The following is a 71,222-nucleotide window of genomic DNA, read 5'->3' as shown; positions in this document are numbered from 1 at the left end:
TGAAATGAATTCCATAAAGAGTAACGAAGTTTGGGATCTTGTTAAGTTACCTAATGGGGCTAAGGCTATTGCCTAAAAGAGATTCATTAGGTAAATTAAGAGATACAAGACCAGGCTTGTTGCTAAGGGATTCACTCATAAAGAAGGTATCGATTACAAGGAGACTTTTTCTCCTTTATCAAAGAAAGATTCTCTTCGAATTATTTTGGCTTTAGTTGCACATTTTAATCTTAAGTTGCAACAAATGGATGTGAAAATTATATCTAGAATAGGAAGTTTTATGTAACAACCTATAGGTTTATCTTCTAGAGGTGGTGAGAATTTTAGTATGTAAGCTTAATAAATCCATATATGGCTTAAAACAAGCCTCCCGCCAATGGTACATTAAGTTTGACAGGGTTCTTTCTTCATTTGGTTTTGTTAAAGATCCCTTTAATCATTATATATACCAAAAGGTCAGTGGGAGTTAAATTTGGTTCCTTGTTTTATACATGGATAATATCTTACCTGCTACTAGAGATAGGGGATACTTCATGACGTGAAACGATTCATTTCTAAGAACTTTGATATGAAGGATATGGGTAATGCATTTTATGTCATTTGCATGAAAATTCATAAGGATAGATCCCGGGACATACTGATCTATCGCAAGAAACCCATATAGACAAAGTTTGGGAAAGATTCAGATTTAAAATTGTTCACCAACTCTAGCTCCCATAACAAAAGGAGATAAAAATTGTTCACCAACTCTAGCTCCCATAACAAAAGGAGATAAATTAAGTTTGAATCAATGTTCTAAAATTGACCTGGAGAAGTCCATGAAGGACATTCAATGTTCTAAAATTGACCTGGAGAAGTCCATGAAGGACATTCCATATGCTGAAGCAGTTGGGGAGAAGTCCATGAAGGACATTCCATATGCTGAAGCAGTTGGGTGTCTTGGCATGAAGGACATTCCATATGCTGAAGCAGTTGGGTGTCTTGGATACATTCAAGTATGTACAAGACCGAACATTGCTTTTGGAATGTTATGACGATACTTGCATAATCCAGGCATAGACCACTAGAAAGCTGTAAAGGAATTTTAAGATATCTCAAAGATACTAATATATATATAAGCTTGGGTTTAGGAAGACGAATATCTTAAAGATGTCATTGGATATTCTGATGCGAACTTTGCTGGCTATGTTGATTCTCAAAGAATCAACTTTAGGGTACATATTTATTATGGTCGATAAGGCTATATCATGGGAAAGTGTTAAACAGTCTTTAATAATTACTTCTACCATGAAAGCCAAGTTCGTTTTTCATATTTTGAGGCCACTTCATAATGTGTATGGCTTAATAATTTCTTCTCTAGGCTTAGAATTTTTGGATTTTGTATCTAAGCCATTAAGAATCTACTGCGACAACTCAACTACAGTTTTCCTAACTAAGAACGACAAAAGTGGGAGTCGAATTAAGCACATCGACATAAAGTTCTTAGCTATAAGGAAGCGAGTTAAAAAGTAAATCATATTCCTTGACTAAAGGCATGCCTACAGTTAAATTCAAGGATATTGCTGAAAAGATGGGACTTTCACCCATTTTGTAATTTTGTATATACATACAGTTTTAATGAAATTCTTTCGCATTCAGAAATTTTCTCATAAAGTGTGTACACTCTAAATTCATTGAGAAAATATTTAGGTTGGATTTGAAATAAACATATGGTTTATTTTCATTAAGTTTTTCTTGTTTCCTAATTAAGTACTTGAAAGCAGTTTGCATTTGATCATAATGGATATTACTCGCACTAATGAAAACATATCATTATGGTTGGTGTTATTCTGTTCTTTAAGTTTAATGTTTGCACCAAGTGGGAGAATGAAAGGTTTTGTCTAATAAGGAGATGAAAGGTTTTGTCCAATAAAAGTCCAAACCTGTCATTTTCATTTGGGAGACAAACCATTTGTGGTACAAACAACTGTAAGAAGACATTTGGGATTTCTGCTGCATTGATGGTCTGCAGCTAGAAGACATTTGGGATTTCTGCTGCATTGATGGTCTGCAGCTATTTGACATTTGGGATTTCTGCTGCATTGATGGTCTGCAGCTATTTAAGGACCTCGATTTCTGCTGCATTGATGGTCTGCAGCTATTTAAGGACCTCAACCTCTCCTGCATTGATGGTCTGCAGCTATTTAAGGACCTCAACCTCTCACTCATTGATGGTCTGCAGCTATTTAAGGACCTCAACCTCTCACTGCTCAAACATTCAGTCTCATACACCATCCAGAGAGTATAGAGTAGAAGTGAGAGAGAAATCAGTTCATTCAAGCAAGCAGTCCAGATAGTTCAGAATGATTCAAACTACAACATCAAATGTAGCCATAGTATTAGCAGCAACCAAATGAAAAATATAAAGATAAAAATCACTTATAAATTCATGGATTGAGAACTGAGAAGATTCACAAAAAAATTCAAAGCGAAGCAATCCATAAATTAGGTTCACCGTTGCAAAAATCAGCCGCCTAGCGCCTAACTCGGCCGACTGGGCCAAGTTGCCGGCCGAGTTAACTCGGCAGAGTTAGCCGAGTTAACTCGGGCGAGTCGGCCTTATTAATTTTTTTACTATATTTATATATATTTAAATTTATTTATTTATATAAATAAGAGAAGTAAGAGATATATCTATAATATATATAATATAATATGTGATATACACGCACACACATGCACTATTTTTTTTGTTTTTATAGGTCGCCGCCTAGACCACCTAGGCGCTAGGCGCTAGTCTACCGCCCGACTAGCGCCTAGCGCCTACTGCAACCATGATTAGGTTATAACTCTGAATGTAGAGATTTCAAGTTAAAGCACAATAAATGTCAAGGAATTTAGCTATTGAAAAGTATGGATAACAATCTTTTAGTGAATCAAAATTTTTCTTTGTACAAGTTCATTAACTTAAAAGTTGAGTATATAGATCTCCAAGTAAAATCAATAATGAGAGAAATAAATATTTTGTTGTATGAGTAATCATCTAACTGCATTTCATCATTTCACAGATGATGAAACGTCCAGAATGTTCACCTTGAAAATCAACTGAAACCAATCGAGGGGTATAGGTAAGGAGTCCCTGCAACAGAATTTTCAAGAAAAATGACTCTGAAATNAAAAAAAAAAAAAAAAGAACCTGGAAATTCCAGAAGTGAGAACCAATGAAGTTTGCATAGCTTCCAAATTGGATTGTCACAATTTCTTTCATGTCCTTCAAAGGGTAAGAAAAGCAAAGATTCAAAGACAGCTCAAAAGCTAAAACCCGATAAGCAAGAGGTCTGAATTTAAGAAGAGAAGAAACTACAGGCGAGAAAAAGATTTTGCCTAGCCAGAAGTAACTTTGAGTCTCTTGTTAGAGAGATTAGTGGGGAGTTGAGAGATACTCTCCTAGTCTAGGGTTTTGAATAAGTGGTTGTCATTACTTCTTACCTTGTATAAATAGTTAGCCTCTGTACAGCTCCTAAACATGAATATACAAACATACGTACATCAACTGCTTTCTCTTAAACTAAACAAACATGGTATCAGAGCCTCGAAAGTGAGGCAGTGGGTGGTGGTCGTAACTGGGAGACGACGCCGGAGCTCGGAGTTCGCCGTCGCCGAGATCCTCACGCGCCTCCACGCGCCGCTGTCGCAACCTCCACGCGCCTCCACGCGCCGGCGCGTGCGGCGTTTTCCGGCGTCTTCTCCGGTCGCGATTGGTATGGCCGAGCTCGTCTTCCCGTGCTGAGTTTTCCCAGGTATGGTTTGGGTATAGGTTTGTGAAGGGGTCTGGGAGTAGTGCGTACGCGGTATGGTTATGTACGCTGTGTGGGTTTTTTTGCTTGTGATTTACTGAATTTAATTGGGATTTGCTGAGTTTAGTTGAGAGAATGGCTGAAGGAAAAACAATTACAGTAGTATCTACCCCTTCCAAATTGATTGATATACTGTAGGGATGTAAACAAATCAAATAGTTTTGATTCGATTCGTGATTCGAATTCGAATATGCCGATTCGAATTCGAATATTTCGAATTCGAATCCGAATTCGAATACTTTTTTCGATTCGAATTTATTCGAATTCGAATACGAGTAAGAGGGTATTTGATTCGAATAGTATTCGAATTATTCGAATATATATATATATATATATATATATATATATATATATATATATATATATAATATGTTATCAAACCCTAAATAGCAAATATTCATCTGTTGACTTCAGAGTTTAGACATCCCTGCCCTCCGCCTCCGCTTCCTTCCTTCCTCCAACGCCTCTGCACTCTGCCCTCTTCAGTCTTCATCGTCAGTTCGTACGTGCCTCAGATCGACGAAGGTTCCAGCCAGAGGCCAGATCTGTGACGGGAGGACAAGCTTCTTCCCCTCTTCTCGACTTCACGCAAAACCTCACGGGAGACGTCCAGGCAGGCCACCGGTGGATCCGTAGACGTCATAACAAAAGCAAGCTGGAGGTGGGGAAGCTCTTCCTCGGCGGCAGATCTGCAACGAAGTTGGTCTGCACTAGGTGTCTAGATCTCTTCCTTTTTTCATCTTTAATATCTGATTTTCTATTCCCTCATGTTGAGATTTGTAATTTTGTATTTTGTATAGTGGTCTGATAAGCTCTACGAGAATCGCAAGAATGCAGCTCTCGAGGTGAGTGTTGTGGTTTTGGTTTTAGCATTTCGTTTGATTTTTGTGTTTTTGAGCATTTGCGGTTTAGAGATTTTGAAATTTTTTGGTTTTTAATTTGTTGACCGAGGAGTATACGTACTCTCCCCAAGCCAATCACCGGAAAGTAATTGGTTTTTGGAGTTCCCATTATAGTGCAGTTGTTCCGGCTTCCCATAGGAGTTACTCTGTATTCTAATCACTGACGTTGTTTCGTGGTTTTAGGGAGGATTGATAGGGTTAGCTGCAGCAACTGTGGGTTTGACTTTTGAAGCAGCACAACATCTTGAGGTAATGGATTCATTAGATTGTTAAAAAGAAATAGTTTAGTTATACTTTAATTTAACAACTTAAAGGAAGGTTGATCTTGTCAACTTGATAGGTCAGAGAAGTTTTTTTTTTTGGAGAAAGGTCAGAGAAGTTGTTTGAACCTCAAGGTGGATTTATTATTATGAGTCAGGTTAGAAGTTAGATTATTGGAATAATTTTACATTAGCATACTTGTTTTGTTTTTGGCAGATATCCCAGATACAGTTTAATTTATGTGATTACAAAGTTTGGACTTTACTGCTTGGATATTTTTTACCTGTAAGATTAAACTGGAGTTTGCTGTATTTCTAGGATATCTGCCAAAAACAAAATATATGTAGAGTTTGCTGCTTGGATATTTTTTACCTGTAAGATTAATTTTCCAGATTCATAACTTTCAATATATTTTTCAATGAAGTTAAGATGTTTGTGTTCATCACAACAACAAAATGATTTAGTTTCTTTCAAAATTTTATGTTGCTTCTACCATCCTTCCTCCTTATGCTGATAATTCTTGTTAAATACTCTGCAGGAGCGGTACAAATTTCAACATCCACCGCCAAAGAGACGAAAGTCACTGAGGAAGAACTAGTTGAAGCTTAATGCAAACTTGAAATTTGTATTCTAGCATTTAATATATGAATTTGATGATAGACCTTTTGATGTTATTATAATGTAATTCTTGATTCTTGATTAGTATATTCATGTAAAAATTTATGATATTTAAATTTAAAATTTTATTATATTTTATCTTTATTTATTGGAGAATTTATTAAAAAATTGAGTTAGGATTTTCGAATTCGAATATTCGAGTCGAATCGAATATATTCGAATAAATTGGTCGAATCGAATTCGAATCGAATTTAAGATTCGAATATTAAATGAATCCGAATTCGAATATGCATCAAATTAATCGAATTCGAATCGAATAGTCAGGTATTTGACTCGATTCGATTCGTTTACACCCCTATGATATAGTACTTGCTTCAGATGGGTCTAATTTTGCTGAGTGGAAATTTTTGGTTAAAATAAACCTGGGTGGTATGGGTAAAGATGAGCATTTAACTAAGGAATGTCCAACAGAACCTAATGCTGCCAAAGATTGGAAAAATGATGATAAAGCCCTTTTGTCCCGTATAATTAACTGTATTGATAGGAAGATTATACTATCAATGCAACATTGTACCACTGTTAAAGAAGTTTGGGAGTTGGTAGATAAATGGTTTAGTGGGACACAAAACTTAAGAAGATTATATCAGTTGTCTCAAGAAGTTTATCGGCCTAGTCAAAAAGGACATGATATTAGGGATTATTACTATGCTTTTAAGAATGCGTGTGAAGCTTTATGTACTGCAATGCCCATAACTGATAATGTGCAGACAATGAAGAAACAACGTGATCAGTTGTTTGCTTTCAGTTGGGTTTCTGGGCTGGACAAGGAACATGAGGTTCTTAGATCTCAATTGCTAGGGAATAAGGAAATGGAAACAATAGATCAAGTGTTTTCTATGGTACAGAATGCTTCAGGTCATATTACTGATGAAAGTTCCGAAAGAACTGCCTTTATGTCACAGGGAAATAATGGTGAAGACAAAGCTCTTGTGTCCAGTGGCAACGAGAATTATGGGCGAGGTAGTGGTGGCCGTTTCCGAGGACGTGGTGGTTTTGGGCGAGGACGAGGAGGTGGCCGAGGGCCAAGGGTCTGTTTCAACTGTGGAGAACCTGGCCATTTACGCAACCAGTGTACAAAACCCTTTAGGCCGCAGATGTCTGCTAATGCAGTTACCAAACCCGAAGGGAATGTCGTGGCTTTGTCAAATGAAGAGTTGGCTATGCTGAATCAGATGAAGTTGTCTCCTTCCTCGCAACCTTTATCCAGTCCAGAACCTCCGTCTCCTGCTTCTGCCACTTTTGTCCGTTCAGGTAATCCTACTGCATGTGTTTCCTCTGCGTCTTCCTCCCGCCAGTGGGTTATTGACTCCAGAGCCAGTGATCACATGTCAGGTAATATGAGTTTGTTTTCTAAATACCTCCCGTTTAGTCGTGCTGCTAGAGTCACCCTTGCAAATGGTTCAACTACTCTAGTTATGGGTAAAGGTAATGCTGGTGCCACCCATGCTTTACCGTTGTCGTCTGTGTTATACATTCCCCAGTTCCCGTTTAATTTGCTCTCAATTAGTCAAATCACTCGTGCCCTAAATTGTTGCGTCACATTCTTCCCTGGTTATTGTTTGTTTCAGGATCTGTTGACGAAGAAGATTATTGGTAGGGGAAAGGAGGTGGACGGTCTGTATGTGCTGGAACAAGCTCAGTTCTCATCTTCTAAGGTCGAACGGGTCGGTCTCTTGGGGAGCACATCTCCGTTCCAGTTGCATTGTCGGTATGGCCACCCATCCTTGTCAACATTGAAGAGGTTATGTCCTAGTTTAGAGTCTTTGTCTACTTTACAATGTGAGTCATGTCAACTTGCTAAACACTGTCGTGTACCCTATCCTCCTAGAGTCAATAACAGGGTAGAATCTTTATTTCAGTTAGTTCATTCCGATGTGTGGGGCCCTTGTCGTGTGACATCCAAAAATGGTTTCAGATATTTTGTTACGTTCGTAGACGATTTTTCTAGATATACATGGCTCTATCTTATGAAGTCTAGAGATGAGGTGTTTAATATTTTTTGCAATTTTTGTGCCATGGTGAAAACCCAATTCAATAAGGTTGTCCGAATTATAAGAAGTGATAATGCAACAGAATATCTTCAAAATCAGTTTTCATCCTATATAACTCATAATGGGATGATACATCAGACTTCTTGTGTCCGTACTCCTCAACAGAATGGTGTGGCAGAACGGAAAAACCGCCATCTGTTGGAGGTGGCACGTGCCTTACTGTTTCAGATGAAGGTTCCTAAAATGTTTTGGTCTGATGTCGTACATACAGCGTGTTATTTAATCAATAGACTTCCTTCTACCGTTCTTCAGGGCCAAATACCGTGTAATATTGTGGAACCATCAAAACCATTGTTTCCCCTTCCCCCTAAAATATTTGGTTGTACATGTTTTGTACAAGATATGCGTCCACAACAGGGTAAACTTGATCCCAAGTCACTAAAATGCATCTTTTTGGGGTATTCTCCAACTCAAAAAGGGTATAGGTGTTATTCTCCTGAGTTGTGCCGCTATTTGGTTTCAGCGGATGTTACTTTCTTTGAAAATACTTTGTTCTATGGCTGTATCCCTGCTTCTTCTGAGTACAGTTCTATTTCTGCGGCGGAGGAAGATTTCCTTACCTATACAATAACCCTTCCGTCGTCTCCCGTTCAGTCTACTCAAAGGGCTCCGGTTACCCAAGTTTACTCTAGACGGTCGAAAGGTGTTGGTGTTCCTAAAGTTCCACCAGTGACTGCTCCCCTGCCACAATCTTCGTCAACAGGCCAAGATCTTCCTATTGCTCTCCGAAAAGGTATACACAGTTGCCGCCATCCTATTTCTTCTTTTGTGTCATATAATCGTTTGTCGGTGTCCTCTCGTGCTTTTGTGTCTCAGTTGGATTCAGTTTCTGTTCCGAGAACCTTGTGTCAAGCCTTGTCTCATGCTGGGTGGAAGACGGCTATGGAGGAAGAGATGGCAGCCTTGGAGGATAACCAGACGTGGGACCTTGTTCCTCTTCCGGATGGTAAGGTTCCCATTGGGTGTAAATGGGTTTATGTTGTCAAAACAAACCCTGATGGTTCTATATCTCGGCTGAAGGCACGCTTGGTAGCCAAGGGCTACGCACAGACGTATGGTGTTGACTATACAGAAACGTTTTCTCCAGTGGCTAAGTTAACGTCTGTTCGTGTTTTTATCTCATTAGCTGCTGCTAACCATTGGCCTCTCTATCAGTTAGATGTGAAGAATGCTTTCCTACACGGAGAGTTAACTGAAGAGGTTTACATGGAGCAACCACCTGGGTTTGTTGCTCAGGGGGAGTCGAGTAAGGTGTGTAAATTGAAGAAGTCGTTGTATGGCCTAAAGCAATCTCCGCGGGCATGGTTTGGAAGGTTTAGTAGTGCAGTTGTTAAGTTTGGCATGCGTAGGAGTAGCTGTGATCATACTGTGTTTTTTAAACATACCGAGAATAAATGTATTTTATTAATAGTGTATGTTGATGATATAGTGATCACAGGAGATGATGCTGAAGGGATTTGTGCCCTTAAGTCTTTCCTTAAAGACGAGTTTCACACTAAAGATCTGGGGTTGTTAAAGTATTTTCTGGGCATTGAGGTGAATCGGTCCAGGAGAGGCATATTCCTTTCACAGAGAAAGTACGTGCTGGATTTACTTGAAGATACTGGGTTACTAGGCTCGAAGCCATGTGAGACACCTATGGATCAAGGCGTCAAGCTTGTAGCTGGGGAGGGGGAGACCTTGGATAACCCAGAGCAGTACAGAAGGCTGGTAGGAAAATTGAATTATCTTACAATTACTCGCCTAGATATCTCATTTCCAGTGAGTGTGGTAAGTCGGTTTATGGAGTCGCCTACGCAGACCCATTGGGAAGCGGCAGTTAGGATTGTGAAGTATCTGAAGAGTGCTCCCGGAAAAGGGATTTTGTATGCAGACCATGGACACGTGGGCATTGAGGCGTTCTCGGATGCAGACTGGGCTGGGTCACCAAGTGACAGGAAGTCTACTACAGGGTACTGTGTGTTTGTGGGAGGTAATTTGGTTGCATGGAAAAGTAAGAAACAAAATGTTGTGGCACGGTCTAGTGCAGAGTCAAAGTATAGGGCTATGGCTCACGCAACGTGTGAGATAACGTGGGTACGTAATATTCTTGAGGAGGTTGGTGTACAAGTAAGGTTACCAATAAAGTTGTGGTGTGATAATAGTGCCGCAATGCATATCACAAATAACCCTGTGTTTCACGAGCGGACCAAACATATTGAGGTGGATTGCCACTTCATTCGTGAGAAAGTGCAACAGGGGATGATCTCAACTGTGCATGTTCGAAGTGTTGAACAATTGGCTGATCTGTTTACAAAAGGGCTGGGTAAGAGTAGAGTTGAGTATATTTGTAACAAGCTGGGCATGATCAATATCTATGCTCCAGCCTGAGGGGGAGTGTTAGAGAGATTAGTGGGGAGTTGAGAGATACTCTCCTAGTCTAGGGTTTTGAATAAGTGGTTGTCATTACTTCTTACCTTGTATAAATAGTTAGCCTCTGTACAGCTCCTAAACATGAATATACAAACATACGTACATCAACTGCTTTCTCTTAAACTAAATAAACATCTCTCATGCAATAAAACTGCATGAGTGAGAAAACAATTTTTGAAAGATCTGCTACATTACAGATAATAACATAATTTGAACAAGTGACAGTCATTAGAACATTTAATAAACTCACTGCCACAAGCCCCCTCCCAACAAGAATTTTCTTATACACAGTGCAGCTGAAATACTTATTTCTAGGCTGCAGTGATTATTACATCAATAAACATTAGTTATTTTCCTTATCAAAAAAAAAACATTAGTTACGGAGTATTTTCCAACTCTCTAAACACTACCACTTCAACATACATACAGAGATACATTGCCTGCCAACACTCTTTGAATATAACACAAGGAAAAATCAAATTAAAGCACAAGCTTCAGTAGTATTGTTATCCAAAATCAGTAAACATATCAATGAGCATTGGCTAAGCGATGGCCGCGACTGAGAGGAGAGTAAGGGGCTGGCACTGGATTGTTGGGTGCTGAGAGGTGTAGGCCAACAGTCACAACTGCTGCAGCACTGGCTGCCTGATGGCATTGAGTGGATTGGCTGTGGTAGTGCGGCAGTGTGAGGATAGAAACTGAGGAGCAGCACTTGGGTTCCACTTACACAATGCAAACTTACAAAAATTATATATATAATTTCAAGTACAAACTGCAGACTTGTCTCAGTTACCCCATCATGAATGATGCAATGAATGTAGTTTAGATGGAGTAATTTGCTGCAAAATGTAAATGTTCATATAATTTAGACTGTTTAGTGTTCTAAATTCTCTTGTTCAATTTATGATTTTATCACTAAAAGTCTTTCGATTTCGAGTTTCAACTGTCATCAGGCACATATCAGTCTAACAATAAATAACTTCATTCAATCATTCAACAAAAATGAAATACACAAAACTAACTTCATTCAATCATTCAACAAAAATGAAATACACAAAACTCACAAGTACTGGAGTACACAGCACACTGTCACGGAACATCACAATCAGAATTCAGAATGCTTTGTTTAATGTAGGCTTCCTCACAATCAGAATTCAGAATGCTTTGTTTAATGTAGGCTTCCAAAATGTCAAACTAAACTATTCATTAATCAACTCCAAATTAGGAAAAGAATATATGCAAAGCAAGTTAAGCAACGTCGGATTACCGTATTGGAGAGTGTTGCCTTGAAGGATTACCGTATGTGGAGCACCGGAGCTATGTCGCCTTGTCGGATTACCGTATATGGAGCACCGGGGCTACGTCGCCTGGTCGCCGACTCACCGTCGTGGAGCACTATAGGTCTTTTGCTCAGGACAGGCCTTTCTACTACCGGGGCTACGTCGCCTGTTTTTTTTTTTCCTGATTTTTTGTCAGATCAATTTTTTTTTCATTTTTTTCTTTTTCGTCCTTTTTTTGTTCTCCTTTCTCTCCCACTTCTAATCACACATACAGAAACTTTTCAAAAATCACAAAAGAAAAATTTCTACTATTACGGATACTCTTAAAGATAATATAGAAGGAAAATATTCAATGGACTCCCAAAAACTTACTCCAACTTTAACTCCCACTTCAGTTTTGATTGGAAGAAGAAGAAAAAAAAAGAATGGATAAGCATGTAAAAGTCGAAAATGTGAGTAAGAATTGGGAGTACTAGAATTCTTTTTTTTTTTTTGGTAATTTCTCTTCGTCCGTCTAACGGTCCCCACGTTCGATTGAACCCGGGTTCTCCCGAAATTCCTCCCCACAAAGAGAGCTCACTTGCCACTTGAGCTACCCAACTAGGTTGGAGTACTAGAATTACTACTATATAAGATCTATAAAAAGGGTCAAATAGGCCTATAAACTTTACTCAAAAAGTCAATTAGACCCTTAAGCATTTAAAAGTCGAAATTAAATCGATTAACATGTTATTTTAGTGCATTAAAGCCCAAAAGCTTATTCGTGACTTGCAATAGCATGTCACTAGAGTTCCAGCGACCCTTTAGCGCTATCCCAACCACATTCTAACAACAAACATTGGCGACCCAAATGGGTCACCTTCTCACTTGTGAAAAGGCGACCACATCCTTCTTCAATGGCGACTAACAATAGTAGAGTGGCCAGAATGTGATCGTAATAGCGTCGGAGGGTCACTGGGACCCTAGTGACCTACAATAACAAGTCACTAATCGGTTTTTAGGTTTTAATTCACCAAAATAACATGTTGATGGACTTAATTACAACTTTTAAGGGCTCGTTTGGTTCGCGGAAAATATTTGAAGGGAAGCGGAAGTGAAATTCCGTGGAAAAGTAGTTACCAAAAAGATAAATTCTGTTGTTTGGTTGGTGGAAAAGAAGTTGCTGGGAAAATAAATCCTGTTGTTTGGTTGGATTTAGAATGGTAAGGAATAATGTGTATAAAGACCTAAATGCCCCTATCATCATCATCATCATCATCATCATCATCATCATCATCATCGTTAATAATGTTAATAAAATTAATATTCATTAATAATATTGTTTTAATTTGGGGGGCCATTTTGGGGGTTTTTTGGGCCAAATTTTTATTTTTTTGGTAAGATTTTGGGCCAATCTTCTTCTTCTTTTTTTTAAAACAAATTTTGGGTTTAATTTTATTAGGTTTTCATTCTTGTCTCCTCAACTGCAGTGACGAGTCCTGTGTGCGTGTGTGGGTTGTGGCTACGTCGAAGACAGAGGCGGAGGCAACGACGGCGAGGTTGACGCGGCGAGCGGTGAGGCAGTGGCGCAGAGTGAGGTGACGACTGGCGAGGGCGGAGGCGGAGGCGGCGACGGCGAGGGCAAAGGTGGAGGCAGCGACGGCGAGGGCAGAGGCAGAGGCAGCAAGGCTGGCTTTCCAGTTTCCAGGCAGGGAAGAAGAAGAAATGGCAGAAGGAGGAGGAAGAAGAAGAAATGGCAGAAGGAGGAAGAAAACAGAAGGGCAAAATGGTCTTGACAACTCAATTTTTGTTCCCATCAGCCATGGAAAACAAAATCCAAGGGTCTACCTCCGATTTTGTTTTCCTGGAAAAGGGGGAACCCACTTCCCATTGGAATTTAAGTTCCAATCAACCAAACATGGGAAAAGATCAATTTCTTCATCTTTTGGGAACCTACTTCCCATGGAAAACAACTTCCTGCCAACCAAACATGCCCTAAGCGAAAGCGAATCTAAAACACGACGTAAAACCCGAACATGTGGGTGACCTAATCTATTATGCCACACTGTAGAGGAGACGCGAGCAATAGCCAACGCAGCAGGACCCAGACTTGGAACTAACCAGGAATAAAGACCACCCGAGACCCCTCCTTTATGCAGGACCTCCTGAGTTGAAAGATCCTTCACAAAGAAACAATCTGGGTGAAACTCAAAATACACAGAATTATCTCTAGCAAAACGCTGAACAGACATTAATGAAACAGAGAGACCAGGAACTAATAAAATATCAGACAAGTTTAACGACTTAGAACGAGCAGCTATAGAAGATGAACCTACTACACCAAGAATAGGCATACATGTGCCATCACCAATGCGAAGAACATCAGAACCGTGGTAGCTAGCAGCCGAAGACATCACCGAAGGGTCCGGGGTAGCATGGTTCGTGGCACCGGTGTCGGGAAACCATTGGTGCAACGCAACCGAAGCGGCCTCATCACACAAATCACCAGAGAAAGCAACATGGGCTTGCGGTCTTAGAGCATCTGTGAACCTCCGAAAGTAGCTCACGGCCAAGTGACCCATGGCGTTACAAATCTCGCACCTCGTTCCAGTGTAGCGACCGCGGCCTCCACGACCACCACTACGCCGACCGCGACCATTGTCGCGACCACTAGAAAACTGCCAGCGCCCACGCCGAGCAGCCATCGCAACTACCAGACCACCAACGTCATCGGCACAGATGAATTCCTGAGAAGAGAGGAAGTCTGCGAACTCCGGTAGCGTCACAGGTTCACCAGTTGTCAAAGTCGCCACAAGCAGTCGAAACTCCGGTCGCAGCCCACGGAAGACATATAAATTCTGATCATCTAAACCAATGGGCCTGCCTGCCAACGCTAAATCTTCAACCAGGAGTTGCGCACGACCGAGGTAGTCTGCAATGGAGGCGTCACCCTGCCGGAGAGCTTGCAGCTGACCGAGAAGCCAGAGAGTACGCGACCTCGTCGCCGAACCGAGTGACTGTTCAAGGGCGAGCCAAAGCTGTCGGGAAGTCGTCCGACCAACTGTGTGATGCATAACCTCTTCGGAAAGCGAAGAGATTAACATGGACAGAATTGCCTGATCCTACTGCCTCCAAGCAATCTACAACGCTGTTAGGGCGGGGAACGGAGGCGTAGGTGTAGGGCCGGCAGCAGCATCGGGAACGGGAACCACCTCCAGGCATGGAACCGATCCATCAATATAGCCTAACAGACCTTGGCCGCGCAGAAACAGGAGGAGCTGAGTTCTCCAGAAATGATAGTTCCGATTAGTGAGTTTGATAGAGACGAAGTGGTGGGCAGAGGTCAAAGCATTGTCGGCGACGATGGACGGTGACGGGGTGGCAGCCGCAGTCACCGTGCGCTCCGAAGAGCCGCCTATCGAACCATCATCGCGAACGGAAGCCATGAAAGAGAAACGGTGGAAACCTGGTAACTGATACCAGATGAGGATTGAATATCTTGGATAAACTATACAACGTAAATACAAGTAAATATATAAAGCTAATAGAAGAGTCCAACTAGACTACGAATACTATGTAATCCTAACACAGAGTTAACAGTTAATTTATCAAACATCTTTCTATAATCAGCCAATACTATTAACTAATCAAATTCACTAACCTAATCAACTAACAACTATTTACCAAACACCATTTTGGCTTTTCCAAATTCTTCTTTCAACATTCAATACCTTCATACTTGTGCGAGTTTGTACAAGTCCAATTGGTATATGTTGATTCAGATAATTTGGCAGTATCTTACTCTTCCTTCATCAATATGCACTCTGTATTAAAAATTGGCATGCATAACAGACTTCGTAAACACTATTATGGTGGGCAGGGATTAATTAAAAATACAATTGGCGAAGTGAATTATTGTGAGAAATTGAATTCATATCCATAGATAAAATTTTCTAAGAAAATTATTATGTGGAATTCATTAAAAAAAATACCCAAAGTGAATTATTACTCCGTATTAGAGTAGAAGTTACTCAGTATTATTCTATGGACTATGGTCCTTACATTTGTAAGCAACTGTGCATAGGGCTATAAGTCTAAAATCCGCTATGGTTTCAGCACAAGATTTTTAGGGGTCAAAACAATCAGGTTGCTATTAAGAGGGGAAATGACAGAAATGTGAGTGCATGGCATTCTATTGACAAAAATATGAACGAATCTAATAATTGACAAAAATGTAAAAAACTCAGTTCCCACTTGCGTTCCTTGTCAGAATTGGTCAAACACAAACGCAAATCCCCTTTTTTGAAAAACGCAAGTCCCACTGGCGTTAAATTTTTATAATATTTATTTTTTTGGTCTCCGGCAACCAAATTTAGTCGCCGGTTTCTCCAATGAATGAGAAGCCAGCCATGGTGGCTGGCTTCTCCAGCAAAGGAGAAGCCAGCAACCAAACTGGCTTCTCCTTCGCTGGAGAACCCTTTGATCACAAAGTTGAGCAGCATGTCTGACTCGATCCTTAGCCTTCGCGTCCACTAATCCCCTCCCGGGATTGGACTTGGTCCGACCTACGCCCACATCCCATATAGGACTGGACCCGGCTTTTGCATCGCCATCAATTTGAACCCGTGACCTCGGCTCTTATACCAATTGATGGATCTCAACGCTACACTATGCTTACTTCCCAGTGGTTCCATCCTATACCTCGGCTCTTATACCAATTGATGGATCTCAACGCTACACTATGTTTACTTCCTAGTGGTTGCCATCCTATAACTGTTGTAAGTCAAGCACGATTAACTACAGAGTTCTTTGGCTATCTAGTTGACATATCCTCCTCAAAAGCAATTGGAGATAAATATGTGGCCATTAACCATTTAACCACATCTCTTCATGGTAAGTTGTGCGCCACGTCTCGAATCGAGTAGTGGCACCCGGCTGCACCCCCACATGAGAGGGATGGGTTCGAGCCTCAGTGGAGGTGATATTGGCTCTTTGTGCTTCATTTGGTTGAAAAAGTAGTTATGAACATATACTACATTGTAACAGAGTCAATAGTACTAAAAAAAAATTAAAAAGAGTTAATTTCGTTTTTTGTTATAGATTTATAGGTGGTAGTCCCTTTTTAATTTTTTTTTTATTAAAACATTCACATTTGGTTATAGTATTATTGTGGTATGACCATTATTGGTCCTTTATTAACAAAACAGTTTTAATGCCGTTAAATACAAATGCATTTCGGTCTTTAATTATGAATTTTTTTTTTTTTTTAAAAAAACATAAAAATATAATAGGATCAATTCATTTTGTATTGCTACTCCTAGGTCAGTACATCATGGTCTAGCTACGGTTTCTGGCCTTATCGATCCTACGACTACTGACTGGGATTTGCCGCTACTTCGTGAGTTGTTTTGTGACCGGGATGTGGATTTAATTATGAGGATTCCCATCTCACTGTCTTGCGCTGATCAGTGGTGTTGGAGGGGTGATGTCCGAGGGGTTTACACAGTTAAACAGGGTTATAGACTGCAGATGGAGGGGGTGATGAATGAGCCATTCCAGTTTACTGCTTGGAGGGTACTATGGCAGACTAAGCTCCCTCCCACCATTCTCAATTTTGTTTGGAGGTGCGGCCGTGATGTTCTCCCCACAAGAATGGCGCTGGCTGGACGTGGTATTAATGTTGATCCTCTATGTCCATTATGCCATTCTTTTCAAGAAACACCATTACACCTTTTCAAACTTTGCTCTCACACATGCAGGTTATGGGACGCTATTTCAGATCTCCCCATGGTTTGTCCTGGTGATTCTTTTGCTGCATGGCTTTCAAAGGTTATTGAAGGGAGGAAGGAGGTGGTTGTTCGTGAATGCTTGGCTCTCTGTTGGTCTATATGGAAGTGTCGAAATGATTTACTTTGGAGTAACAAGACATGGGAGCCGGGTGAGGTGGTGCGGCGGTCAAATGCTTTGCTTGTTGAGTGGAGTATGGTACAAACTGCTTCAGGTATTACGTTAAATGATTCTGCTGTACATGCAGTTGCCCCAACCACTGACAATGGTATTACTATTCACGTAGATGCTGCGGTTTTTCCAAATAGAGAAGAGGGTTTTGTGTCGGCTGTTGTGCATGCGAGTGATGGGAGATTCTTGGCAGCACGTAATAGTCCAGTTCGAAGTCTTCGGGATCCCGTTCTTGCTGAGGCAATGGCCATCAAAGAGGCTCTCTCTTGGGCAAAAGACTGCGGTTGGCAGGTGGTGGCTATTTATTCAGATTGCCAGGTGGTTTGCAATTTATTGAAAGACACTTCGCCGAGTTACTCTTATTCTGGCTGCGTTGTTAGTGATTGTATTGCTCTAAAACGTTACTTTGTTGATGTATCGTTTCACTTTGTTTCTAGATCATCGAATACGTTGGCTCATGCGTTAGCTAGAGCAACGGCTTCTCGGACTGGTTCTCGTACTTGGTTCTTTGCTATTCCTGATTGTATTCAGCGTTTCTTGTTGGTTAATTAATATATTTCGGTGGGTTGTTTTCAAAAAAAAATTCATTTTGTATAAAAATGATCAAAATGTTTTTGTATTTAACGATATTTTAATAATTTTGTTGACGGATGACAAAAAATGGTCATGCCACAATAATAATAGGATTATATGTGAATGAATATTTTGATAAAAATAACTAAAAATGGACTGTCACGTATAAATCTATGACTAAAAATGGAGTGAAATTAACTCTTTAAAAAGTATTTGTTGATAAATATGTTTTCCAAATGAAAGAAAAACGAAAGATACGTGGCTTTCCAAAAAATTCCGAGTCATTTCCATTTTTGGTCCTACTATTATTGGGGCATTGCCAATTTTAGTTCACTTCATTAATTTTTGCCACATTGCGACCAGTCTTATTTAGTCCTTGCCACTTTTAGTCCACCGTTAAAATTTTTGTCAAATAACCGTCCGAAACAGGGGTATTTTGGTCTTTTCATGCTTTGATAATCTCCTTTACCCTTTGCAGTGGTTTTTCTTGCACATTTTCATCCAATGAAGAGGTCAGGCAAAAGCCATGGCTTTGTAATGTGGCTCACATAGCTTTCGCCGGACCTCTTCATTGGATGAAAATGTGTAAGAAAAACCACTGCAAAGGGTCAAGGAGACGACCAAAGCATGAAAAGATAAAAAATACTCCTGTTTTGGACGGTCATTTGACAAAAATTTTAACGGCGGACTAAAAGTGGCAAGGACTAAATAAGACTGGCCGCAATGTAGCAAAAATTAATCAAGTGGACTAAAATTGATAATGCCCAATTAACAGTAGGACTAAAAATGAAAATGACTCAAAAATTCCTTTGCACATATTTGCAGGTCGTCGTATAATGATATGATATAATCTGTGGAAAGGTTGTGTACGTCAATTCGTTTCTTGTTTTGAGAGGCAATACAGAGAGGGGGAGAGAGCGAATTGAAGATGGCTTGCCTTCACGATCACGACTGCGGAGATCACGATTGTTCTTCCAATTGGTCTCTCTACAAACACATTGACCTCTCCAAGGTTCTCCCTCCATCGTTTCTGCGTTTGATTGTTTGCTTTGGAGTCTGGACTGTATTTGAAAAAGGAATTTTTAAAGTATTATTATTGCTTGAGAACTCCATTTCGATGGAGATTCCGCTTTCAAGAGTTGGAAATGGAAGGATTTTTACTTTAATTATTTACGATCAATAAAACCCTAGTTCTAGAATTTTCTCACTTTTGAAAATTATTATTATTATTATTATTATTATTTTGTTTTTTTTTTTTAATTATAGGAGTGTTTTACTTTTGATGAATTATGCAGGCTGCTACTCCTGTTTTTTTTTTTTTTTTTTTTTTTTTTTTTTTTTTTTTTTTTTTTTTTTTTTTTTTTTTTTTTTTTTTTTTTGTTGGATATGGGTTGGAAATTGAATTCTTGTAGTATCTATATTTTGAGAGTTGAGAGTCACTGGTCAATTCGGGTCATAGCTTTCATGGTTTGAGCATAATGGTTGCTGATGTTTAAGGCTTTTCTTTGTTTAGCATTGATTGTTTGGTACTGAGACTAGAGTTGGTTTCTAGAGTTTTGGTCTTAAGGAGCTGCCAAATGAAATCTTGATGTGGGATCAAGTTTTGTTTTGAAAAGCAGCTGCATAAACACCTAAAAAATGCATAAATATTACAATGATTTTATTCATGAGTTTAATATGAAAGGTATGATCTGGCTGGAATGTAAGATTTTACTGTCAGTTTGCCAATATCTTTATGGAGAGTTGTTGCTAACTGTTATTTTGATGCTAATACAGCTGGAGAGTTGTTGCTAAGATTTTGTTGTTACTTTCATTTTCTATGTTCAGTGGACTTTTTACTTATTGGTGGGAAGGGTTCCTTTCTCGCAATTGTTTTCTGTTTCTCATCAAACAATCTATACTTTTTGAGATTGACACTTTGATTTTCTTCTCCAACAGGTTACTGCTCTGAATGAGGCTGTCACAGGCAGTGTAAAGTCTGTTTTTAAACCATGGGAACAACGTCTTAATTCATCAGAGGTATTTGGTTTCTTTCCCTCTGTAATTATAGTCTTGTACTATGCTGGTTACAAACAAGTAGTTCTTCACTTGTTTGTGCCAGAGATAACTTTGGGCAAGCCCAGTAGAAAGTGTTTATGGCAAGTACAGAGGGAAACTAAAAGTGTAAACATGAAATGTATTTTATTTTCAGTTTGTCTTGTTTCTCTTTGGTAACAGTAAAATCTATGTTACCTGTGGAAGACTAACATTTCTGTGTCTGAAAGGAAGGAGCTTATAAATTATAATTGTCACATGAAGAATCTCAGATTCTTTCATCCTTAAAGGACTATTTCCAAACATGATGTGTCTGTTGTTAGCAGCACTTATGATACTTTTATTATTTATAAGGTGTTTCTTCTGCCCTTAAATTTTAAAACCATTTTTTGGGGATATTTGAAAATTTTTATTCATTGAATTTTTTTTTTCTCAAATGTCAAATTATGGTAAAGACAAATAATTTTCTCCTCCTACTACCAAGACATCTGTAGCCATTAAAAATTTTCTCCCGTTTCCCCTCCTTTCTTTTCTTTCTTGTACTTTTTGCTTTACTATTCTGAATGTGTCTACACCCCGAGCTTGACATTTTTTGTTGTCACAGGGTTACTTGGAGAGCAATGAGGGTGATCCTGAATTGATTGTCTTCATCCCGTGAGTGCTAACTTTTCCATAGAAATAAGCTATTTTCTTAACCATCTGACCTGCTTCAGTTTTACTGTTACTTGGTAGCTTCATTTACATTCAGTTGTGTGTTCTGTTTTACGTGTGTCCTCAGTCCTGGATGTTTGATATGCCATTATAAGGGCATTTATGCTATATGTTAACAAGCAACTACAAATTTTATAATTCAAATAATTTGTTTTCCACGTCTTGATATGACCTTCATATACCATGCTTGCTCTCGATTTGAATAATTTATGTTAATATCTCTCTTTAAAATGCCTGTCGACCTCATTTGCCAATGAAAAGCAATTGTAATATGTGCTCTGATTGCTTAATGTGTTTGTAGATTTGTAATTAACAGGTGTCAGGTGAACTGGCATGGAGTGGCCACTCCTAGACCCCTGTGGAATTCCCTTTTCTCCTTTCACTTTGCTTCAACCTGCTAGGAAAGAAATGAACTAAATAAGTTAATAAACTATGCATGTGTTGGTTTTTATACTTAAACTGTACATCTGGCATTCTATGACCTATTAAAATTTCCTCTTTTTAGTTTTATTTTTCAAAATAGTCTCCACTAGGGAGTGGAAGAAATAATCTTCCTTTGTTTTGCAGTGATTTTAATTATTGGTAGCACTTTCAAATTACTAAATTTCATTTTATATTGCTGCAAATCTTATGGATGCATTTACTTCTTGGAACCAATCACGACAGATTTACTTCGGATGTTAAAATCAAGAGCATTGCAATTGTTGGTGGTGCTGATGGAACAAGTCCTTCCAAGATGAGAGTGTTAGTGTGTTTCTTCTTCTTACTCCTTTTCTCCTTGACATATCTTACACTGTAATATCAGTAATTTGCTGGCTAATATTCAGTCTAGTTATCCTGGATTCTTGTGGGAGATGATTATGCATTATGTTTTCTTTAATGGGGAAGTTAGTTAATTTGTCACTTGAATGCATGTCTGTTAATTCTTTGCAGTGAGTTATGTCTGCTCCCTGCAATTTCCCCACATATTCAGTTCTTTCAACTTACTGCCACTCACATACTCATCCCCTGCACTGACAATGTTCTACAATAACTACAGGTTTACTAATAGAGATGGTATAGACTTTTCAGATGCTGAAAATATGCAACCAGTTCAGGTATTTAATGTTGATGGCATATAGGAATGCTACGTATATTATGTAAGGAAATGCTAGCTACCCCTACATCTACCACTCACAACATAGCCACTCCCTGATGTGGCAAGTTTTAATAGTTTTTTTTTTTTTTAATTTTTTTTTTTTTTTATTTTATTTCAAATCTCAACCTATTAAAACTTGCCACATGAGGGAGTGGCTATTTTGTGAGTGGTAAATGTAGGAGCATCTAGCATTGTCTATTATGTAATGTTGTAATGTGCTATTTTAATGACTAATTTTTACTTTTAAGGAATGGGATTTGGCTGAAAATTTGCAAGGTGTCCTAGAGTATCAAACAAGGTAAATGCTCCTTGCCCCATGACCTCTATGAGCGTTGTCATTTTATTGCCATAGTCAATTTTTCTGTAGTGTTATTTACTGTTCTGTTGTTATTTTATTGCCATAGTCAACTTTTCTGTAGTGTTATTTACTGTTCTGGAACTCACACCACATTCCTGTGGACAAGAAAGGAGAGATATTCCAAGTGTTTAATGCTAGACTAATTTGTTCCTAAAATGTGGATTACATGAGTAGCGTGGTTATGATTGAACTGAATAACAAAATTGATAATTTGGTGATAAAATTGTGCAGCCATTGCCTGTTTAATATGTTTGTTGGCATTCGATTTCTGATACCACCAGTTCACTAATTCAGGTACTCCAAGTTTCAAAGTGTTGGGAATATCACCTTGCATTTCCCTGATAGTTTTGGTGCAGATGTTACTCAAATCCATTACATTGGCTTAAAAGGAGAAGCCACCCAGGTAAAATAATTTCCACGAAATTATCTTATTTACATGGAGTTATTGATGTTCAATCTATTGATCTAAAACACGAATTGAATGAAACTTACAGATGAAGAGGGATGCTGTTGCAAATATTGTCTACGAGCTTATGCCTAATCCTTCTGATCACAAGTAAGTCACTCTTTATCATTGTCAGAAGGTTGTTTCTAAATGTCACACCTGTTGATAGGTTACATCATTTCCCAAGTTGGACGTACAATAGTTATGGGTTTAACTAAATGATAATGTGTATAGAACGCGAGCTGAGCATGGTGGTGGCTTTTCACACGTGGAATAAGGGTTCTTTCATGAAGAAGGGCTGAGAGAAAAATGGAGAAAGGAAATGGCGTCTTGTATTACCCCACAAGTAGTTGTGAGCCGTCCTCGTGTGTACATTTGATGATCGAACACTGCCCTGAATAACAACATTTAGGGGTCGTGCATGCTAATATATGGATATGGTTTTAACCTTTATCGTAATCAAGTTTGGAGTTGTCTTCTTATCTGTTCTGATGTGTCAATGTGTCATCTTCCCCCTCCAGATTCTCAAGTGAATATAACACACAGGAAAAGAATGGGTGTTTTATCTTTTACTTCTTTTTGGTCCTTAATCTTTGGCTCGAGCCCATAAATATTGTGTCCACTCGGCCTAAATTTTTTATGGAAAAGAAAGACTCAAAGACCTAACTCCAGTAGTACTTATAACTTTATGTTACACTTTTACTAAATGAATTAAATCATTGGTATCAGATTTAGTTTTCTATAAAAAAAATTGAGTTAATTCAATGGATGGTCACTTTTTTTGATCGGGGGGACGGGGGATACCCGAGGGTTCACATAGAGCCTAGCTAGACTCCCTAATTCTCCGAGCGCGGGTGACTCGAGCCAAATCATGTATGTAGGCCCTTTCGCTAGTCATTGGGGTAGACGAGAAGGTTTCCCAACTCACTTTACTATTGGTGTTTATTAATTTAATTTAAAAATAAAACCAATAGTCAAGAGACTATTTATGGTCAAATTAAAAGTTAAGGATAAAAATTAGTAAATATTAGTAGTCATGAAGCCATTTATGGTCCATTTAAAAGTTGAGATAAAAATTGATTATAGCTAGAAGACTAATTCTCGTCCCAACAGTCAGCACATAGGTGTTGAACTACCATGCCAACCATGTTGGTTTCAATGCAATCATTCAATGCAATCATTATTGTGTGGACCATGGTCCACACAGCTGTGTGGATCATACTATCAAATAATGCACATTCAATATAAAAATAATGTACATTCAGTATAAAAATAGTGTACATTATATTCAGGGGATGTGCATTATTTGTGTACTGAATGTACACTATTTTGTATAATGTACGCTCAGTACAAAAATAATGTACATTCAGAACAAAAATAATGTACATTTAGTACATTAAAAATGCACATTTTGTTATGGTCCACACATCACTGTGTGGACCATGGTCTACACATCCCTCTACACAATAATTTGCCGTTTCAATGGATCACTTTTGAAATTAAGTAATTAACACTAAAATATATAATCACATTTTGATTTTGATTTGAGTGGTTATGTTAAATTTAGTCATTCATCAAATTTGAAATCATGTTCCTACCCCATGTTCCTACCCCATATATATATATATATATATATATATATATATATATATATATATATATATATATGTTAGAGTGATTTAATATGCATTATGTTGAAATTTTGATATGTAACTTCGGCTGTTGCAGTAGTTTGATTTGACATGTTTGAAAATTACTCCTTGCTAAATGGTCTATGAATCATGCTTTATTGACTTTTAAAATTCTTGTTTATTTGGTATGTATCTTTATTTATTTAAATTTGTGTAGAAATTCAAATGCACTAGAGTTCTAATCTACTTCGACACTTTTGCTTGAGAACTGTGCTCCTTAGAAAATTCTGCCACTCAAAAAACTTATTTCTTAGAAACTCAATCAAAAAACTTTGTTGCTCAATTTAGTTTTTCAAAAACTCTTCTCTTTGAAAACTTTGCTTCTCATGGATAATTTGAAAATTCTTCTTCTTGTGAGTTAATTAAAAAACTCTTCTTCTTGTGAGTTAATTCGAAAAACTCTTTTATTCGTTCTTGAAAATTTTGCTGCTTATAGAATTTTCATAAATTCTACTTCAAAATTTTAACTGTTTTCAAAATCTTCTTAAATATTTTAAAAATTTTGCTACTTCTAGAAAATCTTTACTGCTCATAAAATCTTCTTGACACTTAGATAATTTTGAACAAACAATTTACAAAACAAATTTGGAGATACAATTTTTTAAATTATAAATACAGTTGACTCATCAAAATATATAACATCTAACAAGTTTAGTCTTTGAACGCTATAGAGTAATGATATAAGTTTTATTTTATTTAATTAACTATTTAGCAACAATATTTTAAGTAACTTTGCAATATATATGTAACACTTTCAAAATAATTTTATTTAATTAAATATTATTTTTCAAATATTTAAAGTTCCTATATCTTTTTTTTTTAAATACTATTACTATTAATAAATATTAATAAACACACCTATAAACCTTTTTCTTTAACAACGGGATAATCTCGCTTAAGATGAGCTGTCTTCATTATCAAAGTACTTTAAGAACAAGATAATTTGACTTGGGAAATCCTTGCACATCCAAAATTTTGAAATGACTTTGAGTTCATTGAGAAAATCATAACATCAATTCTTATTATTGTTTTCATTTTTCATTAAGTTCAATTAGAAAATTATAGGTAAGTTCAATTAGAAAATTATAGGTGAATCGTTAAATACAAAAAATAAAAACAGAAATGAGTTTGAAAATCGGACCTGAGTAAAGGCTTCGGGATCGTGAGGGAACTCGTTGACTACTTCACCGGTGTAGAGCTGATCGGACAAGGGCGGAGTTAAGATCCAAGCACACGCTCCTCGATCGACGAAATGCTTAACAGAGCTATCAAGCATATTGCAAGCATTGCTAGAACAGATAGAGAGATTTTCCTGCAATTTACACGAAAAAATGAGGCGGGAGTAGAAGATCCAAGCACACGCTACTCGATCGACGAAATGCTTAACAGAGCTATTGCAAGCATTGCTAGAACAAATAGAGAGATTTTCCTACAATTTACACGAAAAAATTGTTGCGCCCGCGGAAGTGGGATAGATCAGATTGCAACAATAATTTGAGAAAGAAAAATAAATGAGGCACAGATTTTACGTGGAAAACCCCTAAACAAATTAGGGAAAAAACCACGGGCAAGGGTAGAAGAATTTCACTATGAGAAAATAGGAGTTACAACCACTCTCTAACTAACAAGGAGAAAACAAGGATAATTCTCTCTTGCTAGGAAGGAGAAATACACTCAACAAACTCTCTAATATCTCTAGTATATGAGGGAAGAATAGAATGATTTGGGATGGCTAGAATGGCAAAATGACCTCCCTATTTATAGTTGTAGATTTGGGGTCATTTTGTAGTTAGCCTAAAATGTAGGGACCAAACAATAAATAGTTTTGTTCAAACTTTGTAGGTGCCTAACATTCCTAACTCCATTTAAATATTGTAGCTTGCCAAACTTTGTGTGCTACCTAATGTGGCTGCTGCCTACATTCTCTGCCGACAATCTCCCACTTGAAGATTAGATTGTAACAATCATATCTTCACACCATTCTTTCTACCTTGCACTTTCCATGTCGCTTACGTCTCTATCAGGCCACAGGAAGATCGACACCAAGTAAACTTATCAACATTGATTACCTTTGTTAGGAAATCTGCTACGTTATCCGTGGTATGGATTTTCTGCAAATCTACTGTCCCTTCTTCCACCTTCTCTCGGATGAAATGGTACTGCACTCGTATGTGTTTCGTCCTTGAATGAAATGCAGGATTCCTTGCTAGATGCAAGGCACTCTGACTGTCACAAAACAAAGAGACAAACTCTTGTTTGTGCCCGAGCTCCTCCAATAGCATTTTCAACCAAATTGCTTCTTTACTGGCTTGTGTAGCTGCTACGTATTCTGCTTCTGTTGTTGACGTAGCCACAACTGCTTGCAGTTTTGAAACCCAGCTTACAGCTCCACCAGCAACTTTGAACACATATCCTGTCGTAGATTTACTTTTATCCAAATCCCCTGCATAGTCAGAATCCACATACCCGTTGATAATAAAGTCTGATCCTCCATAACATAATGCAACATCTGAGGTCCCCTTGATGTATCTTAGGATCCTCTTCACACAGTTCCAATGCTCTCTGCCTGGATTCGCCATGTACCGACTAACTACTCCCACTGCTTGCGCAATGTTTGGTCTTGTACATATCATAGCGAACATTAGACTCCCCACCGCTGATGCATACGGTACTCGAGACATCTCCATCCTCCCTTCTTCATTGCTAGGACTCATACTTGAGGATACTTTGAGATTAATAGGAAGAGGGGTAGAAATTGGCTTACAATCTTGCATGCTGAAACGTGACAAGATTTTCTTTAAATAATTCTTTTGAGAAAGCCAAATCTTCCTATTACCTCTGTCTCGGTGAATTTGCATCCCTAGAATCTTGTTTGCTGGTCCCAAGTCCTTCATTTCGAATTCCCTAGCCAGTTGTGCCTTCAATTCATCAATGTGATCTTTGTTGGGGCCTGCGACCAACATGTCATCTACATACAACAGCAATATAACAAAGTTATCTTTTCCAAACCTCTTGAAATATGCACAAGGGTCTGCATTCAGTCTGTTGTATCCAAGGCACATGATGAAGGAATCAAATCTCTTATACCAACACCTTGGCGCCTGCTTTAAACCGTACAGAGATTTGTTCAACCTGCAAACCAAGTTCTGATTCTCTTTGTCTTCAAATCCTTCAGGCTGGAGCATATATATCTCTTCTTCAAGATCTCCATGAAGAAAAGCCGTTTTCACATCTAGCTGCTCTAGATGTAAGTTGAATGTAGCACACATCGCCAAAACTACACGAACTGTTGTTAGTCGAACCACAGGTGAAAATATTTCATTGAAATCAATACCTTCTTTCTGAGCATATCCCTTCACCACCAGTCTTGCACGATACCGATCCACTTGATCGTCACCATTCCTTTTGATTTTGAAGACCCATTTGTTACCAATTGGCTTCCTTCGTTGTGGTAGTGGCACAAGTTCCCATGTATTATTTTTATGGAGAGCTTCTATTTCTTCCTGCATTGCTGCCGTCCATTGAGAAACATCTGAGCTGTTTATCGCCTCCTGAAAGGTTGATGGCTCACCATCCTCTATTAGAAGGCAGTATGCAACATTCCCTTCCATAACATAATCTGAGTGCCAAGTGGGACGTCTTCTTTCACGGTCTGATTGACGAGTTGTTGGAGCTCCAGAGCGTTCTGGTTCTGGTTCCTCGTGCGCCGGTTCTGCTTCAGAAGAATCTTGTTCAAATTCCTCATCTACTTGTATCTGAGTAGTTTCTGGCTTTTCCTTTTCCGTGCTATCATCAACTTCTCCTCTTTGTAGCTTGTCCTCTACAAAGATAACATCCCTGCTGATGACAACTTTGTGGGCAGTGGGATCCCACAAGCGATACCCCTTTACTCCATCAGCATACCCCAAGAATCTACATTTCCTGGACTTCGGATCCAACTTTGTAATTTCCTGGGCATTGTACATTGCATACACAATGTTTCCAAATATATGGAGGTTTGAATAATCAACAGGCTTACCAGTCCACATCTCCATTGGTGTCTTCAGCTCGATTGCAGTTGATGGAGCTCGATTCACCAAATAACAGGCGGTATTGACTGCTTCTGCCCAGAATGATTTTTCTAAGCCCGCAGCCCTCAACATTGCTCTTGTCCTTTCCAGCAAGGTTCTGTTCATCCGCTCTGCCACTCCATTTTGTTGAGGAGTGTATGCCACCGTGAACTGCCTTTTGATGCCTTCCTTCTTGCAGAAGTCATCAAATTCCTCACTTGTATATTCCCCTCCATTATCTGTCCTGAAACACTTGATCTTCTTCCCGGAATCAAGTTCCACCCGTGCTTTGAAGGATTTGAAAGTCGCAAACACATCTGACTTTCTCTTGATAGGGTACACCCAGCATCTCCTAGAGTAATCGTCGATGAATGAGACAAAATACTTTGCCCCTCCTAGGGATGGAACCGGTGCTTGCCACACATCAGAGTGAACCAATTCTAGAACAACCTTGCCTCTAGAATTTGATGTGCTGAATTTAAGACGATGCTGCTTACTTGTTATACAATGCTCACACAAAGGAAGTGATACCTTTGTTAACCCCGGAAGTAGCTTTTGCTCCACAAGAATCTTCATTCCTTGTTCTGACATGTGCCCAAGTTTCTGATGCCATAGCAGCGTAGAGTCTGGACTACATGCGGCAACCGATGCCTCTGCTTCTTGCAAAGTCTCTCCCTTCAGCATGTATAGATTTGCAGCTATCTTCTCCCCTTTCATCACCACAAGCGCTCCTTGGAAAATCTTCATGACTCCTTTCTGTGTTTCAATCTTGGTTGCACTATTATCCAATATTCCATAGGATAATAGATTTTTCTTCAGGCCCTTCACGTGCCGCACATCCTGAACAGTTTGGACTGTTCCATCGTACATCTTCAGCTTGATGGTTCCAATGCCGATAATCTCCAAGGCATGATCGTCGCAGCTGTACACAGATCCTCCTGAGATTGGTTCATAATGATGGAACCATTCTCTCCTTGAGATCATGTGATATGTGGCTCCCGAGTCTATGAGCCATATATCCGCGAACCTTTTTCTGCCTTCCCTGGCTATTGGTGCTTCGCAACAAAGAGCACTTCCATCATCTGAGGTACTTGCAACATTTCCTTGAGGATTGGAATTCTGAGGTAAATTCCAACAGTCTTTCTTCAGGNTCCTTGTTCTTGCACCGACTTTCTTCTTCAAGAACCGCAGCTGCAACATCATCGAAGACTAGATAGTCTGTAAGGATGTTGTTTGTTAAGTTGATGATGAGCTGATCATACGAATCAGGTAGACTCTGAAGTAGAAATTCCGCACGCTCCTGTGGCTCTATTTTACAGCTTAGAGATGTAAGCTGGGAAAATAGAGTATTCAGCGTATTTAAGTGTTCCGTCACTGAAGTAGATTCTGACATACGAAGAGTATATAATTTCCTCTTAAGGAAAATTTTGTTGTGCAGTGACTTGGCCTCGTACAACCGGTTGAGGTGATCCCAAATCTCCTTGGCCGTCTTCTTCTCCTCGATGCTTGACAATACTCCATCTGCTATTGATAGGTATAGATCCGCCATAGCATCCTCGTTCATCTCGCTCCATTTTTTGTCATCAGTAAAATCCACCGGCCTTTCACTGATAGCTGCTAGACAGTTGTCTTTCCTCAGGATAGCCTTCACCTTCAATTTCCACAATGAGAAATTTTTCCCATTGAATTTTTCAATCTCAAATTTCGCTGCCATATTGTTCTTGAAACAAATTCTGAACAATATATCTAAAGGCTCTGATACCAATTGTTGCGCCCGCGGAAGTGGGATAGATCAGATTGCAACAATAATTTGAGAAAGAAAAATAAATGAGGCACAGATTTTACGTGGAAAACCCCTAAACAAATTAGGGTAAAAACCACGGGCAAGGGTAGAAGAATTTCACTATGAGAAAATAGGAGTTACAATCACTCTCTAACTAACAAGGAGAAAACAAGGATAATTCTCTCTTGCTAGGAAGGAGAAATACACTCAACAAACTCTCTAATATCTCTAGTATATGAGGGAAGAATAGAATGATTTGGGATGGCTAGAATGGCAAAATGACCTCCCTATTTATAGTTGTAGATTTGGGGTCATTTTGTAGTTAGCCTAAAATGTAGGGACCAAACAATAAATAGTTTTGTTCAAACTTTGTAGGTGCCTAACATTCCTAACTCCATTTAAATATTGTAGCTTGCCAAACTTTGTGTGCTACCTAATGTGGCTGCTGCCTACATTCTCTGCCGACAAAAATGAGGCGAGAGAAGCCGTCATCGAGAGTTGTTGAGGCTTCGGAACCAATTTCTTAACGGACTTCATTCTCGTAACCCTAATACGTAATCTCACATTCTCACTGCCTCATGCAGTCCGCGCTCAGGCATCAGCCCCTCACTCTCTTTTTCTACGCTCTCTGCGTCTGTCTACAATTTGAGAGACTTTGCCTCAGCCCCTCACGGCCTCTCTGCTCTGAGTGCTCTCTACTCTCGTTTCTCTATTCTCTCATTATCCCTCCGTTCTCTCACGCCCTCTCGCCTCTCTACTTTAGGGTTCTGAACAGCACAATAGTACTGGAAAGCAAAGCAAAACCCCTCAAACTCTGACCGGTAATCTCGTTTGCTTAATTCAAATTATGTGAATATTATTCATTTGTTCTTTTTTATCCGAATTGGAGCTGTTCTTTTACAGATAATTGTTCTAGGAACGGCTTGTATTGGTATATGTTTAAGAGTCAAAAGCTGGAAATGAAAGACATGAATCGTTACGATGATTTGAGTGTTCAAACATTTGTTTTCAACAAATGAATTACATGTTATGCATATCTGATTATGATTTTTTTTTTATGGAGAGGAACTCACTTCCCATGGAAAAGCACTTTCAGCCAATCAAACATCTTAAATGGCAGAATCGATTGTCTTGAAAAGATCAATAGAATGACTAAAAGTATCCAAAATATGATAGCTTAGATTGTTAAATGTCAAAATTGATTGTCTTGAACTAAATTTGAAATTGCCACCAAATACAATGTACCTCCGCTGAAATTAACTCAAATTTAATTTAAAAGTGAAATTGCCACCAAATACAATGTACCTCCGCTGAAATTAACTCAAATTTAATTTAAAAGTGAAATTTGTAGTGCATATTTTTAATTTTTTTTTACACCTTTTCCTTCAAGAAAAATCGCTCATTATAGGAAAAATTAGACTTTTTCCTTCAAATTAAGCACAAAGAGTCAACAGATACCTCCACTGAGACTTGAACCCACTCCCTTCCACATGAGAGTGTACACCAGATGCCGCTGGACCACAAGGTCTTTGGCAATCTTCTCAATTATATAATTATATTAAAAGTGTCGATTTTTCCCCCTGATATATTAAATGGACATTTTTACCTTTAAAATAAATATTTTATTTATTTTTCTTCTCCAACAAATTATCGCTTATATGTAAGGGTGACCACGGTTCAGTTCAAACCGAACTAGGCACTGTAGCAACCAAATCGAAAGGATCAAGTTATTATTCAGAATCAGAAGCCAATATTTGGGTCAATTCATTAAAATTGCAAATCGAAAAAAAAAAAAAAAGGATCCTGAACCGTGAACCGGCGGTTTGAAATCCGAACAACTACTAGCATTAGTTTAAAATTAGAATTATAATATTTGCAAATTGTGTGTGTTCTTTTTTGTACTTATTCTGATTCTCACATATAAGTAGATATGACCATGATTCGGTTTTGATTTTGAATCGCCGATTCACAGTTCCGGATCTAGTTTGAATCGTTGGTTAAAACTTTTTTTTTATTCTATTTTAATTTTTAAAATAGTTTGAATTCAACAATTAATGTATTTTTATTAATTTAGAACTAAAATCAATAGTTTCGATTCACGATTTTAATAAATTGAAACCCAAATATTGGGTTTTGGTTCTAAATCGTAACTGGAACCTTTCGATTTGGTTGCTATAATGTCTGGTTCGGTTTGAACAAAATCGTGGATAAAAGATAATTTGTTGGAAAAGATTTAGGATTAAAGATGTCCATTTAACATATCAATGATGAAAAATCGCCACTTTTAGAATAATTGAGATGGCTAATGTGGATACATGAATAATTCATGAGGAAAAAGTGCTATGAGTATATGTTAGGAATAAAATGTAATAGTTTTGATGATCCAAATTGTAATTCTTATTAGTCACCTTATTTTATTTTTTGAGTCTAGAGTACAATCTCCAAAGGTCCAAGTCTAAGTCAAAGTCATACGAAATTGATGAGAATTAGACTTACTCAGCATATTGTTATTTATTAATTATATGCTGTGAAAATCATCAAAAGATAGAATAGAAGAATGGACAAGGAATGCGTAGCACAAGCCAAGGTTTCTATTTCAAAAGCTAGGATCAACATTTTATTTGGAGAACCCATTCTGAGAATAAAGAATATTTGAGAATAATATTAACCAATGAGTTAATATGGAGCAATGGTCAGAATATCTAGTATGAACTAGAAAGGTCTAATGTTTTTCCAATTCCTAAGTGGAAATTTAATTTTTGGTAACAAAAATTCAGTCAAAAATTAAATTTTTGGAATGAAATTGGAGCCAAAATTAAATTTAATTTTGAGATAATAATTCGAAAATCCAAAATTAATTTTTGGAGGCAAATTTTGAATTAAGCAAGTGAAGACCAACTTGGAGGTGTCGGTGAATTTTTCGGTGATGTAATTTATGCTCAAGCAAGAGCCACCGGAGGAAATATTTTGGAGAGATCAACCTGACATTTCAGAAGAAGAAATTGCAAAGTCAAGTGTTCACACTTGAAAAGTCAAAATTGGAGGACATCATGATAAGGAGACCCAATTGAAGATATGAGAATTCAATTGGACGAATGAGCTTCTTACAAGAGGAGTAATGACATAGGCCAATTTTCAAATTCATCTAACAAAGGCCATAAAGAGCTTCAGAACAAGTTGGCAAATTGTTTCAAGATTCAAAATGGATGATCATGATTAATAGATCCACAACGGGTAGATAGCTTCTTCAAGCTATAAATACTCATGCAAGACTTGAAGACAAACACATCTCTCACCTCTCTACATCATAAAACCTGAGCAAATATAGAGCTATTATTTCAAGAAAAGGAGAGAAGAAAAATATTGGAGAGTGCAAGTATTGAGCTGAATAAAAAAATTCAAGTCTGAGAGAGAAGAAGAAAAATGCTTCTTTGTAAAATCCATATCTACTATGAAGTAGAGAAAAGGAGAGTAGCAGGTGAGACTTGTGAAATCCAAGTTGAGTATAGCTTTGTGCGACATACTCGGTGGAGTGTAGCTTTGTGCGAGACACTCGGAAGGAGCGTGGCTTTGTGCGAGACGCTCGGGAGTGTAGTTGGGTGCGAGATGCTCGGGAGTATAGCTTTATGCAACATACTCGGAGGAGTGCAGCTTTGTGCGGAGACACTCGGAAGACTAAGTGTAGCTGGGTGCAAAACACTTGGTGTAGGAGCGTAGCTGGGTGCGAGACGCTCGGGAGCGTGGCTTTGTGCGAGGTGCTCGGGATTGAGTGTAGCTCTGTGCAAGACACTCGGGAAGTGCCGGGTTGGCACTGTCCCCTATTGTATCTGGGTGATTGAAGATAATGGAAACCTTCCTTGGAGTGAAAGGAAGAAGTGGAGTAGGAGAATTACACCATCTCCGAACCACTATAAATCTCTCTGTCTCTTTACTTTACTTGCACCATATTTATTCTTGCATGCATATTTCGTACTAACCCACTTACTGATATATTCATCTGGGTCTTGCAATTCATACGTGTGCATGCATAGCATTACATTGCATATTTTATTAAAGTCTTCATATCACAAGTGCATGTACTGAGCATTTCAATTTCCTAGAGCTTATTTACTATTCATGCACTATTCACACACTATTCCTTACTATTCATCTTTTTAGTAAGGAATTCCTCCTGATTCATACAAACCCATTTACTATTCACTCTTTATTTATCATCTGGGTTTGCTCTTGCATGCGATATATCTCTTCATATCTATTGATTTATTTATAACACTTTATGTACTGACTATTCCGCTGCGAACTCTAAGTTGTTTATTTGCTTTATGCTTGCTACCTAGAGTTGAAATTACCGAAGTGTTATAATTTTTGATATTGTTGAAAGTCTATTCACCCCCACCCCCTCCTCTAGATTTTTCCCACCCTATCGGGACCAACAGTATATAATTCAAGGGAAAAAAATGTCATTTTTCCTAAATTATAATCTATTTACCATATGTAAAATTAGGTAGGAGCAACCACCTTGGTTAGTTAGCAATGGATTCATTCAACCTAGTCAATCCTTGATCTATTTCGGTGCGCAAAGTGTCCCAACTTGCATTCCAATTCTCCCAGCTCTTCTAATCTCCAAAGTTTCAATACGTGCCTCCAATCGTGTCATTCTCTAATTCTTAGACAGGTTGGATCAATTGATAGGAGTAAAGAAATAGGATGAATTTGAACAAAAAAAAATAGGAGATTATGACTGATGGTTTTTAATTGGTCGGGCCCACTATAAAATCGGGTTGATATCGGGTAATATGGCACAAGGCCCTTAAAATAATAAAAACAAGCTCCAAATGTATTAAATAAACAAAGGGAATTACTTTGGTCCAAGGGGCCCAACCACGGGGAGTGAACTACTATTGCTAACTAGCGGATCGTAGAGACAACTAACGTACTACACCGTTGACTGAGGGAGAATTCAAGAGAGAAGGAGAGCTTAGACCCCCCCCCCCCCNCCCCCCCCCCCTTTATACTACTCTTAGGGCCGCACATAGCGAACAAGTGCGCAAACCACAACACTCCGCCCTCCTCCGTCGTATGCGTGTCCCAATAGGTGTCGCACTCTCCCGTCAAATACCTCCCCACACGCAACGTCGCAGGCTACGTTCTGGTCATCGCCAACTGCATCGCTAACTGCCAGAGCAATATGCCAGTCCGAGCAGTCCGCCTGAGCGATCGATCCAAGCAAACCACCTAAGCGGTCTGTCCAAGCAGTCCGTGGCAAACCAAGCTAAGGCTCCACAACAACCGACGGACGGCCAAGGCGCTCCAGCAAGGTACCAAAAGGCACCAAAACCGCGAACCTAGGAGTGGTCTGCTAGCCCCCCTCTGCTGGTCCGCTTCGGTTCGCTTAACCCTCCACAGGGTCCGTTGCTTGCTGGTGGACCGAGATCTGGTGTTTCGGTCGCCGACCGATGCTCCATCGGCCTAGGCTAAATGCTCCTCCCCACCGCTTATTTTCCCTTATCGTACCCCATACCGCGCTGCCAAATATGCCCTTAACCTTCTTTTTAAAAAAAAAGGCACATCTCTACTTTCGTAATTGGAATCCCCTTGGTTAAACACACCTCTCACTTTAATTATTCTTTGGGTTATACCCCTAGGGCCCATCATGAGTCTCCCATTTTCTTTGGTTATCTTTAACAGGCAAAGAAAGTATAGATGCCCATAAACTCTTTCACACATTAACCCCCTAGACTCCTGAGCCGAAAGGTTCTCTTCTCTTTTAGAAAGGTTGGTCCCTGCTGCGTTCCCTACATGCGGTTCGTCTGAACGACTTAGCTCCTGTATGTTCCTTATAAGACAAAGAAATAGATATTTTTTAATGCCGCCTTCCCTCTGTGCGGGCCCAACTAGGATTTTCACTGCCTTCCCATGTAGACCCGTTAGGTTCCCTTTTCTCCATGTAGGCCCAACTAGGATTTTTCACCGTCTTCCCTACACACGGACTTGTTGGGCTGCTTTCCCTCCATGTAAGCCCAACTAGGATTTTTCACTACCTTTCCTACACACGGACCTGTTGGGTTGCCTTTCCTCCATGCAAGCCCAACTAGGATTTTTCACCGTCGTCTTCCCTCCATGCAGGCCCATCTAGGATTTTTCACCGCCTTCCCTGCATGTGGACCTGTTGGGCTGCCTTCCATCCATTCAGACCCGATTAACTAGGATTTTTTACCGCCTTCCCTACATGCACATATACGACCTTTTTTTTTTCTCCCATCTACTTGTGTACTAGTCAATTATTGGTTGCCTCCCTTTCTCCACCACCCTCCAGGTCGAGTCTCCTCCTTCCCTCCTAGGAAACATCAATAATGGGCCATTGTCCACTTTTTTGCATGCATTCCTTCTCGCCAATTTTTCCCAATCGATGAAGCATTTTAGCTCCCTTGATTGTATTAAGAATTTGATTGCCCACATTAAAGTGTGGCACTCATAAGTGTTGTAGCCATGTCGCATGTGGAATTGATAATACCTTAACTTATTAACTCTAAAACACTCCGTGACGGATGGTGACGATGGCCGCACCATGTTGCATTATTCCGCATAGGCCAATACCTCGCTAGATCGTTCAATTAGGGGGATAAATGTTATCAGTGCGGGAGGCAAATGAGGAAACATCCTTGGGGACACACTTGGTATTGGTGGCCCAGCCTTGATAGCTCACTCGCCTCGGTCTCAGGGTCGCTCTACGGGATGATCAATCACTCTCTTGCTAGATGTGTTGGATTCCTCTACCTTAGGTTTCTTGATCGAACCCTCCTCAACTTTCATCTTGATTCGATTGGCTTCTTTCGCACCGGCATAACGATCTGTCTTTGCTATCATGGCTACATAATTACTAGGTGTGTTCCTCCTCAAGCTCTTATATAGGTCATTGGTCTCAAAGCCTCCACAAGTAATACCATGGCGGACTTGTCATCAATGTCTTCGACCTTGACTATTTCCACTCGCCACCGTAATAAGAAGTAGGTGAAAACATCATTGGATCTCTACTTTACTAAGGCTAGGTGAGAGAAATGCTTATTAGTATTTCTCCCCTGGCGAAGTGGGTTACGAATTTGACTACGAAGTCGTAGAATGAATCGATTGTCGCGGTTGGTAGCCCGGTGAATCAATGCTGGGCAAACACCTAGAGGGTGGAGAAAAATGCTCAAAACATCATTGCCTCTAATACACCCCATGAGCATTGTGGCTGCCTAATAAGCTAGAATGTGTTCTTGTGGGTACCCAATCCCATTGAACCGTTTCACATTCGGGGTTTTAATGTTTGGCTGGAGCGACTCCTCCATGATCCCATTTATGAATGGGGTGAGATCGTTATCTTTGGGACCATGAGCAATTTCCTCGTCCATCGGGTTAGCTCTTTGAGCCTCTTTTATACTCATAAGGCCTAGTCCCTTGGCATAGGTGCCCGAGTTTTTGATATTGTCCTTCTTTCCTCCAAGAGCCCATGATGTGGGGCTCGGTTAGTGCTTTCGTCCATGGCTTCTTCTAGACCTGCCGCGAGGTTCTCGCGAATGGGTGTCTTTTGCTTCACATCTCTTTTTGGTTTGAATCTCAGGCCTTGAGGCTCTAACTTCTCCCATATTAGAGGTAGCTCAGCCCGAGGGGGGGTTCTTAGTCACAAAAGAGGCGGGGGTGCCTCAAGAGTAGGTTTCGTCGCCTGCACTTGCTCGAGTGGTCCCTAGCTTATTAGGTCATTTAGATGCCTATCATCTGTGATAACTCTTAGGCTAACGATTGGATGTTGGGCTTACTTGACCCCGCCTCATGCGATTGGATGTTGGGCTTACTTGACCCCGCCTCATGAGGGTCCAGGTTGTTACCCACTAGAAGCACGCCTCCCTCCAGTATAAGGGTGTTGATTGGCCCTCCGACCTCGCGGGGCAGCAAACTAGACCTCTGGGATCGAGACACCTCTTGTTCTGGCCAGCTAAGCTGCTCACGAAGGTCCTGGGAGTGCTGACTCCTTGAGCTGGCCATGTCGACATTGTTGGGTTGGATAGCATTTTGTGATAAGATATAGGTTACGAGTTTCGGAATGGGGTAGAGCTAAGGACACGTCTTTTCATCACGGTTTCTACAAATGGCACTAATGATGATTTTTAATGGATTGCGCTCACCATAAAACTAGGTTGATATCCGATAATGGGTACGAAAAGTGTATTGAATTAATAGGACACAGGGCCCTGAAATAAACAAGTGGGCTGCAAATGTATTAAATAAACAAAGCGAATGAATTTGGTGTAAGGGGCCCAACCACAGGGGGGTGGACTACCACTACTAACTAGCGGACCGCAGAGACAACTAATGTACTACGTTGTTCACTGAAGGAGAAGTCAAGAGAGAAGAAGAGCTAATGATGATGCCCTTGGAATGAAACCCCCCTCCTTTAATACTACATCATGGTATGGTGCGGGGACTACAATACTCAACCTTCCTCCATCGTACGTGTATCCCAATAGGTGTCGCGTTCTCATGCCAAATACCTCCCCGCACCCCATGTCACAGGCCACGTTTTGGTAATCACTAACTGCTAGAGCAATCCGCCCGCCCAACCAACTCATCCTAGCTGTCTAGTAGAGCGGTTTTTTCGAGTAGTCCACTCGAGCGATCCGTCTGAGCAGTCCGCCCCTCTGTCGAACACCCCACTACTCACATGGGTACTCCGTCATAACTGCGCAAATCAAGTTGAGGCTCCCCAATAGCCGACGGACGGCGAAGGCGCTCCTACAAGAGACCAAAAGGCGCCGACCTAAGAGCGGTCCGTTGGCCACAGTTACGAGTTATGAAGTAAAACACAAAGGAAAGAAAACAAGAGAATTCTAAGAATATCTCTTCAGCAAGAATAAATTCTTGCCCACAGTTACGAGTTATTGTTCCGATAACACTAGATGCCATCTCTTTTAAGAGATAGTCACTATTTATAATCTATTACCATATGTAAAATAAGGTATGACGATCAATAGTGATTACATAAATAGTCAATCCCTAATTACATGCTCCATAAAATAAGCGAGAATTTACATAATTAGTCAATCCCTGATTATATGCTTCATTGAATTTTGCCATCAATTAGTGCCCGAGGTTTATTGTCTCGGGTTGTTAACAGGTTGATACGTTAATGACGTTTATTCATTATATTTTTAACTTGTATTCTAGTCACACTAGAATTCTTTCTCCTCTCCCTATGTCATTCATCATCTCTTCTTGTACTTTGTAAATTGGATTGATCAATATAAAAATTATTCCTAAAACTATTGTTCTCATATAACCGGTTAAGTTGTTAAGACATGGTATGAAAATGTTTAATGTTAATAACAGGCTAATGTAGACCTCATGGTAGAATTTTTCAATCCAACATTATGAGAAGATTTTTTATTAAAAAAAAAAAAACAACAACAATAACTATCCTATGGACTTTTTCAATTCAATATCAATACTATACAATGGAAAAGAGTTGGCATTGAAAGTAAGGTGGAGAAATGATATTCTAAAAATCTGAGACACTAAAAAAACCTCCAACTGCTTTATAAAGAAAAACCTCCAACTTGCAATAAGGTGTTGTTTTGTGCAATATTTGGGTATAATTATATAAATGTGCATAAAGACTTTGATGAAATTCTGATTTCGTACATTGAGAAGAGAGCAATGGTTTTCATACATGGTGCATTTGAAAGGGTAGTGGTTAGAGCATCCATAACAATGCATTTTTGGAGGTTTTTGGAATAGTGCCAAAAAAATGGAGTGATTTTTTGTTGATGTGGGGTGGGGTTTTTTGGAGATTTTTTTCTTGTAAGAACCAATTTTTTATGGGACCCACAGATTGAGAAAGAAAGGCAAAGGATCAGCTTGGATATCACGTGTTGAAGACGTAGGCGCCCAACTGGCGTGTAAAGTTTCCAACTGATATGGATGCTCTTATAATTGGAGAGGTCTTTATCCTTACTAGATTCTTCCTTTGTCATACAATGAGATGACTATCACTAGGTGCTAGAGTATTTACTTAGGATAAGGTCAAATAGACCCTTCAATTATAGGACAAAATGCAATTAGTCTTCAAACCCAAGAAAAATTCAATTAGACATTTCATTTCTTCACATTTATTTAGCCAATAACTTCTTAAATTTGTGCAATTAGCTTATTTTGTAGGTAAATTAAGCCAGGAAAGACGGAGAAGCCATGACAGGCTTCTTCGTCCGGTTGGACAGGGAAGCCGTCGTCACTGTGGAGGCTTTTTTTTTTCTTTTTTTTTTAATTATAAATTTAATTATTCTACTATTTTTTAAATTTTAATGTAATAAAAAAATTACCAATTACTTAGAGGTAACATTAATTAACTTAATTGCATAAAAATGAGAAGTTAAAATGATTAATTGAAACTTTTCTAAGTTTAGAAAACTAATTACACTTTGGCCTATAGTTGAAGGACGCCTATTTACTTTTAAAAAATCTAATAGCCTAAATGAAACTAAAACCTATTCAAGTCAAAAAAGACTAAAGGCCTGCAATCACAAGGAATACAACTGCAAATCCACAAAAGAAGCAAAGAGACCTTATTGTGTGTCGCTACAGCCTACACTACCAGTAAAGTAAGTTTGAATTGAAGGATAAGAATGTGATGAACAAGTGAATATAAAGCATGCGCACAGAGCTACAAAATTCTCCAAGATAAAAAGAATCGATATTATGCCTTCCTCCAAAAAAACAAATCATCGACAAATTACAGTTAAATGCTCTATACAAAGGTCCCTTGAGCTGTATTAATTTGCTCAATTACACAAAACCTTCCCCAGTAACAACAAAAAACAAGAGAGAGAGAAGATCTAGACAGCATAAGGAATAAATTTTAAAGCAGCAGTTCAGAATTCCAAGTTCTTCCATTGGCCTCGGTAAGTTGGTAGTCCTCTGGCGCATACAGGATGCAAGGGAAGGTAAGAATGTATAGGACCAATTTCACGGATTAGAAAAGTATTGTCTTCAGAATTAAAAGGACTAGCATTACAAAGCACATGATGATAAGCACTGTGGCACACATGACCATCCCGCCTTGCTTCTGGGTTCTTTCTGCCTGCACTCAAATTAACCCGAACACAACATTTAACAAAGATGAGAAAAAAAATAAATAAATAAATAAATAAAGTGTTTCAATAATATATTCTGCATGCACAAATTTGTATGCTTCAATGAGGAAGGGAAAGGAGAGGACCTTTTGCAATTGTTTGAGGCCCTCCTCAACCGTTGCCGCAACATTTTGAATATTATGGTCTATCCTATCCACAATGGTACCCTGATCAAAGAAAAATGTTCATTTAATGTCACCTTAAAGGTTCAGAAGCTTTTACTGAATATGACAAATACAATACATCTGTAACTATTTTTTACTAACCTGGTCAATTACCAGAACTGACAAGTCCTTCATAATTTGGGCAAGTTCATTGACTGATTCTACAACCTACCATATCAAAGAAGTATATATGTTTTTTCAGGTACATACAACAAAGAAATATAGAACTTAAAGTAAAAACAGTCTAGCAAGAGACACCAGAAACTTCATAGATTACCTGCTCTATTTCTCTCTCCCTCTCTGCTGTGAATGCCTCACTTTTCTTTAATTTCGACATTTGGTGCTCATTAAATCCCTATGACATTATTTGCAAAAAGTAAATTAAGATTTTGGTAGAATGTAGTCACCATCATTAGTAAAAATTTGCCCCAGTATATGGGCAAGTGAGCTTTAGATAAAAGGCTTACATAAATTAGAAAGAGACTTGATTAAAAAGACATCATAAATAGATATACATACGAAGTCATCCAAATCATCATTCTCCCTAGTAGACTGGCTTTCATTTAAATTCATTTCCAAGTCAACACCATCTGGAGCCTACACAAAATGGCAATGAGTTAGGTAAAGCTTGTGAGCATATATTTCTGGATTATATAAAAGACTAAGAAAAGAGAGATCAGAAATATAACTAGATAAGATATCATATGCAAGTCAAGCTAGCCTTGAGAGAGAACGTTGGTAATCTTGATGAAGCAATTCCAGCCTTTATATAGGGTATGCCAAATCACCCCAATCCAAACTCTAAATGAACTATTTACCATCTCTAAAACATTCACCTCTTTTTGTTGACGCAGTTGTTTCAAATAAGTAGACTGTTTTTTGCGAAGTTCCATTGAAAGGTTCTGAAGATCAGTCGCGAGAGAGCGCTGTCATAGAGTACACAGAATGTAAGGAAATATACAAATGGTAAATCATTGGTAATAAAATAAGCACACAAGCCTATTTGTGTGGTCTCTCTGTGTATGAGACAGGCAACACAACTTTTGAGAGCCGCACTTAAAATGGGTGAAGTTTTAAAATGTTTAGAATAACAAGAAAGAACATGCAATGAGAAAGTACACACCAGAAGAACTTATGCTACCAACAGTTTCCATTAGTGAAATTGATCTTTTTGGTTTAATAAAAAGTAGAGACCCCCTAATAGCCTAAGAAAATTAGCTAGTAACTTCCAAAATAATATATTCTGTTCCAGCAGCGGCACCAGAAGTCTCTAATAGCAGGGTGCTTCTTCTGCTTACCTTCTTTAAAATGATGGCAGGTGTCGTCCATGGTTACAAGTAAAAGGTTTCAAAGCCATTCAGGATAAGTTATCTACAATTGAGCAATATCTGCCTCAGCATGCCAACAACCATAGAGCATGCCTAATTACAAGGTGGTTTATAAACTACTTAACATTGTTCTTTAAGCTTCATATCTTACAAATTAATAACCTAATTATTTAGATTAAAGTGGGCAAAGAAAGTAACTGACTCTTTAATACTATACGGTTTTAAACCAAAACCTTACAAAATTGAAAAAAAGTGTGGCATGAAACTGTTATTTGAAATCATGAGATGCATTTGATAGGAAGAGATATAGAATAGTGAATATATGAGTTTTACCTTGCAAGAAGATTTGGCAAACTTTAACAAGACAAGATAAATTGCTAATTTACAAAATTGATAAAAAGAAATGCAGGACATTTAGAATTTCTGAATTTTTGTTGCAACCAAAATTCAGGAAAAAAAATAAAGATTTAAAAACAATCAAAACATACCTGCACATTTTTCCGAACATTGGAATCCTCAGAAGGTCCTGCTGCTGACAGTCTTTGTAACTTCTTTTCTGATGTCTTCAACAGATCAGTTATTTCATGAGTAAGACTCTCAATCCGACGTTGATCTTCCTTACCATCTCCAAATGATGGCATTAAAGCCTTTGCATGAGCCTTGGCCAGCTCAGCCATTTTTGTTCTCACCCGTTGCACATTAGCGGCTATTTCTTCAGATACATCCACCCACGCAGGTGGTAGACCTACTGTAACTGGACCACTACTGCAACAGAAGAAACATTAGATACTAAGCAATTTCCCCATCCACTATATTAATTTAGTCTTAGCTTTAGCAGGAATTAGGTGGTTACTGGTTAGTGAATCTCTTGGTTTGAAATACTGTAGTGGTAAATGAGTCTCCTTTCAGTTTGTATTACAGTATCACACTACAAGCTAACTTTTCAGAAGTTCATCCTGGGCTCTCCACAAACTCTTAAACAAGTTGGAATATAGATTGGTTCATATGCAGAATCTCAATAGGTTATATTACCATTCACCTTTTGAAGTAGTTCACAGAGGAAAATAAATGAAATTATTAAGTGGCTTGAACTTTGAAAGCTCTGCCATCTATATAATGCAATAAGTTTTTTTAGTAGATTAAGTAACTAATGTTATTAAAACTACACAACCAATACTTCAACCTTGCCAGTGATAGTTTGTCAATGGCACACATTAAAATTTAGAGAATCATAGATCAAAAGACCACTTTTCCCCATTTTGTATATACATCAACTAAGGAAAGAAACTACTAAAGATAAGAAGGTTAGAGCAGTTATATACAGCAGAACACTATATGTCCTAATGAAATGGGGCAGATTCTTTTTATTTCCTGAAACAGGAAAACATGGAAAAATAAAATGTTCACATGCACCTTGTTTCGAATTTTGGATACTATCTAAATGTCTTAGGAAATATAAGATCTTTTGTACCGATTGCCAGTGGTGTCGATAGTACCGGGTACAACCAAGTATAATATATATAGTTGTACCGGGTACTATTGTCATAATGCTAATAGTAATGATTGAAAATCCCAGAAAGTATGACACAAAGCTTTTCTTGGTTAAAGGTTGCGGAAGGTTTTCCTTTGTAGGTTAAAAATATTTAAATGAAATAGAAGGAGGATAGATTGAAAGCATGTTTCATTTTAAGAGTAAATCAACTTATAAAGGCCTAATAGATTCAAGATTCCTACACAAGGTTCACAATAGTTCAACATTGATGAGCTGAGAAATTTGCAGCTAAGTTATTCATGCAATCTTCTATGCTGCTAAACAGATTTCAGTTAATTTTCTAGTTTTTCATCCAAGCTCCTCAAGAAGAAAATCAAGAATCATATAGTCTTCTGAACAATGGAAATGGAAATTCAACTCTGACCTGCTTTCAAGAAATGGATTAAGTGATTAACTACAAACTCCAACTACCTATTTTGATCAGCAGTTCATACAGAACAGACTTATGTGTCCTTCAAATTCAATTCCATCATTACTTGAGTTTTCATAATATATCTAGTAATTTCAATTTCTCTCCCTATATTACAATTAACTTTTTCTCTGCTATCTTATGTCAGAAATGCCGTGATACAATAATTTCACGTTTTCCCTCACTGTGATTTAATCACAATCTGATTTATACATACAGCCCAAGCAATTTTACTGCCAATTTTTAAACAATGAAAAATGTCATATAGTAGTGAAAAGAGTTATACTAAACAAAGACATGTTTGATCAAAAATAATTGTAAATCAAAATTATAACTTTTATTTAATTTAGAAACTAATTCATGATTGCAGCATTGCATTTGCATAGATGAGTTGAATACACATATCTATACCTGGAAGTTCCAGGATCTTCAGTGCTGAGGGGAGCATAAGAGCGATTCGTATTAAGCAAGGAAGTGGTGGATAATTCTATAACTGGGCCGCCGCCGCCGCCTCCGCCGCCGGAGCTCAATGAAGACGATCCAGTCGGAACTCGTACGCTCTTCAACGCATCTCTATACTTCTTGTACAGAATCGTCCTATTCCTCGTCGCCATTAACCTTCTCCAAGATAAATTCAATGAAGTGTTAATAATTGTGAAATTTTGAATACAATTCAGATCTGATTATGAGATTGAGAGTCGTAGCGCTGGCATCCTCCCGGTCCGAGTTGGGATCACAAAGTGTTTGGTATTTAGGGTTCTGAGCGGAGATCGGCGAGGTCCGGCAATGTTGGAATCGGGTTCCTGACTCCGTTGGAGCTGAGCCAGAATCCGAGTTCTGTCTTCGGTGAAGAAGATGGAGGAAGGTGTGCTCGGAGGGAGGTGGGCCTATGTGTGATGAAAAATGAAAAATGGGTCCTTCCTTTGAGGAACCGGGCCGGGTTAATAAGATCCACTTTAATACTACGGTCTACGGAGTATTAAGCTTGCAATAAATAAATAAATCAAAATCGTCAAATAAGCATATGAACATTCTTGATCAATAATTTCCCATCAACTATATCTGAAAATTATAATTGTGATTACCTTCTGTCTAATGGAGATAGTCACAAAATCTCTATCTGAAATGGGCTCTCCGACGGTGATTGCTCGGTCGCCGGAGGGCGAAGACCTGCTGCAACGAAGCACGAAAAGAGGTCAAGATTCAATGGAGGAACCCATGGCATCCCCAATTGACGGGATAGTCCAAGAAACCCCTTTGTTAGTCGGTCTAAAATCACCAGACTCTACACAATGGCAAACCTCAGTAGAAACTCCTAATAACGCCTGGGGCAGAAAGGAGACCGGAGAACCAGTCGAAGAAGAGTTGGTATCAGATGAGAAAACGATGGATGAAGTCAGGATGAACCCTAATTGCCCAGTGATTCCGATGACTAAGGAGGAGAAGGAACGGCTACGACGCCCATGGCGGCGAACCCTTATCATCAAAGTTCTTGGACGTAAGGTCAGTTATTCATACTTCTTGCAAAGGCTCCAAAAGATGTGGAAGCCAGCGGCTAATTTTGACCTCATTGCTATGGATCAAGACTATTTCTTGGCAAGATTTGATGCCTTTCGCGACTATGAATACGCAAAATATGATGGCCCTTGGATTATCTTGGGGCATTATTTGACTGTTCAAGAATGGGAGCTAAACTTCTTCCCCCAAAAGAACAGAATTGATAAGCTTATGGTTTGGGTAAGGTTCCCTGCTTTCCCTATTGAATATTTCAAAGATAAATTTCTAAAGAAAATAGGGAGGAGTATAGGTTGACCAGTCAAGGTGGATACCACCACGAGTTTGGTATCAATAGGTAAATTTGCCAGAGTTTGTGTGGAGGTGGATTTAACCAAACCTCTACTTTCGAAGTTTATGCTAGGTGGTGAGGTAGTACCCATAGAGTACGAAGATATCCATATGGTGTGTTTCAATTGCGGGAAATATGGCCACAAATAGGGTCAGTGTGGTTCATAAGGCTAAAAATAATGGGACAATGTAGGAAAGACAAATGCAGAGCAACCCCAAAATGGCAACATTCAATTAAAGGACAAACAACCGGTAGCTCATCAAGTTAGCACACCAGTTCGAGACTTCAAGGAAAACTTTGGCGCATGGATGCTGGTTGCAAGGAAGGAAAGAAGAGGCCAACGAAGGGGAGGAAATTGAAACTTTGGGCCTCCAAATACTGGTCGTAGTCAAGCCTCGCCCACAAATGCAGTTTCGGGAGGCCTGGAGTTAAATTCCCGGTTTGCTATTTTGGATAGTCTGAATGGTAACGAAGATGAAGGCCCATATGATGGTAGGGCCACCAATGCAACAGATAATAATAATGAAAAACACTTCTAAGGATTCAAACCAACCAGAACATCTAGAATATGGAAGGTCAGAGACCTAACTCTCAGAATGCTATAGAAAGACAATCCATTCTGGCAGAACGTGGAGCCTTTAGAGGTATAGGTAGTAGGGGAGGAGCCCCAAAGAGAGCAGCAACTGAATCTGAACACATAGTGGTAGGCAACTCCGTCCCCATTTCGGCCAATGCATAGCACACCGACGTGCCCATTGTAGGCAACTCCATGCCAGGACGGTGATCATGGAAGTCGAAATCCGCTAAGGAGTGTGTAACAACTCACTTGCCGAATCAACTAGCCTCGAAAATGGATGGCGCTTAAGCGCGCGACCTATACCCGGCCGTCGGGGCAAGAGCTAGGACCCGATGAGTAGGAGGGTGCAACTGTCGCTGCAAAACCTTGGGCGCGAGCCCGGGCGGAGCGTAACAATTTATAGTACTTCCACAATCAAGCTGCTACTTCAGAGACAAATGGTAGCTTATAGGTTTTTGCATCCTTTTGATGCTTACCAATAAATTTTAACACAATAGGTAACTTGAACTAATTGATTGAAAATGTAACTTTTAGTGATAGTTTGAGAATTTAAAAATAGTAACACCTATAACATAAAGGATGAGTACACTATTACTTTATAATTTAAGGATCAAACATGGAATAATGATCAAATAAGCTATTGAACTTGTCCAAATGCAATTAAGTCATTGAACTAAAAAAAGGTCTCAAATAGGTCATTGAACTTGGAAAAAAAAAAAGTAATTGAGCCCATTTTACCTCTTATTGTAGGTAATTATAAAGTATTGCTAAGTTGGACGCTACTTCATGTTTTTCTTGCCGATTTGCCAAATCACCGTCATCATCATCATCGTCGTTGTTGTTGTTATTGTTATCATTATTGTTGTTGTTGTTATTCTTATTCTTATTATTGTTATAAGTATTGTTGTTGTTGTTGTTACAAAAACCGACGAAAATCAATAAGATGGACACTATATATGGTGGTTGCCTCTAACAAAGATAGAAGATTATAATCGTCCAAGATGAATTTTTATTTATTTATTTATTTATTTTATAAATACGATCGGCATGACAACTATCTTCTTCATCATTCTCCAACGTCTCACCAGAAAAAGGATGGACTTCATCTAGATTTATAAATTGGACCAAACCTTCTTCATATGAGACAAAACAGTGATGACGAAAGACACGTAATCTTTTATCTAAATAAGTACGCTAGATCGAACCTTCTTCATCTTAGTCAACACGATGACTCCAACTAAATAATGAATTCGTCGTCTTCTTAAAAAAAATTTCATTCAAGATTAAACAATGGACATGAATAAGTTATGAATTTACACATTTTTTAAAGATTAACAAAATAATTATAATGTAAATATAAAGGAGAGCTTCGACAAAAATTAATATGTCACAACCATGAAAAGAAAACCAACACAATTGAAAAATGAAAATAAGGGAAAGAAAGAGGTGAAGGAAAAATAAAATAAAGAAAAATAGGGAAAAGGATCAAATAGGCCCCTATACTTTACCCCAAAAGTCAATTAGGCACCTAAACTTTTAAAAGGGTCAATTAAACCCTTTAACATATCAAATTGAGTCAATTAAGCCCAATAACCGGTAAATGGCCTGTAATAACAGGTTATTTCAACTCCGGCGACATAATCCGGCAGCCGGCAACATATTCCGGCAACCGGCGACGGTTGAACCGTCGCCGATCGCCATTTCCGGCGGAAGGTCGCCTTCCCGCCGGAGAAGGTGACCTGAGGTTGCCTTCCAGTTGAAAGCGACCAGAAAACGTCGCCTTCTCCGGGAGAAGGAGACCAGATCCGTCGCCTTCTCCGGGAGAAGGAGACCAGATCCGTCGCCTTCTCCGGGAGAAGGAGACCAGATCCGTCGCCTTCTCCGGGAGAAGGAGACCAGATCCGTCGCCTTCTCCGGGAGAAGGAGACCAGATCCGTCGCCTTCTCCGGGAGAAGGAGACCAGATCCGTCGCCTTCTCCGGGAGAAGGAGACCAGATCCGTCGCCTTCTCCGGGAGAAGGAGACCAGATCCGTCGCCTTCTCCGGGAGAAGGAGACCAGATCCGTCGCCTTCTCCGGGAGAAGGAGACCAGATCCGTCGCCTTCTCCGGGAGAAGGAGACCAGATCCGTCGCCTTCTCCGGGAGAAGGAGACCAGATCCGTCGCCTTCTCCGGGAGAAGGAGACCAGATCCGTCGCCTTCTCCGGGAGAAGGAGACCAGATCCGTCGCCTTCTCCGGGAGAAGGAGACCAGATCCGTCGCCTTCTCCGGGAGAAGGAGACCAGATCCGTCGCCTTCTCCGGGAGAAGGAGACCAGATCCGTCGCCTTCTCCGGGAGAAGGAGACCAGATCCGTCGCCTTCTCCGGGAGAAGGAGACCAGATCCGTCGCCTTCTCCGGGAGAAGGAGACCAGATCCGTCGCCTTCTCCGGGAGAAGGAGACCAGATCCGTCGCCTTCTCCGGGAGAAGGAGACCAGATCCGTCGCCTTCTCCGGGAGAAGGAGACCAGATCCGTCGCCTTCTCCGGGAGAAGGAGACCAGATCCGTCGCCTTCTCCGGGAGAAGGAGACCAGATCCGTCGCCTTCTCCGGGAGAAGGAGACCAGATCCGTCGCCTTCTCCGGGAGAAGGAGACCAGATCCGTCGCCTTCTCCGGGAGAAGGAGACCAGATCCGTCGCCTTCTCCGGGAGAAGGAGACCAGATCCGTCGCCTTCTCCGGGAGAAGGAGACCAGATCCGTCGCCTTCTCCGGGAGAAGGAGACCAGATCCGTCGCCTTCTCCGGGAGAAGGAGACCAGATCCGTCGCCTTCTCCGGGAGAAGGAGACCAGATCCGTCGCCTTCTCCGGGAGAAGGAGACCAGATCCGTCGCCTTCTCCGGGAGAAGGAGACCAGATCCGTCGCCTTCTCCGGGAGAAGGAGACCAGATCCGTCGCCTTCTCCGGGAGAAGGAGACCAGATCCGTCGCCTTCTCCGGGAGAAGGAGACCAGATCCGTCGCCTTCTCCGGGAGAAGGAGACCAGATCCGTCGCCTTCTCCGGGAGAAGGAGACCAGATCCGTCGCCTTCTCCGGGAGAAGGAGACCAGATCCGTCGCCTTCTCCGGGAGAAGGAGACCAGATCCGTCGCCTTCTCCGGGAGAAGGAGACCAGATCCGTCGCCTTCTCCGGGAGAAGGAGACCAGATCCGTCGCCTTCTCCGGGAGAAGGAGACCAGATCCGTCGCCTTCTCCGGGAGAAGGAGACCAGATCCGTCGCCTTCTCCGGGAGAAGGAGACCAGATCCGTCGCCTTCTCCGGGAGAAGGAGACCAGATCCGTCGCCTTCTCCGGGAGAAGGAGACCAGATCCGTCGCCTTCTCCGGGAGAAGGAGACCAGATCCGTCGCCTTCTCCGGGAGAAGGAGACCAGATCCGTCGCCTTCTCCGGGAGAAGGAGACCAGATCCGTCGCCTTCTCCGGGAGAAGGAGACCAGATCCGTCGCCTTCTCCGGGAGAAGGAGACCAGATCCGTCGCCTTCTCCGGGAGAAGGAGACCAGATCCGTCGCCTTCTCCGGGAGAAGGAGACCAGATCCGTCGCCTTCTCCGGGAGAAGGAGACCAGATCCGTCGCCTTCTCCGGGAGAAGGAGACCAGATCCGTCGCCTTCTCCGGGAGAAGGAGACCAGATCCGTCGCCTTCTCCGGGAGAAGGAGACCAGATCCGTCGCCTTCTCCGGAGAAGGCGACGGATCTGGTCTCCTTCTCCCGGAGAAGGCGACGGTTCTGGTCTCCTTTTGGTTGCCCTTCCGCCGGAAATGGCGACCGGCCACGGTTCGACCGTCGCCGGTCGCCGGAATATGTCGCCGGCTGTCGGATTATGTCGCCGAAGTTGAAATGACCTGTTATTACAGGTCATTTACCAGTTATTGGGCTTAATTGACTCAATTCGATATGTTAAAGGGTTTAATTGACCCTTTTAAAAGTTTAGGTGCCTAATTGACTTTTGGGGTAAAGTTTAGGGGTCTATTTGACCCTTTTCCCAGAAAAATATTATAGGGAAATAGTTTGATAGTGGCTAAATCTGTAGAGGTAGCCAAAAATGATTTAACTCTATGAAGGATAAATGAATTGCACATTCATAATAAACCCACCAATCTCACCATTTACCCGTGTCAAATTGTCCTTTATGTAAATAATAATAATAATAATAATACTATTATTATTATTATTATTATTATTATTATTATTATTATTATTATTATTATTATCATTATCATTATTATTTTTTTTTTTGGTATCTGAATCAAGAAGAAAAATATGAAGTGTCATTCAACTTAGTAAGTATTTAATAGTGAAGTAAAATAGGTCTATTCTCAAGGTTAAAAATTTATGGAATAAGGTTCAAATTGACCACTGAACGTAACCTGAAAGTGCAATTATGTCACTGAAGCAAAAAAAAAGTGCAATTAAGCTATTGACCACTCTAAATGTATGCAATTTCACCTGATAACAGGTTACCATCTATTTCATCAGGTTACTTGCTTACGTGAACGGTGAGTTGAAATTTTAAAATAATTTTCTCTCTTGTTCCCAGTAACAAGCTTTCATTCCCTTGCTTTTCCTTCATTTCCTACCCAAGCTTTCTCCTCCCCTTTCATGATGGCTTTCTCCCACAGCGAATCCTCCCACTCAAATGATCCCTCCAACCCAAACTTACCCACTGACCCTCCTAATCCCCTGGAAAATGCATATGCTGCGCTCAACATTAATGACGATGAATCTGATGGACTTGACCTGGGTTTTGATGATGAGACAGCAATATCAGATGACCTCCAATACACTATTGTAGGACGGTTCATTACCGACAAGCCCATCAAGTTTGCTTTCATGCGCGACACCATGGCCACAGTGTGGCGTCCAAACAAAGGTATGTCAGTCAAGGAGCTTTCATCCAATACCTTCCTATTTCAGTTCTTCCATGAGATTGACATGCAGCGAATCCTTGACGACGGGCCATGGTCTTATGAGAAACATCTCCTGGTTTTGGCTAAGGTTCAACCAGACATTCCTCCACTTGCTCTGCCTCTTGATACTGTCGACTTCTGGGTCCAAATACATGATCTTCCTCTTGGTTTCTTCTTTGAAAAAGTAGCCAAAGCTATTGGTGACTACATCGGCAGTTATGTTTGCTTCGATGAATCCAACTATAATGGGTGGTGGAAGGCATTCATCCGCATCAGAGTCAAGATCAACATACTGAAACCTCTCATTGCTAAAATGCGTATGAAACGCAATGGCGGGGACTGGAGCTGGATTTCTTTCCGCTACAAGAGGTTGCCAAACTTTTGTTTCATCTGCGGTGTCATAGGGCACACTGAAAAATTTTGCGACAAGCCGTTCGAAGGAGCAAGTTTAACCGGCGACAAGCCATACGGCCCTTCGCTTCGGGCAGCTAGCCGGCGTAACACTCCGTTGGCGGGAAACAGGTGGCTGGTCTTGGATCAGACAGACCGCGACAAAAATCCTCTCTCTCCAGGACAGAGCCAGAACGAGGTAGCAGGTACAGAATCCGCTCAGGGAATCGTGCGCACAGAATTGCCGAATACGGACGCCCCGCGAGAGAGACACGTGCGCACAGAATTGCAGAATACGGACGCCCCGCGAGAGAGACACGTGCCCCCCCGTACTAACACTCATTCTGTGTATGATCAGAGTACCAATATGGAGCAAGACCACGACACTACTGAACCGGATGGGCTGGTCATCTTAGAGCAGAAGCGGAGACGTGTTGAGCCCAACTCTCCTCTCTTTGACCTTAATGGGCTGGATTCTCTCCCAAAAAACTTGCCAAGGGCGGGACCTGTGGATCAGGCCTGCCTAGATCAATGAGTCTATTAGCTTGGAACTGCCGTGGGCTTGGGAACCCATCGACAGTTCAGGTCTTAGTGGACCTTGTCCACTCAAAGAAGCCCAATGTGATCTTTCTTGCTGAAACTTTTGTGAGTCTGAACAAACTGCAACCTATAAAAAATAGAATGGGCTACTGGGGCCTGTTCAATGTTAACAGTGAGGGCCATAGTGGGGGCCTGGCATTATTTTGGAAGGAAGGCACTGAAGTATCTATCCAGTCATATTCAAAGAACCACATTGACGCTCTCGTCTCTCTAAGCTCCGGAGACATCCAATGGCGCTTCACCGGATTTTATGGCATCCCCGAACGCCATCGACGAGTTGACTCTTGGAACCTGCTCAAGCACCTCTCCACCACCAGTCCTCTCCCGTGGGTGGTGATGGGCGATTTTAATGATATCCTTCACCCAAGTGAGAAGCGCGGCGGTAATCCCCAACCCCCTCGTTTGATTTCTAGATTTCAGGAGGCTGTCGAGTCAAGCGAACTGAGAGATTTTGGTTTCGAGGGATATCAGTTTACATGGGAGCGATCAAAGGGAACACCCTTATAGGTTGAAGCAAAGCTCGACCGTGTACTCATCTCTGATTCTTGGTTTGATCTCTACCCGAATGCTAAAGCTTTCTCTGTTACTGCTCCTAAAAGTGATCACCTACCTCTTCACCTTCAAGTTCTACCACCTTCGAACCCTAATCCTTCAAGCCGATTCAGATTTGAAACACTTTGGTTGCGTGAAGCTCTGTGTAGGGATGTTATGCTTGAAAACTGGGGAAAATCTCATGGTCAGCACCTAATGGATAGAATTGAGCGCTGCAGTAAAGCTCTTTGGGTCTGGGGTAAATGATTCAGTCGCAATTTCAAACGTCGCATTGATCATTGGCGCCGCCGAATGGAAACCACCAAATATAGACACGATCAGCAGGGGATATCACTGTTTATGGAAGCTCAATCTCAATATCTGCGAGCTCTTCAACACCAAAATGATTATTGGCGTCAGCGGGCCAAACAATTCTAGCTGAAAGAGGGTGATACTAACTCAAGTTTCTTTCACAATGCCGTTAGAAAGAGACACCAAACAAACCGTATCCAGAAACTCAGAAATGATGCAGGAGAATGGATTGAAAGAGGTATTGATCTTGATTCTCTCATTGTCAATTATTTTAATGATTAATGATATCTTCCTTCCAAATGAGGGTATTATGGATAATGTTGTGGACTGCATTAATCCTAAGATCAGTGATGCCCAGAACTCCATTTTGAGCCAAAGATTGACCCTCCAGGCTCCAGGAGGTCAAGGAGGCTTTATTTGACATGAAATATGAAAAATCCCCGGGTCCAGATGGACTTAATCCGGGATTCTATCAATATTTCTAGGATATTCTTTGCCATGATCATTTAAAGTTCTGTTCTGATGTCTTTAGTACTGGGAAACTTCCTGAAACCATCAACCACACCCATATTGTCCTAATCCCCAAGAAATCCAAGCCCGAAAGCATGGGCGACCTACGACCAATAGCTCTATGCAACACTCTCTATAAACTTGTCTAAAAAATCCTCACAAACCGTATCAAGCCTTTTCTCTCCCACATCGTCTCTGAATCCCAGTCTGCTTTCGTCCCGGGTAGACTAATCACAGATAATGTCATGCTTGCCTATGAAATAAACCATTACCTAAAAAGGAAAACCCAAGGTAGGGATGGTTTTGTTGGAGTTAAACTAGACATGAGTAAGGCCTTTGACCGGGTGAATTGGGATTTTCTTAAAGCTGTTCTCTTTAAGATGGGGTTTTCCCCTCATTTGGTCTCTTTGATTTGGGAATTGGTGTCAACTGTCAACTACAAAGTTCTCCTTGAGGGCAAAGAAATTGGCTCTGTCATTCCGGGAAGGGGTTTAAGGCAGGGTGACCCCTTATCTCCATATCTTTTTATCATTATCCTCGAATCTTTCCATCTTATGCTGCTGAAAAAACAGGTAGAAGGTTCAATTCATGGTATCTCTATTGCTAGATCAGCCCCCACAATCTCAAACCTTTTCTTTGCCGATGATTGCTACATTTTTTGCAAAGCCACCGCCCATGAAACTTCTACTCTCAAACTTACCATCGAAAACTTTGCTGCTGCCTCGGGCCAAATTGTGAACTACACTAAATCTACCCTCACTTTTAGCAAAAACACCACTGCTGAAAATAAGGAAATTGCTTGTTCTACCTTGGGTATGAGGGAAGGGAACCTTAATAGAAATTATCTTGGCCTTCCTTCCTTGATTGGCAGAAACAAACGAGAAATTTTAAGCTTTATCAAAGACAAGGTTGTGGGTAGAATTAAAAGCTGGACACACAAATTTCTCTCTAAGGCTAGGAGGGAAGTTCTCTTGAAAAACGTTATTCAAGTCATCCCCACCTTTGCCTTAACTGTTTTCTTACTACCTCTTGAAATGGGTAGGGAAATTGAAAGAGTGATGAATAGTTTCTGGTGGGGTTGTGATGGAAATAAGGGTATCCGTTGAAAAAGTTGGGAGAGACTGTGTATTCCTAAACAATGGGGTGGTATGGGATTCAAAAGACTCAGGGAATTCAATATTGCTATGTTGGGTAAACAAGCTTGGAGACTTATTCACCATCCTAATTCTTTGATCTCCAAAGTCTACAAAGCCAAATATTTCCCAAACAATTCTTTCTTTGAAGCCAACCTTGGTAGCAATCCTTCCTACATTTGGCGTAGCATTCTTGAGTCTCAAACAATTCTTAAGAGGGGCTGTAGATGGAGGGTATGCGATGGTAACTCTATTAATGTTTGGAATGATCACTGGTTGCCAAACAATAACACCCCGACTTTGCAACCGCAGTTGGGTACCCAACCCACTGACATGAAAGTTGCATATCTTTTTGACCCTCTAACTGCTGGTTGGAACACCCCCCCCCCTACTTGAAACTCTCTTTGTCCAATCTGATGTCCAGCTAATCCAAAGTATCCCTCTTATGGACAATAGACCGAGTGATAGAATTATTTGGGCTGGGGATGAGAAAGGTAATTATTCAGTTCGCAGCTGCTATAAGGCTCTCACTGATGATCATTCAACTACCCAACCACCATTCTGGACCTCATTCTGGAAACTGCACTTACCCCCAAAAATTAAAACCTTCTTTTGGCAACTTTGTTCCTACTCTCTACCTACCTACGATAGATTGAGAACCAAACAGATTCAAGTGCCTGACTTATGTCAAATATGCTCCTACGATGATGAGACTGCCTTTCATATTTTTGTCAAATGCTCTTTAGCAAGGAGTTGTTGGGATTTAATTGGAGGTGTGGATTATCTTGTTTGTACCTCTCTGCATGAATGGCTTGATAATATCCTGCGAGACAGAGATGTCATGTCCACCTGTTTGATTATATCTATTTGTTGGAAAATCTGGGAGGCCAGAAATGAAAAGATCTGGAATCACAAAATTCTATCAGCTCCTCTTATATGTCAATCTACACAGATTTATCTCCAAGAGTGGTTATTGGCTAATTCTAAACATGTCCTTAATTTCTCTGCTAACTCCCTTACAAGTGGCAGTACTCAGTGGACTAAACCTCCCATGGGCACTTATAAGTTGAATGTTGATGCAGCACTGGATATAAACAACAGAAAGATGGGATTTGGCTTTATTCTAAGGGATCACTTAGGTACATGCATTGCTGCTAGGCGTCTTCCTTGGTATGGCGTCTTCAAGCCTAGTGAAGCAGAGGCTATTGGAGTGCGAGAGGCTCTCAAATGGATGAAGGATGCTCACATTGATAACTTCCAGCTTGAAAGTGACTGTATCCAAGTCATCAATGGCATCACCAACCAGAATTTGTTATCATCTTTTGATCTCATCCTCAATGATATTAGAGAAATAGCTACTGTTTTTCTTAATGTTAGCTTTTTGTTTGCTAAGCGGTCCGCGAACAGGGTTGCCCACTTGTTAGCTAGGGAAGCCTTGTCTATGACTGACTGCTCGGACTGCTCTCCGGTCCCTTTTCCTTCTATTGTTGTTGCTTTGAACCTCGACTTGAATTAATATAGTTTCTTCGTTTTGTTTCAAGAAAAAAAAATAAATAAATTATTAAAATAAAAAATTTTAAAAAACACACACCGGAGGCCACCCCTCCTCCCACTAATAGTACTCTTGTCACCTTGATAGAAAACTTGCGAATGAATCAAATTTAATTTTTTTTGTTATTATTTACGGAAAGTCAACTTCATTCACAAAATAACTGAAATCTTCATCCAAAATCATAAAACAAAAGTTGTTTTGTGAAAGAAGTTGATTTTCTGTAAATAATAATAATAATAAATTAATTAATTAATTAATTAAATTTTATTCATGCGCAAGTTTCCTATCAAGGTGGCAACGGTATTATAAAAGGGGGAGGGGTGGCCGTAATTTTTTTTTTATTTATTCTTTTTTTAAAAAATTAATTATTTTTTTATTTTAATATTTATTATTAAAAATTATTTTAAAATATCAACTCACCGTCCACATAAGCAAGTAACCTGATGAAATGGATGGTAACATGCTATCAGCTGAAATTGCATACATTTGGAGTGTTCAGTGGCTTAATTGCATTTTTTTTTGTTCAGTGGTCAAATTGTACTTTTAGGTTACGTTCAGTGGTCAATTTGAACCTTATTCCAAAATTTATTTGATGTTTTGTTTTGTAAATTTGAAAGGGCTTAATTATATACTCCGCATTTTGGAGAAATTAGATGTATATTTGAGCCTTATCCCTTTTAATTTGTATACATAGTGAGAATATAAAAGCTGTGTGGAAGACGACACTCGTCCTCCTCTCTCTAGGTGGGATTTTCATTTCACGGGCCTCTGCTCTCTCCTTTCTTATATCATCATCGTCTCCTCTGGTTCACTGATTCCTTTGCCTTCTTCAATTTTCTTGATAATTAATTGAGATTTATCAGTAACCATGGATGCTGATTCTTGGGCCGCTCGTCTATCTTCTACTTCCAAGCGCTATCAATCCGCTTCCCAGTCTCGATCTGGTAACTTTCTTTTTCATTTCTTTCCTTATTTTTTTTTATCTCCTGGAGTTTTCCCTTTTTTCGTTTGTGATTTTCTTTTTCAACGTAAGTTTTCTCCTTTTCCCCCTTTGGGTTTTTGGATGAAATGTTATCAGGATTTTTTAATTTTAATTTTAATTTTAATTTTAATTTTAATTTATGCTTCTTAAGTTTCTCCAAATGTTAAAATGAGGGTTTTAATGCGATTCGTGTGTGCGGGTATTGTGGTAGGGATGAGATGGGATGGTATCGATGCGGAAATGTTGATAGGTTTCGAAGAAATCGACATGGTAGATGATGATGTGAGAGAGGAGTTTCCATGCCCGTTTTGTTCTGAATATTACGATATCGTTGGATTATGCTGCCATATTGATGATGAGCACCCTCTTGAGGCCAAGAACGGGGTATTTATTTCTCTTGTTCAATTAGATCATTGGCTTTTTACTTTAAAAAAAATTGGGAAAAATTTCCCAATTTGCATACTTTAGTTGATTATGCAAAGTTTATGATTGATTTATGTGCTGATCTACTGGAAACGCCTGGTTATTCTGTAAATTTGAAGGGATAATTTGTTAACCGATTTATTCCTAGGCTTGTTTGCCGTGTTTTGATGCAGTAAATAGTACGGAGTACTATTTAAATAAGTATCTAACCATCTTCCTCACGAGCCACTAGGGCTAAGGTTACGCCATATGCTAATTGCTTACTTTAAATGTTGGCAGTCGTATGCAAAGCCTGCAACATTTTGTTGTTCTGGGTGCTAGAGAAAAGTTAAGATGAAATTCCCATTTGCACTATAAATTCAAAGCACTAACTGAACTTACCATGCTCTTAGTTTATTAATGGCTTGTGTGCACTAGATAGTTATAACCATTGTGTGCTAGGTCTGATTTATTTTCTTTATTAATTAAAGAGGAAAGGGATGTGGATTTTTTCCTGAGCTTAAGTATCTATGTGTAGATTTAAGTTCAAGATTTTCCTTCTTTGTATTGTTGTTTCCAGTGTTTGAGAGGTGTAAAAGATATCTTGAAGTATTAATGCTCAGTTGCTCACAACGAATTCTTCTCTTTACAGGTGTGTCCAGTTTGCGAAATGAGGGTGGGGGTTGACATGGTTGCACACATAACATTGCAGCATGGGAATATCTTCAAGATATCCTTTTTCTAATCTGCTATTTTTTTTTTTTCTTTTTGCTATAGCTATTTTGTGTTGCCTTTTGATGCCTATTCCCCTTATTCATTCATTCCACACGCAAGTGCCGTGTTGAGATGATAGTTTATAAAGCCAGAGTGTGGCATGGCTGAAGAGTAGTGTCACCTCCATTTATTTAGGAACCTCTATCTCTTGGAATTTTCTCTTTGATCCTGTTAAGAGTCCACATTGAAAAAATAAGAGAGAACATATGGGTCTAACAGATCCCATATCTCATAAGTTCTTATCATGTCTGCCTTCTTCCATTGCATGCTTATTTCAGTTATTTGTGTTTTGAACCTAATATTACTGTTGAGGACGCCGAAAGATGTTGTAAATCTTATGAAATATCTACGGAGCTGAGAGGTTCTTTGTAGAAGTTCTAGGAATCTTGATATACTTGTCAAGGATTCAAGACCAATGTGCACACATTTATGATGCAAATATTGGCCGTTAGATTGGAATTTCTCACGCTATAAAATCTTATAATATCCCATAAGTAAACAATACGACAATGACTCTGCTGTGAGCTCCTTGACTTGAGTTTACATGCAGCGCAAGAGGAAATCACGCAAAGGTGGTTCTCATTCAACACTTTCACTGTTAAGGAGGAAACTGCGAGAAGGAAATTTACAGTCTCTCTTAGGAGGGTCTTCCTTTATAGCTCCTTCGAGTAGTGCTGCACCTGACCCATTACTGTCATCGTTTATTTTGCCTATGGGTGATGATTTTGGGAGTGCTCAGCCACGCTCTTCTGCTGAAGCCATCTCAGCTATGAAGAGCACTCCAGAAAACGTATCTGAAAGGTATGTTCATACATTTCTCTTCTTCACCAACTTCTTTCCAGTCTCTTCATCTGACAGGTTGTCTTTAGTTTGACTTGTTATCTGGTGACAGGAACCAAGTGTTATGAATTTTATATTAGCTTATGACATGCTTGCAATGGATTTAATTGCTGTTGTAGTTTTTAGTCTTTTGGATGATACAAAAAATTAAACCTCTAAAGTATTTGTAGATGTTTATCATATACGGAGTAGGATTATAGTTTGTGAAATAAATGCAACCATTGAATGTTTTTTCCTGTTAAAAGCAACTTTCTGAGTTTTATTAACAGTATAAAAACACCTTCAACCAATGGTTTCATTTCAAAGGAACAATTAATAGAGTTGTATATCCCAAGAAGAAAAAAGTTAAGGGTGTGTTTGGTTCATGGGGTTAGACACCAGGGTTGGGAATGAAAGTCAATACACATCGTTTGGTTGACAACTTTTTAAAACACAGGTATAGGATTCGATTACCCCTATAATTAAAAAATTCATTACCTACTTTAAATCAGGTATCATTCTATTAATTCAGTCTTATCCTCCTCATTTCATCGCCTCTTCATTTTGTCATCTCCTTACTACATAGGATAAGTTCTTTTAGATTGTTGTTCATATTGTGCTTTGGATGTCATTATATTAGGATCAATTGCCTTGATTTTATATATATATATATATATATATATATATATATATATATTTTGTATTTTTAAAACCTTTATTACAATTATAGGGTCATACATAACCAAACAACAATATGAATAATCATTCCAATTCCAGCTTACTACCAAACATGCAAAATACTTTCATCAAAACCCATTCCAATTACCAAGTATTTGATTCTCATTCCCATTCCCATGTTCGGACCAAATACACCCTAAAGTTATGCATTAAAAATGAACAGAAAGTTGACACTCTTGAGACTTTCAACTTGTTTTTGCAAGTAAATTATTGTATACAGCGACTCTGTTTTGGCAAACTTTCAAATTTTCGCTGCAATTGCATATCTGATCATCAATTCCTTGAATCGATGCTTTTCTTGATATCTTCTTCAATTGATCCTAAACAGAAGCAGAGGGAAGTTCTTAAATCTAATATGCAATGTGTATTGCTTTGTCTGAATATTTTTGTAGAAAACAACCTCCGTTGTCAATTAAGGATAAAGAGGAGAGGACAAAGAGGAGCGAGTTTGTTCAAGGGTTGCTGTTGTCCACAATTTTCGACGATAACTTGTGAAGGGACCTGCCATTGATGCACTCATGGACACTCGAATTCACAGATAATGGCCGCATGTTGAGTGGTTTGCCTAGTTGTTCTGATGTATGAAAATCCAACCATGGAATAAGATGTAGTTACAAGTGTTTTATGTCTCTCTAGTAGAATAGTTGTTAGGTTTCCAACTCCTGTATTCCTTTCCAAATATAAGTTAATGCTTTGACTATATACATATATATATAATTAAAAGTAGCTTGCCCAATTATTGGTTGAGTTTGTGTTTGGGACAGGCTACAGGGTAGTGCAATAAGTGTATCTTTACCCTTTCCAACATGTTTTTTTTTGTTTATCTCATGATTCTAAATTATTATTTTTGGTATACATATAATAATGGTGGAGATAAAATAGTGAAATTTAAACTCAAGTTTATTGATTAAAAAAAAGTACCTAACATCCCTTGTGACAACTTACAAGTAGAGGCACTGTAGCCTTTAACCTAAGTGAATAAGTGGCAAAGATTGTTTTCCACTAAAAAGAAGGAAAATGTGATAACAACCTTTAGGAGTAAAATTTTCGTCACATCTGAAAGAAACGTAAGGAATAAATACTTATTTTATATTTTTTTCCTGAATTGATCATGCTACATCAGTATAAGACTTAAAAAGTAAGAGTAAAAGAAAGAATTGCAGTATGGAAATTTGAAGAGCCAATCCTGAACTAATACCAGTATTATTCCTTACAAATTAACCTTTCAAGAATACAATATAGGAACTCTGAACCATAGTAGGGGGTTTGATTTGTTTTTTTCAACTGCCCCCTCAAATGGTTGGATCTTCTAGCGAAAGCATTCTCAATCTGTGGTGAAGCAGTTATGCTATCCTGTAACTATTCCTGGAAAACGGTAGACGATGAAGTGCTCTCTTGGTGCTGTAATAGTTGATAAAGGTGCCAACTCCCTACATAGACCCACACTAGCCATTGTCTCTAGTTCTACTGTCTACCTGTCTTGTTCTGTTACTAAGAAATTGATTTATTCGACGATGTATTCTTCTCCTGTCTGAAACTGTGGAAGCCACGGATCCTGAAGCTGGAGAAGCAGCCTGACTATCTCGGGGAGATGGAGTGCAGTGAACTTCTTGGGCTAATGGTGTATCAGGCACATAGATCTCGTTTAAGTCAAAAGTATCTCTCATGTTAGCTATAGGTGGCAATCTGACAGAAAAGTTGTTGACTGTTCTACTCTCAGGCGTACGATTTGAATTTTGTGGGTTTTGGAAACCAGGAGATGATGATCTACAGCCTTCACAGTACCAATTACCTTCAGGTACTTCGTGTCCAAGGCCAACACAGTAAGTATGTGAAGGCGAATCACAGATATCACAAAGTAGCATAAGAGCATCATCCCCACCTTGTTGACATTCAGTACAAATGACATTCTCATATGGATCAAGATAACCCCTAAGCTCTTCTTCAGATGGTTCATAAACCTTCACACAACCACGTTAATAAAAAAACATAATGATGTTAATTTAGCTTGCAACCAAACAAATTTGGAAATGATTGAACAAGAAAATTGGAAATGATTGAACTGACCTGGTCACGGTCAAGAACTTGAATCACCACAGGTCTCAAATCAAAGCCAGCACTTGATTTTGCAGGCTTACTGATTGTTACAAATCTTTGCTTGCAGAGGGGACAACGAGATTCTACCTTTGACCACTCCATGATGCAAGCAAAACAGAAGTAGTGGCTGCAGCAATTCAAAGTTCCACGGATTGTCTTCTTCCCTTCTTCAGACAAACAAATTCCACATATCTGCTTTCCTGATTCAGTCTTCACCTCCTCTACCTTCTCCTTGTCCTTTCTTAGTGAACGCTTCTTTTGAAGTCGTTGAGTTTTTTCTTCTGGTGAATTCTTTAAAAAAGCTGGTCTCCTCCAGCTAGCTGTCAAGCCTCTACAAAATTTACTTGCTTCTCTGACTTGTTCTCTCTCTTCTTCAGATATAGTGTATTCAAGGTCTGATGACTCAGAAGTCACAAAATCTGAATCAGAATCTATTATTATTCTTCTCTTCCTTCTCCCTGCTCCAATATTCTTCCTAGTCTTCTTTTCCATTGTGTTTATGTTCATGGACTCCCCATCACCATCATCAAATCTTGCTTTTCTTTTTACCGTACGCTTCTTTCTTCGTTTCTTCCCTGTGGTCTTCTTTGAAATTTTAGAGATTTTCTTCCTAGAGTTTTTCTTCCTTGTTTTTTTCCTTGAGACTTCAGAGATTCTCTTCCTCTGCATCCCTTTGCCATTGCCCTTTCTCAATTGTGGCTTGCACAATTTCTTTTTCCTTCTTGTCATGGGCAACTCATCTTCATCATCACCTACACCATCAATCTCATCTGGGGTAAATTCCCTGTCATCATCATCATCATCATCATCATCAATGTCAGTATCTTCTTCTCTGTAAGCAACCTGTTTCCTTTTTCTTCGTTTTACAACCCGGTTGATCCCATATGGGGTAAATTCCTCCTCATCATCATCATCATCACAAATATCATTGTCATCATCTTCTCCTCTGTACACAAGTCTCTTCCTTTTTCTTCGTTTTACAACTCCATTTTTCTGTCTCTTTGGTGCTTTAGGTCTGACATCATTCTTTTTAACAACCTTTTTCACCACCCTACTGTCCATCTCTTCCATCTCCTTCTCCTCTTCCTTATCTTCGTACTCACCTAAACTCTCTTCTGATGTATCCCCAACAAAAGAAGAGTATTCATCCTCGGACTCATCAAACACCTCATTTTTACAGACCTTGTAATCCTCATCTGACTGTTCATAACATTTATAATCAGATCTAGCCTTCCTTCCACGATAAGCATAGTGCCTACCCTTGCCTCGCCTTTCCATCTTTACACACCCCAAAAAAAATCTAAAAGCCACCCACTAGTTGATTGAGATCAAACCATCACAGGTCATAGCTCATGGCCTAATGAAAGCTGTAGAATCAATCATCCTGCACAAATATAAGCTTCTTATTTGTTTTTCTCATAGAAGTTCTCTAATGAATATCCATATCTGTAAGAGTTAATACATTTCTACCTTAAAGTCTCCTCATGATGAGATATACTAAGATGCCAGAGTTGGTTTCCCCTATTAGAATTATGGAGAATTATTATATCCCCACCAATGTGTGTGTCCAACAAGTATTTGGGACAGGACTATATCCCTAACAAAGTAAACTTTTAAGTATTTGATATGAACAACCAGGCTCAAGTCATGGAGAGGAAACACTGGGATTTTTGTTGAGATTCCAAACTCCCTGCTTTCTCTAAAATTTCTGCTTGTCTATTATTGATTGAAGATGCCCTTAATATAGGCTACCATAATGACTCCTAATCTGACTGAAACTAAAGCTAACTATCTATGAGTTCTAATCAAACTAAACTATTCTATTATGACAAAAAATAGGAATATAGGATTATGTCAATTGCTCTTTCTTTCCAAATTTAAATTTCCTTGTGCTGGTCTACCTCTGCGGCAGTACCCCTTCCCCCAGAATGTATCAGTATTCCATAGTAGAAGTCAAGAGATCCAAGTTGACAATGGAATGAAATCTCACGATTGAGGTATGTTGCTCGACCTCAATTTATTCGCAATAATTTCAATTTATGAATGTGAAAAGTCAATCATTCGGCGAGAATTACATTCAAAAGGACATAAATACGATGCATTTCATTCAAATTCAAATCAAATCCAATACCAGGGCTAAAGATATAACAATTCAAACCCTAGATCAAGATTTCCTCAGCATATGATCTGAATTTCCACAACTACTCTTAAAACTCTATACTACAGCTACAATTTCACGAAAAATACAAGCAAAAACTGTCAAGAAATGGTAAGAATAATAGCATCAATTAATTTCGTACTTCCAAATTCAAAACACTAAATCCATAGAAGAACATAATACCTTGGAGAGCGAGAGAGGACCCAAAAGGAGATTTGCAGCTCTGTTTTACACAATCAATCAATTACACACACATATATACAAAATTTGAATGCATGAGGCGGTGGAAGTTTCGAATATTTAAATAAAAAAATAAATATACTTCTTAAATGTTGTTGCGGCAAATGCGGTTATGCCGCGATACTGATAGAGTAGAGCCGTAGAGGGCGAAACCTGAAATTGCATAACTACCCCTGCTATGGCAGTCACACAGATTCAACGGCAACTAGCTGACTTTACTTTGAGTAGTTGGGTCAGTTGGGAATTGGGATTTATAAAAGGGGTGAGGTAGGTAGTGGAGGTGTGGCCGTGTGGCATGGCATGAGGCAAGGGCAATGGGGTGGGGGATATATCACCTGCCCCGCACCCGCATTCCCAACCCACTCCCCGCACCCGCACTCGCGCGGGTAATGAAATTCCTGACCTCGTGGAGATTTTGCGGGTGCAGGTGATACTCAACCCACAACTCTAATTATTAATATTAGACTTAAATCTAATAAAAAATTTATACTACAATTTTAATTATCGAATGGATTCCTTTTATAAGTTTGAACATAACTCTAAAATTTAATAAGAGCCAATGATGTTAGTCTTTAATTGAAATTAAAATTGTGTTGATAGTATAAGTTCTATAAGTGTTTGCTCATTATGTTATTTATGTTGTTCCTTTTCAATTTTCATAAACAAAAAAATAAGACAATGAGATGATAATTCAATTGAATCCGTGAGGCACTAGCTCATAAAGAAGTTTAATTCATTATTCATTTTTAATTATAAAAGATACATAAGCTTATATAATAAATGAATACTAGTAATACAAGTGTGTGAATCTATATATATATATATAGATATGTGGGGGTGCCGGTGCGGGGCGGGGATACCTCCCTCGCACCCACCCCCATACCTGCGCGGGTTTACAAAATTCCCCCATCCCCGCACCCATTACCCAAATTGTGCGGGTATTTTAAAACCCGTAGGGGCAGGGATGCGGGTAACCCATAGGGTATGGGTATAATTGCCATCCCTAAAGGGCATGAAGGCTTGGACATATGGGTGGAGGAGATTAGAGTTGTTGAAATGGGTTGGCTAAGCAGAGCCCACCAAAGCTCGTCAAATGGTGGGGGTGGACATTTGTCAAAGCCCGTCAAAATATAGGCCTAGGGAGGTCGTCCCGCTAAATTTGAAACTTTTTTAAATATAAATAAAAATTAATATGAAAAAAGTTAATAAGTGTATACTAAAATAATTTAGATAGTTTAAACATATATTAATGCATTTGTAATTTGCTAAACACAATAATAACTAATAAAGTAATAAGTCCTAATAAATGACCAAATATATAATTTGTTAATCTATAAGGCCCCGTTTAATTCGCAAAAAATATTTCAGGGAAAATGGAAGTGAAATTCCATAAAAAAAAAAAAAAAGAAATTACCATGAAAATTGATTCTATTATTTGATTTGTGAAAAATAAATTATTGGGAATATTGATTCTATTGTTTGGCCTTGAATTCCACCCACAGTTAAACGACGCCGTTTAGGGTTTAAAATTAGTATTATAAGAACCTTTTAAAAAAGTCGTCTCTAGAAGAATCAAAGACCACAAAATTAATTACAATTAGATATTTAGGCAACTTCAATCGTAAACGAAATAATTGTAATTCTATAGGAAATTGAATCGTCAAAAACGATTCGAGAATCAACGAAACCATTATAACACTCTTTCACTCTCACCGGGAATTCAAAATTATTTAATATACATCTATAACTCTTTCATTCTCAGACATCTATTACACATGTTGTATATTACAGGTTAACTATCAGTCATACAAATCAGTGGGGAAAATTTTTGCTTTGCTTTCATTTGCATTGTTGCTTTCGACCATGGGAATGTATAGTACTGCCTTGCCAATGATTTATCTATCTTCAAGAAATGGAGTGCTATGAAGGTACGAGTCATTCGTACATATTTGATCATGGAAAAGAAGAAAGACTCTTTCGAAATTAAGAGCAAAGTGGTAGTCTTCCACGACGAATATATAAGTATTTTTTTTTACTGATTTCATCTTCATTAATCTGCAAAAAGGTAGGCGTTTTGATTAGTTTTTTTTCTACAAAAGATAATAACGTCAAGGGAGAAAGGACAGAGGAGTCCGTTCACGCCACTGCTACGGACGGGGAAGGGCGTACCTCCATGTTGCCGCTGCTTTGCACCGCCGGGAAGCAGAGGAAGGCTGCTGGTTCTTCGTTGATGAGGAAGGTAAGCCGAACCACAGCCAACTTCGACCACCACCATCCTTCGCCGCAACTCTGCTCATGCCGAAGGAACACCCGACGTCGGAGCTATTGGACCTTTTGCTGATTCTCGCCGATGGAAGAAGGGGGGAGAGAAAGGTGTTGTCGTTGCTCTCATTGATGCCGAACCGTCACTAATGACGCACCACTTCACCGGAGCTCACCATTGTTGTTTGTTGCCTGCAGCTTGGTTGAGGGAGAGAGAGACAGAGAATAGAATGGAGAGGCAGAGGAATGAACAATCAGGGGAATGTCTTGGCTGCTGTACAAAGAAGCATATACTATATATAGTAGGGTTACTAAATATGGGTTGGGCTATTTATGGCAAGGGCTAAGGTTGGTTGAGTCACCAACCATAGTCTATAAGAGACACGCGCGCGCGCACACACATATATATATATATAATTATGGGCTTAAGATAATTCTAGGAAATACAACTCATTTGGATTCAATAATAGCTATATAGGCCGCCGGCAGGCTGGCGTTGTTTTTAATTTGTTTTTAATTGCAAATCTTAAACATTTAAACTATTAATGTTATAATGTATTAACTAATACACTAATGGTCTAATAAGTAATAACTAATAATTAATAACTTAATAAAATAAAAAGTACTACGTAATAATTAAATTAAACTAATAAGTAATGCACTAATAATTAATAAATAATAACTAATAACTTAATGAGTGTTAACTATTTAACTATTAAAGTGTAAAGACTTACAATATTAAACAATTTATAATTATTAACACTTAAAATATTTTTTAAAAAATTCAAAATTAAAAAAAAAAAAAAAAAAAAAAACTAGGCAGGCTAGGCGCCTAGCGATTTTTTCAACCTTGGGGATATATTCATCCCAGCCCTTTGTAAAATAATTGGGTTAGAAACACCTTACTAAAATAATTACTAGTAAGAAAATAACCACTTCATAAAATATTTATAGCTAAATATTAATATTGAGGAAACTACCCTAAACCCTAAACCCTAAACCCTTAAAAGGAGTTTCGTCCCTGAAGCTCAAAAATCATTTTGGGAATAGAGAGTTAAAAAACTACTACAGTAGTATATATAGAGAAAAATATTTATATAATATACGCTTAGTTTTGAAAATTTTGATCTAACAGGAAAATAGAATGAGGGTGTTTAAGGTTTAACGTTCAAAGACAACGTTGGTTAAGAATGGAATCAAAGTTATCAAGGCTACAACTTAGTAAATAAGGTTGTCACCTTGCATAAAATTATTTCAAGAAGCAAACAAGAACAATGTTTGAAAGGACAGAAATGAATTCTTACCAAGGAGATATCCAGTCCTTCCAAGAAAAGAAAGAACTCGGCTTCGAGAGAAGATAGGGACGAGGCTTGAAAACACAAAGAGTTTTTCAACGATAGGGTATACGGTTTATTCAAGGAAAAAAAAGAGTTTCAGTTTCGAGAGGAGATAGGAATAATGTCTAGGATAGATAGAAGGGATTTCTCAACAAAAGGGGTATTCGGGATTTCAAGGAACAGAGAAGAATTCGACTTTAAGAATGATAAGAAGTCTCTCATCTTTACGCAATCTCCTCAGCTTGACGGTTGATCACGACACTTTGATCGATTGGCGGATCTTGACTTTGCTTCACACGCAACGCGAATCTAAAATTCTCATAAGTTTTACTTCATTACAGCTCGCACATCCTTATCACTACAGGAGGAACCGAAGGTGATGAATCACAAATATCCTTCTTCAATACGCTCTACATTCTGATCCAATTTAGGTGGCAAAGCCAACCTAGAAGTTACTTCTCAATTATTCCTTATTCAATCATTAGCGACATGATTGCTCATCCGCGACACCTATGATAACTCATCCCATCTTCAGACCGTAAGGTTCTCATCAGGTTAACTCGCAACTATCAACACTAATCACCTTTATCTTAGGTGCCACATTATCATCCACACCATCCTGTAATGGATGCAAGAGTTAACTGATGACCGATCGATGTCGCACGAGAGATTCCCGAGGAAGTTTCATGACAAGATAGGATCAACCAGGAAGGCATCACCTGACCACGAAAGGAGATTCACCTATGATTATCGGTGACCTTAGGAACTAAGTTTACTTCCTTGTACTTTAAAACATCGAAGTCTTAGCACCCACGTAATGGTTATACTTTCTTTAGTATCGCGAATTCCTGCTCTTTTGATAATACAAGACCTTATAAGGAATCCTTTGTTTATTCGATTGCTAATACCGTTGTAAGATGGTTTGATCAAGTCTTAGTATTCATCTTGTGATCCTTGCTGGTCACTAGCGCGAATATATCAACTCGTCTTTCCAGTCTTCAATAGTTCTTCTTGTTGATCACCTAGAGGTAGTGGAATGCAGCACTCAACTTTAACCTTGCATCTAACGCGGTCAATGGTACCTACCAAGACCGTGATATAGGCCGAGACTTCTCCTAGAACCAATATCTTGAAACGCTCCATGGTAATTTGTTACATGGTTCTCATTGCCATTGTTAATTGCTTAGCAGGCCAAATATTGCTCATGATTAACAGTCTTGCGGTCTTCATAGGCCAATTGTGATACCCCGGATTTAAATCATGCCTTGAACCCGGGTAATTCTTCTTTTCGTGGGGTTAATTTAATTAATTGGGCCCGGTTCTTTTAAATAAATATATATTTCCTATTCTACCTTATTTAATTGTTAAGAAAGCCCAATTCTCTAATTTAATTTTGTAAGGGATACCAATTGGGTCTTTTCCTCCCTTATAATAAATTGAATATTTAATTGGCTCAATCCTTTGAAGAATCAAACCTAATGCTATTTAAATTAATTCTTGATAGGACAGAGCCCATCCTTAATGTGAGAGCCCATGTTTCATTTAATTATCCTAACACTACATACATTATGTATGTATAGATTTTGTGGGAGTCATATAAAAGCCTTCTAATAATTAATTTCCCTAGTCTCCTCCCTTCTCCTACATGAATCACACGCCATTTCCACCCATAAACCCTACACAAGATCACCTCTTCTTCTTAGCAAGGATTCAAAGCAAGACTTCTCTTTTAGGGGTTCATATGCTTGGGTAAGTGCTAGTCCATGTTTAGATTGCATTTTATCTTACAATTTCCTAGTCTTCATAAGCTTCTTATGGTTTTCCTTGGGGTGTTCTTGGGTCAAGATGATCATGGTGATGGTGGTGGTTTGATGGATTGAGCTAGGAGTTGGTGTTTGGAGAAGCTAGCTTAGAGGTAATCCTCCATGTCTCACTAAACCTACTTTCACTCTTGCATATATATGTGTTTTTGTGTTTTGTGGAATCCTATGGATTATTTCTTGGTTATAGCCTATGATTTATTGGATTATTGAGTCTATCTTGTGGATCTTTGGATTTGTGTTCATTATTCTTGAACCTTGATGTGATTGGGTATTGTTGTTGTGGATTCCATGTGTTATTTGGCTTCTGGAATGTGTATTCTGATCTTGATCTGGGTACTGGAATGGTTTAATGTTCATTGCTTCGTGTTTGATTGAAGTCTAGGTATTCTCGGTTGGGTTTTGTTCTTGCGGAGAGGTCCAGCGGTTTAATGTGTCCCGCTGAGCCC

General features: G+C 39.3%; 5 protein-coding genes and 1 long non-coding RNA gene across 8 annotated transcripts; 3 read left to right on the top strand and 3 right to left on the bottom strand.

Moving 5' to 3' along the window:
- Positions 1-2,063: 2,063 nt before the first annotated feature.
- Positions 2,064-2,291, bottom strand: LOC116006522. The gene is made up of 2 exons (XR_004095146.1): positions 2,234-2,291; positions 2,064-2,107 (listed from the first exon to the last, which is right to left on the bottom strand). It is a non-coding gene; the product is annotated as an uncharacterized LOC116006522 (long non-coding RNA).
- Positions 2,292-16,832: 14,541 nt separating this feature from the next.
- Positions 16,833-17,909, top strand: LOC116005682. The gene has a single exon (XM_031245925.1). The coding sequence runs from the start codon at positions 16,833-16,835 to the stop codon at positions 17,907-17,909; it is 1,077 nt and encodes a 358-aa protein (XP_031101785.1).
- An 840-nt stretch (positions 17,910-18,749) lies between these two features.
- Positions 18,750-23,188, top strand: LOC116005586 (PITH domain-containing protein 1). The gene is made up of 9 exons (XM_031245825.1): positions 18,750-18,942; positions 19,869-19,949; positions 20,569-20,618; positions 21,342-21,419; positions 21,715-21,772; positions 22,062-22,111; positions 22,466-22,574; positions 22,666-22,727; positions 22,851-23,188. The coding sequence occupies exons 1-9, from the start codon at positions 18,859-18,861 to the stop codon at positions 22,891-22,893; spliced, it is 615 nt and encodes a 204-aa protein (XP_031101685.1). The 5' UTR covers positions 18,750-18,858; the 3' UTR covers positions 22,894-23,188.
- Positions 23,189-40,817: 17,629 nt separating this feature from the next.
- LOC116005591 (syntaxin-41-like) lies at positions 40,818-45,658 on the bottom strand. 2 transcript variants are annotated; one of them, XM_031245833.1, is made up of 8 exons: positions 45,169-45,658; positions 43,285-43,558; positions 42,305-42,394; positions 41,988-42,065; positions 41,746-41,823; positions 41,571-41,636; positions 41,391-41,471; positions 40,818-41,252 (listed from the first exon to the last, which is right to left on the bottom strand). In XM_031245833.1, exons 1-8 carry the CDS (start codon positions 45,369-45,371, stop codon positions 41,145-41,147), a joined length of 978 nt encoding a protein of 325 aa, XP_031101693.1. In that variant the 5' UTR covers positions 45,372-45,658; the 3' UTR covers positions 40,818-41,144. The 2 variants fall into 2 exon arrangements, with proteins under 2 accessions (XP_031101693.1, XP_031101692.1); XM_031245832.1 differs by having other exon boundaries at positions 43,285-43,561; positions 45,169-45,657.
- A 12,201-nt stretch (positions 45,659-57,859) lies between these two features.
- Positions 57,860-61,595, top strand: LOC116007191 (protein DEHYDRATION-INDUCED 19 homolog 3-like). 2 transcript variants are annotated; one of them, XM_031247799.1, is made up of 5 exons: positions 57,860-58,088; positions 58,338-58,510; positions 59,181-59,258; positions 59,847-60,160; positions 60,195-60,351. In XM_031247799.1, the coding sequence occupies exons 1-5, from the start codon at positions 58,013-58,015 to the stop codon at positions 60,208-60,210; spliced, it is 657 nt and encodes a 218-aa protein (XP_031103659.1). In that variant the 5' UTR covers positions 57,860-58,012; the 3' UTR covers positions 60,211-60,351. The 2 variants fall into 2 exon arrangements, with proteins under 2 accessions (XP_031103659.1, XP_031103658.1); XM_031247798.1 differs by lacking the exon at positions 60,195-60,351 and adding an exon at positions 61,252-61,595 and having other exon boundaries at positions 57,862-58,088; positions 59,847-60,103.
- Positions 61,596-61,998: 403 nt separating this feature from the next.
- LOC116007305 (transcriptional regulator ATRX) lies at positions 61,999-65,558 on the bottom strand. Its single transcript, XM_031247946.1, has 3 exons — positions 65,298-65,558; positions 62,927-64,340; positions 61,999-62,820 (listed from the first exon to the last, which is right to left on the bottom strand). The coding sequence occupies exons 2-3, from the start codon at positions 64,232-64,234 to the stop codon at positions 62,305-62,307; spliced, it is 1,824 nt and encodes a 607-aa protein (XP_031103806.1). The 5' UTR covers positions 64,235-64,340; positions 65,298-65,558; the 3' UTR covers positions 61,999-62,304.
- Positions 65,559-71,222: the final 5,664 nt, after the last annotated feature.

This window comes from Ipomoea triloba, chromosome 15, assembly GCF_003576645.1.
Source record: "Ipomoea triloba cultivar NCNSP0323 chromosome 15, ASM357664v1".
NCBI lineage: Eukaryota > Viridiplantae > Streptophyta > Magnoliopsida > Solanales > Convolvulaceae > Ipomoea > Ipomoea triloba.
Note: the sequence above shows the minus strand (reverse complement) of the source record. Positions and strands in the feature narration are given on the sequence as shown.

Bases quoted from the DNA above. Each gene is read 5' to 3' on its own strand.
- LOC116005682 (XM_031245925.1), top strand. From the start codon at position 16,833: ATGAGGATTCCCATCTCACTGTCTTGCGCTGATCAGTGGTGTTGGAGG.
- LOC116005586 (XM_031245825.1), top strand. From the start codon at position 18,859: ATGGCTTGCCTTCACGATCACGACTGCGGAGATCACGATTGTTCTTCC. The intron at 18,943-19,868 runs GTTCTCCCTCCA...CTTCTCCAACAG, and splicing joins AACACATTGACCTCTCCAAG to GTTACTGCTCTGAATGAGGC. The intron at 22,575-22,665 runs GTAAAATAATTT...TGAAACTTACAG, and splicing joins TAAAAGGAGAAGCCACCCAG to ATGAAGAGGGATGCTGTTGC.
- LOC116005591 (XM_031245832.1), bottom strand. From the start codon at position 45,371: ATGGCGACGAGGAATAGGACGATTCTGTACAAGAAGTATAGAGATGCG. The intron at 41,637-41,745 runs GTAATCTATGAA...TTGATATGGTAG, and splicing joins GGGAGAGAGAAATAGAGCAG to GTTGTAGAATCAGTCAATGA. The intron at 41,253-41,390 runs GTCCTCTCCTTT...ATTTGAGTGCAG, and splicing joins GCCTCAAACAATTGCAAAAG to GCAGAAAGAACCCAGAAGCA.
- LOC116007191 (XM_031247798.1), top strand. From the start codon at position 58,013: ATGGATGCTGATTCTTGGGCCGCTCGTCTATCTTCTACTTCCAAGCGC. The intron at 58,089-58,337 runs GTAACTTTCTTT...GTATTGTGGTAG, and splicing joins CGCTTCCCAGTCTCGATCTG to GGATGAGATGGGATGGTATC. The intron at 60,104-61,251 runs GTATGTTCATAC...ATATTTTTGTAG, and splicing joins CCAGAAAACGTATCTGAAAG to AAAACAACCTCCGTTGTCAA.
- LOC116007305 (XM_031247946.1), bottom strand. From the start codon at position 64,234: ATGGAAAGGCGAGGCAAGGGTAGGCACTATGCTTATCGTGGAAGGAAG. The intron at 62,821-62,926 runs GTCAGTTCAATC...GGTTGTGTGAAG, and splicing joins AAGTTCTTGACCGTGACCAG to GTTTATGAACCATCTGAAGA.